General features: G+C 46.2%; 1 protein-coding gene across 1 annotated transcript; it reads right to left on the reverse strand.

Moving 5' to 3' along the window:
• Positions 1 to 30,217: 30,217 nt before the first annotated feature.
• LOC142792903 (uncharacterized) lies at positions 30,218 to 53,145 on the reverse strand. The gene is made up of 3 exons (XM_075885702.1): positions 51,970 to 53,145; positions 43,291 to 43,381; positions 30,218 to 30,246 (listed from the first exon to the last, which is right to left on the reverse strand). The coding sequence occupies exons 1-3, from the start codon at positions 53,143 to 53,145 to the stop codon at positions 30,218 to 30,220; spliced, it is 1,296 nt and encodes a 431-aa protein (XP_075741817.1).
• Positions 53,146 to 72,089: the final 18,944 nt, after the last annotated feature.

The raw sequence follows: 72,089 nt of genomic DNA on the forward strand, positions 1-72,089 counted from the left end.
ATCCTCCGATAACTGACAACGCACGCTTTTTATACTTTATAGTCAAGCAAACGTAATCATTTTTTGTATGCGACAGAATGTCAGGTCATACGTACGTCATATCGTGGCGTACACAAACTAGCACCTTGCTTGCACGGTGATCACTGCGAGACCAAAGCTGGACGTACCTAGATAAACGGAATGTAGAATCCATATTTGGTTCGCAGATGACAATAACTGGGAACTGGTATATCAGTACCCGCTGTCTGAAATGAGAGAGACGGCCACGTAAACCACGAGCATTCCACTACATAACAAGCGTCTGCCGCATGCAATCTTCGAACATCGAGGCCATGTTCGCTTACTGAAGAACAAGAAGTGGCTCCAGCACCTCAAGCAACTGGACAGCAGCTTTAGCCGCCGGAGTGTTTAGACCACTAAGGATCTTGCGCATTGAACCCATCAAATTTCTAAGCATACTCTTGTTGTCATTATTATCCATCTTGTCAAGCACTGGACAGCAGCTTTAGCCACCGGAGAGTTTAGACTTCTAAGGATCTTGCGCATTGAACCCATCAAATTTCCAAGCATACTCTTGATCTCATGATTATCCGTCTTGTCGTCTTGCTCGCTGCAGTCAGCATCATTATGCGTGGAAGGCGTACACGTGGGTCTTGATGGTAAAGAAGGCCACTCCGAAGTATTATGGGCCGGTAGCTGGTTGGCTCCTCCATTCGTCGGCTGTAAAGGTGTGGAAGCACAGAAATCTTTATTTCTGGCCGGTAAAAGCAAGCGACGAGAAGGTGAAGCCTGGATGTTTCATGTCAGTTCTTCAACTTGATTAGCACTCCTCCCTCGTTTGCCTCGGTGTCGTTAAAGACGTATATGGCACCGGACAGCCCTTGTAGCTTCTCTGTTAGTGGAGTGGTCCCTAATTATCTTCTTCATGATAGTTATTTGGTTCCTCATTTTAGGACAGTCCTTTGAGGTTGCGTCGTGGGCACCCGTGCAGTTAGGACAATTTGTGGCAGCGTTGCAGTTGCCATCGTCATGACGTGCACCACATCATTTGCAAGTTACCACACCCTTACCAACTGCACAGACATGCCCGAATTTCAAACATTTAGGGCACTGTAGAGGCCTCGGTACATAAGGGCGTACCGGATGACGCACATATCCAGCCTTGACGTGAGTAGGCAACTACTCGGACTCGAACACTACTTTTACACAACGCGACCGTCGAAAGCGGTGAAAACCAATTATAGAAGCCGTCGAAGAAAGCAATTTCTCGAGGCTTGTGTCTGTAATCTTTTTGTACACATCATAAATGACGCCTATCGTAGTTGCCTTGTCGTACGCGGAAAACGCGCGCACTGGAATGTTTCCCAACTGGACAATGGCCTTCAGAGTGTCCAGTATAGCCTTTGAAGTAACCTCCACCAACAGGATGTTCTTGCGGGTATTTATACGTATTTCCTCAACCTGTCCAGGTGCGATACGTTCGAAATACTCCGACAAGCTTTGCCTATTTAGAGTGTTCAGGACGTCTGTCGTCGTTGTCGGCATGTACGAGATCGTGAAGGATCGCTTGCTACACGCCTTTTTCGGTGCCTGTCGACTGGTCGGCGACGTTCTTCTGATCTTTCTCTTCAGACGGCAGCTTGAAACAGGGGTGACATCACTGTACGAGGCCATGTCTTCGGTAGAAGAGCCATCAGAAGCGTAGCTATGCACCACGTTGGGGCCGAAGCGGTCACTCACATCGGACGCACCCTGATGAGATGGTCCAAGACCCGGAAGCTGGGCGGGGTTTTGATCCCCCATTTCACGAGACCACGACCCCCAGTGTTCTTGTCTCAGATTGCAGAAGTCGCAGAGAAAATCGAGAAAACTTCGAGAGCTGAACGCTGGAGCTGTTTTCTGCGACCACTTCTTCTTCCTCCCACCCAGACATGAGTCTGAACAGCGTAAAACTTGCTGTGCAGCAGTATATATAGAGTACAGTAAATGTATGCACGCTCAAAGTTTAACTCGGACGTTCCCATTTTGCATGCATACGTTTTCCTGAACACACTCGCGTTGCCAGCAAGAGAAAACCGAAACTGGATCTCAAATCGACTGCAAGCTGCCAGACTACTTGCGCAGTAACACAAATGTGCGGAGGCCCCGCCTCCGTAGCCTTCACTCCGATGTCAAGAGATGTTGTCGCCGAGTATAGTTATAACTGGACGAACTACGATGTGCGACGCGAGCCGCCATGGCTAGTGGTGTAAACATGGAGGAAGGAAAAACTGAGGAGAGGCCCTATGCTATCCCAATGCATTGCGAGAAGTGTGGTGGAAGTGACATCAAATTTATGGGGCAAACAAACCTGTATGGGGCAAGCAAAACAGCAGACGCTACGCGGCGTACTCTCAGCGCTGGTTCACTTCTGTGTGGACTTATAGCCCCGGCGTAAACTTAACGCGTATTGTATGGCTTGAATGCAGTAAAATGTTGCGAGCACAAATTTCTGAGACAGTTAGTGCATGGCAGGCCCGAGCGTGGCATGCTGAAGTACTTCGTGCAGTGTTTTTGTGCTACAGCAGAGAGCACTGGTACGTGTCGTAACCAAAATCATTCAGCCCCTACATCATCGTATTCGAACTCACCCAGCAGTGACTTACGCGTTCTGCTCACCGTAAGACCTTTTTTTTTGCTAATCTACCGAAACGGCTCATCGTCCCGATCTATGGGCCAATTAGCAGTTGTTTGCTCGTACATAGTTTCTTGTGGCAATGCACGATTTTAAGAGCTTGCTTCGTAGCTATTCCGTGCAATGCCAGTCTAGTGCGTGACGTACTTCACGTCGGTAAGATGGCACCACTGTATTGTATACATGATCGTGCACGTAAAGTGTGTAATTTCAGTGCGCACACAGCTAACACGCAGTGAGCGCACACCGTACTATACATGAACATTTAGTCCGATTACTAGAAAAGTTTATTGTCCTTCCGTATGAACGACCCAACTTTTAAAAACGCGACACGATGCCTACAACACTAAAAACGATCGCGTGTGTTCTCAGTTGACACAATGCGCAAGAACCAATGGAGCGTACAGCTGAGAGCTCCGCATGTAAATAGCATGCATAATTTATCAACAGTGAAGCGAACCTACGTGAAAAGTGCCACCAGGTACATTCGGCGGTGCACGCGATTCACACCGAGTATACACTGCAGCTTAGCATCGCACAGCTTTCCTAAAAACACATGAAAGAAGCAGTACTCATGAATTCACTCACTGCCGACAAAGAACACCTACCAGCTTCCACTCCTTCGGTGCGGCTTCCAAGGCCGCCGCGGTGGCTGCTCGCCGGAAATCGTGGAGTGTTTATCTACTTTTCCGCTAGGAGGTAGTGCGAGTGTTCGCGATGCAGCGGCTTCACGGATATGACGTCATGGCCTCTCCTAAACTTTTCCCTCCTCCATGGATGTAAAATATAGAACTGCTCAACGTTGCTAGTTAACGCACATCCCGCTTGCTCTTGTGTTGTACCGTTTATGTTCATGAACACAACCATTTATTCGACGACTCATTTCGTTCAGTTTTGCTTCATTCGCAACTATTCACCGTAGCAACTGAAGCCAATCGTTCGCTTTTTGGTGAAAGTTTTGAACTTTCTAGGGGGTGCTTCAGGAACATAGGCGAGGAGGAAAGGAAACGGTGTCACTACCTTGGAAACTTGTTTCATCTAGGGACCTTACACGGTTTGAGAAAGAAAAAGAACGCATTATTTTTCTAACAGTGAATTCTCACGTGCGAAACGCCGTGATGAACGCTACGCAATGCATTCGCATTTCCTCACGATTTTCTTCGGTAAGGGGGGGGGGGGGGGCATTTTTTTTATTCACAGCCCGGGTGTAACTTTTGCCCAAGAGCGTGAAACCAAGTTTCCTGCATGGTGCACCCTGGTCGTAGTCGATGTCATAGGCGAGAAACCAAAGCTTATATTCAGGTAAAATGCTTCGGTTCACAGATGAAAAAGAAACAAATGTACTCACGTTCGGTTTGCCGACGCATAAACATGATATTATTAAAAATGGCAAGCTAGATCTATTTTGGGTACTAAATATAATTTTTTCGCTTTTAAAAATCAGAGGAGACCATCTGCTTGTATTAGGCTTTTTATGCCGGCACTCAGCCATGAATGTTTATGTTCATTGAATCATTTTTTTTGGTTGTTTGTATTCCACGCACTGCTAAAGCGTTATGTTAGAGGCAGTGTAGAAAGATGCACGTGTTGTTAGATCTTCTACACCCGGTGCCACAACGGTCCCAGCTGTTTGTTGAATAACCGTCTGTTCTTTCAATAAACTCCGGCAATTTAGTTCTCATGATCATCCTGACCGGTCATTGGCACTCATCGTTAGCGACCCCTAAACAACTACTGAAAATACGAAAAACGAGTGCGATTTTTTCTCGGCGCTCCCTTTTTGGAGGCACAACACTCGACAGACGCATTTTAAACACGTGACATCTAAATGCCGCATTCAACGTGTAGCACCAAGAGAAAAACGAAGAGCACGCGCAGTGAGAAAAAAAGACGAAGTTCTTATCCGAACAGTTTGCATGTTATAATTAAAGTGAGTGGTCCTGTATTCAACTGTTTCTGATTTTGCGTTGTGATACTGGTGGAGGCGTGGGGTACATGTTGGGGACACCTGACAACAGCCCTGCGTCTAGACCAGAAAGACTTCCACGCATCGACACCCCCGCTCACCGCAGCAGTTGCCACCTGTTAGGCCTCAGCCCGGAGTTCGGTCCATTGCCGGAAAGCGTGACCGTGCCAGAAAGCATGACGGCGCCTGGAAGCACGACACAGGTGACTGCTTTGAACCCTAGAATCCCACTTGATTGATTGATTGATATGTGGGGTTTAACGTCCCAAAACCACCATATGATTATGAGAGACGCCGTAGTGTAGGGCTCTGGAAATTTCGACCACCTGGGGTTCTTTAACATGCGCCGAAATCTGAGCGCACGGGCCTAGAACATTTCCGCCTCCATCGGAAATGCAGCTCGAATCCCGCTTGAATTCCACGCAAACACATATGAAAGCGCACATGACTGGCTCCAGGCATTCGAGCACACAGCGAACGTTCATGGGTGGAACGCCACACAGAAATTGGACTACATGTATTTTACGCTTGAAGACGGAACCCGAACGTGGCTCACGAATTGCGTGTGATCGTCTTGGGACGCATTGCGTCCTAAGACGATCACACGCAATTCCTCGACACGTCCGCGAGCAACGAAAGACGAGAACTTGCACAGCGTCTCCTCGAGTCACGGATTCAGTGCCTGAATGCCCCTTACAATGTTTGTTGAGAATGTAGCACAGCTGTTTCGTCGAGCAGGCCCCAATATGCCCGAAGCCAAGAAGTTTAGCCACCTCATGCGTGGCGTCTTTCATAATCATATGGTGGCTGTGGAACGTTAAACCCCAAATATCCATGAATCACCTCATGCGAGGCTTTCAGCAGCAGCTGTTCGCTGGTCTCGGGCGAAACCCGCCTACAAGAGTTGATGAATTCTCCAAGGAGGCGACATTCATCGAACGCGCCCTGCATCTACGATACCGGCAGTATAATCGCCCAACCCACAGTGCACCGATCAGCGCGGCAGCCACGACCACAGCAACGACACGCGACGAAGGTTTTTTCCGCCAACTGATACGAGAAATCGTACAAGAAGAGGTCAAGAAGCTCGTGGCCAAACCGAATGACTGTGCGATTGCCTCAGTAAGAGAAGTTGTGCGCCAGAAGATCCGGTAAGCGCTCTCGCTTCCTGAGCCGACCATGAGCACCCACAGGGCAAGCTGTGCAGACTTAGACTGCCGACAGCCAGCTAACGTACCGACACCGCATCAGTACCACCAGCAACATCCCCCGACAGCACCTAGATGCTACAAAGAAACTTTGACGCCAAGGCGGTCACCACTTCGCAAAACCAGCATCTGGCGTATATTAGGCGCCTGTACTTTCATTGCGGGGCAGCAGGCCACATCGTTCGGTATTGCCCTTATCGCGGCGCAGGGTACCAAGGAGTTCTTTCCACTAATTCTTGGCGCCATTTCTACGAAACGCCTGACGTCGACATGAGTGTGATGACCCCGCGGGATACTCCTGCTGGGTTTTAGTCACGCTCACCCTCTCCTGGGCGTTATTCTCCACCCTCTAAACGGAGCACCACTGACATGCCGAGAGGGAGATCTCCCAATATACGCCGGAGAAACTAACAGCAGTGACCTCAAGGGGGAAAGTTGCAAATCATCGAAGTGCGGAAAATCCCCCAATACTGCAAAACGAGTAGACACAAGTTTTCGATGATTCGACGAAAAATGAGGTTGTTACTGCCAACATTGCAATTACGATTAACGGTTACGACGTGACGACAATGGTCGACACTGGCGCGGACTTTTCAATATTGAGTAAGAGTCTGGCAGACAAGCTCAGGAACGTTAGAATAGAATGAACGGGACCGCAGATTAGGGGAGCTGGAGGGCAGCTGCTCACACCTACTGGAAAGTGCACTGCAAGAATCAGGATAGGGGTTGCATCCTTCGTTGCAACCTTCGTTATTCTTTACGAGTGTTGCAAACAGGCAATCCTAGCGATGAATTTCTTGTGTGAATATGGTGCCATCATCAATATACCGGATGGTGCACTCACCTTTTCAGCTAATCGAAGCGCAGCGCTACACCGAAAATTCCTGCGCTTCATTGACAACGTGACCGTACCTATATTTTCGTGCCGCCTTGTCTCGGTCCCGTGCAACGCACAGCATACAGGAGAAGAAATCGCTGAACAAGTATCGACACTTCTACTTTCTCATGTTGTTACAAGTGCCAGAAGTATCATCCGTGTGCTCAGATTTGGGTGCACGTTAAAGAACCCCAGGTGGTCGAAATTTTTGAAGCCCTCCACTACGGCGTCCCTCATAATCTTATGGTGGTTTTGGGACGTTAAACCCCACAAATCAATCAATCAGAAGTATCATCAATGTTTTGTGTGGTCAAGCAGAGGTTCTGTTGATGAATCACAAGAATGAGCGACGACACATTACAAAAGGCACTACAGTTGCCTACCTCGACGAGATCACATAATTCCGCGAGTGCTGTGCCGAGAAACAGGACGAACCGTAAGCCACTTCCGCCCCATCACCTAATTACATGAGCACGGATTTCTCACAAGCGTGCATTCTAGTAGATCTCCTTCACCAGTTGAAAGACTGTTTTAGGAGCGAAGCTCCTTATAGTGGCACTTGTGCGTCCCTCGTAGACGTTGTAGTGTGTAACAAGTATAACATTTTGACCTCCAAGGTGGTGCCGGTGAGACTTCTTCTATGCGTTGTGGAACAATAAGAAATAGTACTCAATGTACATGCCAATGGCTGCTGATGGGGAATGAGAAACAGGAACATTTGGCTTTTAGTTAACGCGCTCGCTGCAATCCCCATTAGCAGCCATTGGCATGTACATTGAGCACTATCTGACAAAAAAGGGTTGCTACTTTATACTCGCTGGGTGTAATCTCCTTAGTTATAGAAAAGTTTAGCGAGCGTTGAGCCGCCGTGCCAGGAATACAATGAACTAGTATATACCATGGACTCGAGGTGGTTAAAGCTGGGAAGTAGATACGAAGCGCATGCCGTAAGAAAGTAAAAGCCAAATTCTACTGTCTCTCATTTTCCATTAGCAGCCATTGGCATGTACATTGAGCACTATCTGACAGAAAAAGGTTGCTAAGTTATACTCGCTGGGCGTAACCTCCTTGGTTTTAGAAAGGTTTAGCGAGCGTTGGGCCGCAGTGCCATGAATACAGTGAACTAGTATATATCATGAACTCCAGGTGGTTAAAAATGGGAAGTAGACCCGAAGCGCAAGCCGTAAGAAAGAGTGCGTGTGCCAACTCTCGTTTAGTCCTTGGAATGTCCGCTGGATGACGGTGCTTCTATATGGGGAATACATGACGAAAAGAGGCGAGATGGTGGTACTTGGAGTGTTGAATAGATGGACGAACGGACACACATAAAGATGCATGGATGGACGCATGAACGGACGCAGGGGCGGATGCATGGACGAACGCAGGGACGAACGCACGCACGGACGGACGGACGGACGGACGCATGGGCGGTCACACAGACGGACGCATCGACGGACGGAAGCAAGAACGAATGGACGGAAGAATGCTTCGCCCCCCCCTCTCCATCATTCACTCCGTGGATATGCTGCCACTTTTTTCATCGACCTCGAGGGTCAATCAAACGCCACTGACGAAGCACCGGATAATAACGGAGGAGACGGCAAGACCAGTACGATAGAACCCATTCCGCATAACACCGAAATAGCGTGAAGTGATCCAGGAATGAGTGAAGAAAATGCTCAATGATGACGTCAACCAGCCGTCATGGAGCCCTTGAGCATCACCGGCAGTGCTGATTACAAAGAAAGACGGACGCTTTCGATTTTGTATAGACTACCGCAAGCTGAGTCATGTGACAAAGAAAGACGTATACCTAATAATGCGCATCGATGATTCACTCGACAGGCTGAGGTATGCCCGCTACTTCTCGTCAATGTACCTCAAATGTGGGTATTGGTAAATTTAGGTCGACGAGCGAGATAGAGAAATAACAGCTCTCGTCACGCATGACGGGCTTTACAAATTAAAGTCGTGCCTTTCAGATTGTGCTGAGCCCCGACATAATTTCAGAGACTAATGGATACCGTTCTGTAAGGCCTTCAGTAGAAGACGTGTGTGGTCTATCTCGATGACGTCCGTGTTTTTTCAGAAGCATTTGAGGAGCGCCTGAGAAGGCTGCCATAGGTATTCAGGGCAATACGGTCTGCCAGCCTGACGCTGAAACCTGAGAAGTGTCATTTTGGTTTCAAGAAGCTCCAATTCATAGACCATGTGGTGAGCCATGAAGGTATTTGACCTGATCCCGATAAGAATGCTGATGTAACAAAATTTTCGATGCCTACAGATAAGAATGCAGTGAGGCATTTATTCGGCCTCTGCGCATACTACCGAAGGTTTATTACCAATTTCTCACACATAGCCTCGCCGTCAACAGGACTCACAAGAGAAGACGTTTCGTTCACATGAGGCAAGTAGTAGTAGTAGGAAACATTTATTTAGAAAAAAAAAACAGAGGTTGCTAGGGAGACCGGCCTCTAGTGGGTCAGCCTCCCTGCAGTACTAGGTGGACTCCTTGTCAGGGACCCCATTGGTCGTGGCCGCTGTCCTGGCATGATGGACCATGGCTCGTTGGGTCGCAAGGTCCTGGCAACTGAGCAAAGCCGCCTCCCAGTCCTCTTTTGTCTGATTTGGGTTCAAGGGTAAAAAAGGATTGAGCTGGCATGCCCATAACATGTGGTAGGTGTCAGCCACCTCCGCACAGTACCGGCAAAGGCTCGAAAAGGAAGAGTCAAAAGGTTTAAGCACTGCCGGGCACAGTAAATTATTAGTAAATAGCCGGAGAACAATTCTCTCGTCCGTCTTACTAAGTCCTTTGCAGGGTGGAGGAAAACGGGGGTGGGAGTCCCGATAACGGGTAATTATCTCTCTATGAGTTATGAGAGGAGCGTTTTCTTCTGGAACACAGGGGTCATAGGTGGGCGAGGCAGTGGCCCGGGGAATGAGTGCGCGGGCGGCAGCGTGCGCCGCCTCATTGCCTGTGATGCCCTGATGGCCAGGAGTCCAGATTATTGAACGCAGAGAGGCGTAACCTACTCGCGGACAAGAGTTAAGAATTTTGGCAGCTAGGGGTGTGATCCATCCCAGTTGAATATTTCGGCAAGCTCCTTTGGAGTCTGATAATATGATCTGAGAGATTTTGTGCGATATAGCCACAGCTATGGCCACGTCTTCAGCATAGGTAGGATTGGTTGTGCGGAAGGACAGACCATCCACCTGCCTGTCTTGGTGGACCACGGTGGCCGTATACGAACCCCCGCGGTAAGGGCCGGCGATGTCCGTGTAAAATACGTTTTGTTTAGAGCCGAATGGGTGGCGGAGAGCAAGAGTCCGCGCCTCTCGACGGCCAGCGTGCGACTCACGTGACATATTGCAGAGGAGGGGTCGAAGGAGATGACGCGCCGGGCGCGTCATCTCTTTCCGCAACCAGGGACGCCACCACGTCAGCCCGCTGTGGTCGCTGCAAAGGCACGTGGCTTCAACGGCTTCTGCGCAAGATCGGCCCAGATTCTGCGCATGAGGAGAGGACTCGCTGACGCCCCGTCGCCCATATATACCCAGCCAACAGCTACGCCACATCAGAGTGGTTCAGGCAGCCTAACGACAGCGTTGCTCAACCGCTTTTTGTATCACTGCAGGATAGCGGCCAAATGGTACGCGCCGGGTGCGTCATCTCCTTCCGCAACCAGGGACGCCACCACGTCAGCCCGCTGTGGTCGCTGCAAAGGCACTTGGCTTCAACAGCTTCTGCGCAAGATCGGCCCGGATTCTGCGCATGCGGAGAGGACTCGCTGACGCCCCGTCGCCCATATATACCCAGCCAACAGCTACGCCACATCAGAGTGGTTCGGGCAGCCGAACGACAGTGTTGCTCAACCGCTTTCTGTATCACTGCAGGTACTGTTCATACGTTTATGTGCACGATACAAGCTGATATACTGCGGCTGCTTGGATTGCTCTGAGTGTTTTTTCTGGTTGAAACTGTGTTGTCTAGATATACTTGACGCATTAGGATGGCAAACAATAACAAGGAAACCAACCCTTTGACCGAGTTCGCGAAGGGCCTCGGTGATAAAGCACCAACTAGCATTAAAGAAAACGCGAAGGTCCTGGTAAAAATGACGTCTAAGTTCATCGAGGCCATAAATAATTTGACAGTTACGGTAACAGCTCTTGCTTCCTCGACCAGTGATATCAAAACGGAACTTACCTCCGTCACGATTTCAATGAAGTTCATGAATGACTGTTTTGAGGAATTCAAGGGTGATGTGAAGTCTATCAGGGAGGAGATCACTGAAGTCCAGAATCGGAGCCTTGAGTGTCAGCGCGAAAATTAGAGTCTGAACAAGGAAACGAAAGACGTCAGAAGGCAACTTGTGGAGCTGAAGCAGTACAGCAGAAAGAATAATCTTGAGCTGAAAGGTGTCCCGTTTACAGAAAACGAGGACTTAAAGGAAACCCTGAAGCAAATCACTACCAGTTTAGGCGTTGACGTTCCTTCTCAGGATATTGACGTAGTGCATCGAGTAGCTTCAAAAGGGCTTCCTAACAACATTGTTAAGTTTAACTCAAGGTCGACTCGAGATAGTGTCCTGCAGGCTGCCAAGAAGAACAGACTAAACACGGCGATGCTCGGATTTGCAACGAACGAACCAGTGTACACCAACGAGCATCTGTGCCCTGAAAACAAAGTTTTGCTTGGCAAAGCCATAAGTGCAAAGCGTGAGAGAAACTGGAAGTTTGCCTGGGTTTCTGAGGGCAAGATTCTAATGAGGAAATTGGATAAAGCGAAGGTTCTTCACATAACTTGCGAAGATGATCTCGTCAAAGTCGTGCAGTCACCCACCGTGTCCTAATCGTTTAGTAAGGTATCAAGGCGTACCTTTACAATGAATAATGTTCAGGTTCAACAACTTGCTGGCGAAACGAGCATGTCAATATTCCACTGCAATGTTCCAAGTATCAGAAAGAACTTGGATTTATTTGTAGCACAGTTGTCTGAGCATGCACGACCGTTTCATATTATTGCAATCACGGAAACATGGCTGAATATAGGCGAGGAGATTGTAATCGCTGATTACAGGTTTACCTCACAGCCAAGAGAGTCGCGAAATCGCGGTGGCGGCGTCGCCCTATTTATACATAAAAGTTTTTCTTTCATTTCTTTGCCATCAATTTCGTGCAGTTGTTCTTTTATGGAAGCCTTGTTCGTAAAGTTAGAATTTCCTCTCATTGTTGGTGTCATTTATCGGCCTCCCAATCCTAGTCTACCTGATTTTCTTGGTAAACTGGAAATGATTTTCATGACAATATCAACAGCGTACACTGATCCCGCTGTGGTAGTTGGGGACTTTAACCTTGATACTAGCCAAGATGCTAATAAGGACTACTCATTCTTACTGCAGTCATTCAACTTCAGAAATGTTATAACCACCCCACGCGTGTTACAAGTGTATCTTCATCAATTATAGATCATGCTCTAACAAATATAGATACCGACGTTCATGCTGGCGTTTTTAAAGAACCCATTGCGGATCACCTTCCGATGTTTATTTTACTTAATAACTTAATCCAAAATAAGAAGGAACATCGACGCTATATTATCAAGACAGACTACACAATGCTGAGAAAGAGCCTCTTGCAGATCAGCTTTCATAATATATACAACAATGATGTTAATACTGAGTTCTCGAACCTATTAGGAATTCTTAAAAACGCAGTTAATAACTGCTGTCGCGCATTCCCTGCACGTTCATATCAATTACCAATTTGCCCTTGGATGAATGATGACATTTTGCAACTGTTAAAAACGAAGAATTTCTGGTACAATAAATAGAAATGCCATAAGACGAACCGTTGCTATTTAGGTCAGTACAAGCTACTGCGCAACAAATGCGTAACGATAATCAGGGCCCGTAAAAAACATTACTACTCACGCTGCATCCAGGAGGCATCTGGCGATACACGCAAAATATGGGGTATCATAAATGAGGTTACTGGGGGCCGTCAATCACAACGTGTTACTCCTGACAGCGTTGACAACAGCACCGTCGAAGCGTTCGACACCTTCTTTTCTGGTATAGGCAAAGCTCTGGCAGACAGAATTCCCCGCTCTGCAGACAGTTACATTGCGTCAAACCGAGTTGTCAATACGTTTGTGATGTATGATATTGAACTTTCCGAAGTTTTTCATATTATTAAAATCTTTCAACTAACAAATCTGCTGGGCTAGACAAAATTACCGCGCGATTGTTAAAAGAAAACGCGGATATTTTAGGCCCAATCTTATGCAATTTATTTAATCATTCTATAAAAAACGAAACTTACCCATCCATACTAAAAATAGCAAAAGTAACTCCAGTTTAAAAAACGGTGACATTTCCAATCCGTCTAGCTACAGAACGATACCGGTTCTTAGCGTCGTAAATAACATTTTTGAAAAAATTCTACCAAACCGCATAAATAAGTTTTTACAGAAATACATGGTTCTTTGTCCTCAGCAACATGGATTCCGGTCTAAATATTCTACGTCATCCGCAGTGTTGACATTAGCACAATCGATTAACATGGCCCTAAACAACAACAAGCTAGCGGGAGTTGTTTTTCTTCACTTACAAAAAGCATTCGATACGGTAGATCATTCAATTATTTTGCATAAATGAAAGCACTACGGCATTCGTAATCAAGCCTATGAGTTATTTTCTAATTACATCAAAAACAGACAGCAGGCTGTCGTAATGACCGATATTACTTCCACACTGCAATATCTGAACACAGGGGTGCCACAGGGATCGGTCCTCGGCCCGCTGTTCTTCTCCCTTTATATCAACGACTTGCCTCATGTATTAAGCTCTTCCGAAATTATTATGTATGCCGATGATAAGGCATTAATATGTACGGCCGACAATGTTCGTGAATTACAAAGACAAGTAAACGCAGAATTGAAAAAAAATTCCCAGTGGCTTTTTGCTAACAGGTTAACGGTTAATGCTAAAAAAACGAAGTAAATAATATTTCATTCCCGTAGGAAATTAATTAGTTGCGAAGATATTCAGATAAAAATTGACAACTGCAGATTGGAACGTACGGACACGTTTAAATACCTCGGGATTATACTAGATAATCACTTTCACTGGGTAGGTCAAATAAATGCCGTCGGTGTAAAGCTGGCTTCCGGCTGCCACGCGCTTTTACAAGCTAGAGGCTACTTTGATAAAAGCATTTTGCGCGCGCTCTACTTTGCTTTCATCAATAGTCATTTATTCTACTGCATGGAATCGTGGGCCTGGACTTAGGATTCTTATCTGGATCCCCTTCGAATGCTACCAAAGCGTGCCATAAGAATAATAACTCATAGTAAGTACAACGAGCCAAGCTGGCGGTTATTCCGATCGCTAAAAATATTACCCTTCGATCTTTTGCGTTACTATAAGATGACCGTTTGTGTTAACAGTTTCGTAAAATACAATAGCCCATTTGATGTCTCGTTATTTTATTTCTCTTCCCGCCCTACTAGAAGCCTGACGTTCGGTAACTTTAACTTGGCGCCAAGAAATAACGTTTATGGTGAGAGAATAATACAATTCACAGGGATAAAGATATGGAATAGTTTGCCACTGAATTGAAGACATCACACAATGCTGCGGTAAAACTAAAAAATCAATTCTTGAGCAAGCTGTAAATGCTTCTTTTTCTCTTTGGTGGTAAGCACTTACATTTGTATAAATATATGCTGGTGAATCTTGTAAACCTAGCATTTTTTTCCTTCTAACTAAAACTTGTGATAGTTTGATGTTCTTTATGTATTTTGGGTGTGTCCACGAAGTTATCTGTCATAACTTTTTGTATGCGCACATGCAGTTTTGTTTAGTGTGACGCGATTGTTTAAGAAGAGAAAGACTTCTCTACTCTGTATATGTGTATATTTACAGTGTCTGTATAGCTACATATGTATTATGTGTAATTGATATTTGCCGCTTCTGTCCATTACTTTTCCCATTGGACCCTACGCTAGCCTCAGGCTATGGGTCCAATCAGTGTTTGTAGACCTCATGTGACAAATGATAATAGACGTTCAATCAATCAATAAAAAAACATGACTCACGTATTTTCATTGTTCGAGCCCTCGTACCCGCTCCTCTGTGTGGAATTCATGCCGAATGTGTAGGCGATCTAGGAGTCGTCTGCCTGACGGCGTCTGTGCCAGACGCGTGTATTGATTTGTTAGGTGAGCCTCGTGGAGCTCCCGAGAGGTGTTTACCACTCCGAACGCAAGAAGTTTTGCATTGGAAGATCGGGAGATCTAGGCTTTACCTTCAAAGCAGGCCTTACCTTCAATGCATCCAAATGTCGCTTCGGCCAACAAGAAATGCTCTTTTTGTGTGACATCATTAGCGACAAGGGTATTAGGCCGAATCCTGATCTTGTTGACGGTCTTTTGAAAATGCCAAAACCTCAGGACAAATTGGCTGTCCAAAGGCTACTGGGAGTAGTTAACTACTTCAGCAAGTACGTACCAGCTCTCTCGCAGCGTACGTCTACTTTACTTTCTCTCATGAAACATTGTGTCAGAAGTGGGCAACGTATAAGCAACGACATGGATCACCTGAGGCCGCCTGAACCACTACGTTTGACAGCTGATGGAAGAAGGAACTGGACGCGGTTTCGTCAGCAGTTCGAATTTTTTCTGCAAGCGACGGCATTCCAAGCTAATCCGAGGTCGGAAGCAGCGAAAACGACCCTGCTCCGCAGCGTTGCGGGGGAGGAAGCCTTGGGCGTTTTCAACAATTATGTGTTCAGCAGAGAAGAAAACAAAGAGGCTTTGGCTTCAGTTCTTGGTTGTGAAAAATTCAATCATTTTTTTTATGGCCGCACCATCACCCTCGAGAGTGATCACAGTTTGCTGATAAACATATCAAAGAAAGGCATAAGCAATATGCCACCAAGAGTGCAACAATTTTTCTTGAGATTGATGAAATATGATTACACGCTGACGTTAACTCCTGGTGAACAGATGGCCTTTGCTGATATGCTGTCCCGATCACCTGTTCCTGGAATCAAGGGAGCTGCAGGCACGAGTGACGTCGAGATCCATGCCGTCACGGTCGTATCAGCACTCGTAAGTGAAACGACAGCTAGAAAACTTGCACAGAAAACAGCTCTCGATCCATATATGCATGGTAGGTTGTTTTTGGCTGTCGAGAATTGGGGCAAGGACCTTTGTCAAGCTGCTGTATAGCAGCTTTTTGTTCTTGTCCTCGTGTTCATTATCTTGCTGTAATGAATGCCAAATAAAATTGATTGATTGATTGATTGATTGATTGATATTGGCGCAGTGCTAAGAAAGGTTGCCAAGGGAGAGCCTGTCAATGGCCCCCTTAAACCGGTGGCCGCCGAGCTATCCGTAGTAAACGGCATAATATTGAAAGGCACTAAAGTGGTGATACCGACAAGCATGCGTAACGACATGTTGAAACGGATCCACGCAGGCCATCTTGGCCAGGTAAAGTGCAAAGCTAGAGCAAGACAAAGGGTTTAATGGCCAAATATTAACTCGGAAATTCAGTCCTTGATCGGAAGATGCCCAACATGCAAGACATACGCTTATAAGCAGCCATCGGAACCTTTAATAATGCAACCAACGCCTACTCAGCCATGGTACCGCATCGGCGTCGATCTCTTTCAGTACTCGGGAAGACATTATTTGTGCGCCTATGACTTGATATCCAATTTCCCTTAGGTGGAGCTACTGCCCAATACAACAGCCAGTACCGTCATCGATAGACTGAGTGCAATATTTTCAAGGTACGGCATTCCAGCCGAGGTTTCTACTGATAATACCAGCCGAGATTTCTACTAAAGTAACTTTAACAAAATTGTCAAAAGAAAAGTGAACAAAACCGTAATGTGGCAACGTTTTTTGACAATTGAATTGACATTGCTTTTTATTACATCCCTTTATTTTACTAGGCAATGTTGTCGGGTAATTCTCATTATTAGAGTGGTGAGTAGGCTGACAAAGAAAGTATATGGCATTGATACTTCTTTTGAACACCTAAAGGTTTGAGGAACTTAAAAGAGTGGAAGCTACTTTGAGTAGACCAGAATATTTAGTTGGAGCGAAAAAAAACGTACACACAATTTTACCAGGCTTTTTAACCTATTTTGAGACATAAAAGTGTATGCTGCCAGTAATGTTAAGTACTATTACTTTTGTCACACTATGCACTGTAGCAGGTGTAGTTAGAGTGGTGATAGTGAAGGATTAATCAAGCACGCCACCAACTGCGTTCACATCAATGGTCGCGTATTTCAAAAATAAACCTGCTGTATAGTAAAAAAGAATTTCAGAGCATTTATGATTTTATCCAAATCAAGTTAAACCGACTGGGTAAGCAAATCATTTGCATAAAACCAAAAGGCATAAAGTGATTCATGTATTATAACTATGTGAACAATTTCAGCAATGCAGGGCAAAGTGACAACAGTTCTATTAAAAACCCCTCTCATTAAAACATGCATGAAAAGCACCACACCAGAATATTTTATAGTGCATGTAATATCGAGACTACTAGACTGTCTATTGACCTTTTAGAAGAAGGGTATCTCCTTCACACTCAAGGGGCAACCACTTAGCCTTTTCCTGAGCTTTTCTGTGAATATTTCCTGAATTTCAGATATCTTTATGATTGATTTAGAGTAAACAGATCTTGCTTACGCATTAAAACCTAGTTCTGTATGTAACTGCAATTATGGGTGCCAAACCATCTCCAATTAATTTTTAACATTTAACCTATTTTTTAACTGCAGCAGCACAACTAGCTATGGGTGCCCAAAAAGTAGCTAGAAACAATGCCTTTACCTCTTTGAGCCTTTTGGAAGTGTTCAGCTTCTCAGTGCTCACCTTACAACATTTTTTTAAATACGTGTTTGTATGCCCACTGCTCTTGCTCCTTGTACAGTGAGGAGGAGCACATGGCAAGAAGAGACAAGAAAGAAGCATAGCGAAAAAAAGCGAAATAAGCGAGGACCTCTTTTGTATCGTACAATGTGTGTAACATTACTATTGCGACAACATATAGACAAATTATCACGGCTATGTATCCATTGAAGAGTCATACACAGCTGCAACACCACGACTAAATTTCAACCTTGTGTTGGTTTAGGATCCCTTTATAGTGGCAAGCTAATGATATCTGCATTTGTTTGGCACATACTAAGATGCAGTGAAATGTGATATGGTAATCTCATTTAGAATGCACGTCATGTGGCTTCATTGTATATGTGGCCACAAGTAACTCTGGTTGCAAAGCAATATGGCAGAGCCTAAACAGACGTCACCGGCCACTCTAATCTGAACTTGCCTTTGCTACTTGCCCATTATCATCCGAGCAAAAAATGAATAATTGAATCTGCTACAGATAAGTGCTAGCTTATGCTAAGGACCAAGTATGAAGGGTGTTTTGTCATTATTGAGATCAGTTATTTGTTCAAGAACACTTGCTGTCAAACACAAATACATTGCTGTCGAAGCATCAAGACTCAAATATAAAGCAAAAAGAAGTGTCTCTTTAAAAATTACAGGCCACAAGGCAAGATAAATATTTGATATACTTGGGATGTAAGGCACGCATAAGAAGTGCTGCCATATTATACTTTTCCTTGTGTTGAAACCTGCTTGCTTTACTCACCCAACACATCTGTAAATATGCCGAGAAAACACCAAGGAGCTGATGCAGCAAGGTTGAACACATGTCCAGGGATTCCACCCTTCTTAAGCAGCCCTACAGCCTCCACAGTCCTGCAACCATTTGTAAGATAAATATAGTTCTACCCAAAGTTCTTGGTTTACAGACACTTATGCAAGACACATAACCACTCTATAGGAAGTTTGCATGATAATGCGCTGGGTAGCAAAACGGATGCCAATATCAAGTATCCCGGCCTGCCGTTTCTTTCTTTCCGTTCCTAATTAATCAATCCGTGGTTATTAAATGTTCCCCCAATGTGAAGTGTACTGGCAGTCCGGTGAATGTATTTGCAATGTATTGCAATGTATTTAGAACACATTCCAATTCATGGCAAGTAAGCATGCAATAGCGTTTTGTCAGCTCTTCTAGAAAAGAGCATGAAGTTTAGCTAAAACCCATGTTTTTTATAAACACCATTCAATTTGATATAAACGTTGTGAGCATTATGTAAAGGAACACGGATTCATGTTTAATCAATGATTTCTTATAATGTACTGATATGAATGCAACTAACTGAATATGAAACGATAAGTTTTGCTCGAGAATTTAGAGTTATGAACACTATCGCACTTGCCTGCTGCATCTTGTCCAAAACAGCGGCAAGATAGGCTAGTTTGTGTAGGTGAGTAGTAATGAGCAGTGCAAAGTAACAAACAACAAGAAACACCAGTAACAACAGTATGGGGCAAGCACAGACTGATAACTGTATAATTTATTACACAAAAGTTCGCCTGAATATCAGTCAGACAACTAGTGCAAATGAAGGTCCAGTTGGGAATGAACAAGTTACGAAATCAACAATGCCTGCTTTCACTAACAGGACCCTCATTCACATAAAGTATGCAGCGATAGGCCCCTACCGAGCAACGTCACAGCATGATGTCACTGGCACATGTAAAAGGTGTGGCTGGAAAAACACTCCCGCTGGTGGCTCAGCCCGGTACAGTCGTGCGGTGTTTGGGGCAAGTTTTAATTTTTCAAAGCTTACACTTCACGTTACAATGTCGACATTAGCTGTAGTATGTGTCAGCAAACATCCAGCTGTGTGGTAAACTGTGTGGTAAAATATTTGCCACGCTGTCTGTTTATCTTGAAGAAGTGAACACACGTGGTGGCCTGTGCGAGCAACAGCGGCATAGTCTTCAAAAATGTGCACTGTTGATTGCGGCATGTAGTGTGCTTTGAAAGGTATTGAGAATATTGGTTCAACTGAGAATACTGAGTGTAGTGTGTGCAGTGTCAATAACAATGTGTCTTGTTTGCGAAGACTAGCACTTATGGGAGGGACCGGTCGATGAAAAAACTCATTCGACATTTTAGTCAAGGTAAATATGCACTTGACGTGACCATCTGCGAGTGGGTACATCTCGGTGTTTGCGCTGTGTGCAGAAAAAAATTGCAAGGTCACCGGGCTGGAAGATACCATTTGCTGAAGCTGCATGTATGAATCGTCCCGACGAGTACGCAAGCTCAATAAAGGTATATCTCGTTTTATCGAAGGCCTCATATTTCTTCATGTAATAAGCAGAGATTCTTGTTTCACATATACTAAGTACCTTTACCGCTCGATATTCGTGAAGTGACAATGCAAACAACAAGTTTGTGTGTTAGGTCCTAAGGAAGCAATGTAAATATGCAAATAAGTTGTTGGTGTCAGATGCAGCGATGTAACTGCACAAAAGATTACGTATATATTAGGCTACAGGTTTAGAATCGCATACATCTCAGTGGTCTATCAGGAACGTCACAAACAAGTTCCTTGCCAACCAGCCCTTGCACAGAGGGAGGGAATGGCTGGCACGGTGCTCGAAGTGACGTCACACTATTTGCAAACATAGAGAGGTTTCTTACTTAGGCAACATTTTGCACAATATATTTTTTAGACGCAAGACTGTACTCATCCACATTGATCATACTGATGTCTTTTGTTGTTACTTTGTGCTGTGAGTTACTAGGCATTTAGTCACCATGATCTTTAAAAGCTAATTTCAGTGTTCTCTCTCATATTGCTGACAACTGTGTTGTTGCATAAATTGGGCAAAAAAGCAACACAGAAAGGCTGTCACAATAAATACACCAACATGGGTATTCTCCTGCAAACAAAAGTCGGCACTGGTCCTGTCATTACCCGTCTTCCTTCTCTCTTTGCCTTGTTTTTGCTGAAACAGCCAAACACCTGATGAGTTAGATGAGAAATATTAACGCATCAAAACTATAAGTGCTTGCATCAGCAACTACACAACAGCGTGATAACCGCACCCCTGCCACACAGCAGCGAAACATATTTTGAACATGCTGGCAGTGTATTATTTTATAAAAAGCAACTCTGGTAGATTACAAAATCTCACATTGTGCATGCAAGTTTTCTTCAAAGTCAGCCGCACAATGTAGGTGCTGGCCGGTACATTATTAGTTACAAGCAAAGGCGTCTTGCAGGTACACATGCAGATTGCACGAACACCTCTCTCTCTCTCTACGCTAGGCACACACATTATATCTTTCAACAAGCACACGCCACTGTTTAGGGGCATAATAACGCTCTACCGTGAACGTATGCTAATCAACCCACTTAGGTGGTTGGCTAGATGAATCGAGCCAAGTTACAAATTGTATCGCCCGCGAACGTAAACAAAATGCTGCTTTGCATCAAATGGCACTGCAGGCTTCGTTTAATCAACAACGTAGCAAGCGCCGCGTGCGTCTTCCTCACTACATCGCACATATGAAAAAATCGATCACCATACACATGCATGTTGCCGCAGTTGTCTCGAATTAGCTCCAGTAAGGCCGCGCCGATGCGCTATGGCTCTGCTGGCGTTAGCGTTGTCAAAGCGAATCGGCAACCGCACTCGCAAAGGCGCGTAAGGTTGCCGTTTCACGACGCCTCGTTCAAGTGCAGCAACACACACTTGCACTGAGTGGCATACTTGGTCTACATAAAAAGTGTCCCCCTTACCTTTAGTTTCTTTCACACTGTCCTGAGGGAAGCGACCACAGGCGTCAGCCGTCACCTCGGAGTCCTTCGAGCACCCGCCCAACCCGCCGACTCCTTGGACAACTCGCACTTGATCCGCACTCGGACAACCGCGGGAATAGGGCGCAATCTTAGCACATCACTCGAACGAGGAACGGCGCTTCCTTGCGTAAATTTAACATTTCGTGCTCTCGTGTGTAGCAGCGCGAACACATGAGACACGCACCGAAACGGCATGCCCACAGAAACAAAGAAGACAAACAACATGTGGCTTTAGCTGTGAATAGATTTGACTTGGATATCTGTGTGAGAAAAATAAAAAAAACATCTGTCGCTGCTATAAACTGAAAAAAAAGTATGTTATCTGGCAAAATAACTTTAAAAGTGATAAACGGTTATTCAAAAAACAAGTTACAACTTATGAATGTTTTCGCAGGTCTTTGATTTGTTTTTCTTCTAGCAGACGACAGCCTCCTACTGCTTCTACGACAGACGTAGTGCAGTTTCACGTTCGGTGCGTGTCACCGACGCAAAGCTCTACAGTTGTGATATCAGAGTTATCAATTCTCAATGAATCATAGGATGGCTACAAAGCAGTAACATTTTGACATAGTGCTGTACGCAATCTTTCAAGGTATGACATTTCTTTGCTCTGAAGCAAATCGAAGCAAGCCGGCCGGCGCAATCAGCTGATGTCGCCGCTACGCGAGGCATGGTCGCGCGCAATAGCGTCGCGCCCCGCGCTCGATTTGTCATCAAGCGATAGAGCTACTATGTGGAATACAGCTAGATGCAGGGATTAATGGCGTATCACTCTAATTCCCTGTGGTGGATGACTCAATCGCAAGAGAGCCCCGGGAAACAACCTTCAACTGCTCAAGCTTGTGTGTGGGTGTAAAAATACTTGTTTTCATCCGCGGCGGGGCAGCAATCTATAGTTGAAAGACATGCGAAAAGCATGTGACGTATATACAATCCCAAAACATATGCACACAACAATAGATACGATCGCATATCGTACCTAAATATGCCAACACATAGCGTGTAAAAAGCAAATATATATATATATAACTTAAACTCACGTGCTACCTTCAGCGCGAGTAGCTTAGCAAGCTAACGCACTCAGTTCACGCACGCGAGCACAACTAAGTGGCGCAGGTTCAAGTGCCGCCAAGTTTAATTTTTGTTTTTTTTCAACGTTTTTATTGTACTGCTATCTTTTCTAATGCCTTAGGTTCTAAAACAAAATAAAAGCAATATTGCGTTCAAGTACGTATGTGGGACTGTGTTTTTTTCGCGAAAGTCATTAGTATTTTTATTTTCATTATTAATTTTTTATTTATTTCATAATATACCAAAATTAAGGACTAAGGGGAAAAATGGGTCTACTTGATTGTGAAGGGACTCGAGAAGTGAGAAAACTCAAACCAAAAAATTTATTTGAGAAAAAACTGAGCATTTCGCAGCCGGGCCAGATTCTTCAAGGGTAGGCCCTAGGTATGCGCGAGACTTGCTATATGACTCATCTCAAGCTGTGGCAGTTGAGGGAAGGCATGTTGATTGTTTGATTGTTTGAAAAATTGCGGTAATAAAAGGAAGAGTTATGGAGTGCTACGTAGCTTAACTCGCAGTAGGAATTTCATATATACATATAGATAGTTTAAAATGGACAATGTTGCACACACAGACATTGGTTAAACTTCTTTGCAGCACAGTTGAAGCATCTATGTAGAACTGAAGCATCAAGAGAAGCTCATGCGTCCTCACTTTATTGCACTTTACATAGCTTGTATGCGTCCATGCAGCCATAATATGATATATTTTAAAGCATTTGTTTAACTTATAATCTTTTTATTCATTAAAGTTGGCCCATAAGTTGTGTCTTATGTAGCGCTACAATTGAAGCGTAATCTGCATGGTGGTCTGAAACAATGCTTTTGAAAATCTCAAAACGACCCAGCTCTATACACGACCATCCGTGCATCAGTGATAAGCACCATTATGTGTGAACTCACGGCCAATTGTAATATAAATAAGAAGAAAGGAAAGTGGGTGAAAAGATAACTTGCCGTGGGCAGGATTCCAACCTGCGACTTTCGAATGACGCGTTCGATGCTCTACCACTGAGCTACCACGACAGCTATCCCCCAGCCACTTTATTGGGTATCTATGCCAATTAAACGTGGAAGTGTCAGTCAGCGCCACTAGTAGCCATGGCGGCGAGTGTGGCACACTCTTTATGAGCCTGTTTGGCGTCACGTAGCACGTGAACTTATTACTAACTGGCAGCTGACCAGTAGTCCCTCATATGCAACCTAAAGGCACCAAGTCTGCCAGTACGAGACCCTCGTAAACGAATAAGGGAAACAAGTGTATACTTGAGGGCTCGTTTTTTTTCGTGTTTTTACACAATATTAATGAAATATAACAGACAATAATGCCAAGGAAGATATAAGGGAAGTTATTAGGCCAGTTGTAATGTAGACGAGATTGATTGATTGATTTGTGGGGTTTAACGTCCCAAAACCACCATTTGATTATGAGAGACGCCGTAGTGGAGGGCTCCGGAAATTTTGACCACCTGGGGTTCTTTAACGTGCACCCAAATCTGAGTACACGGGCCTACAACATTTCCGCCTCCATCAGAAATGCAGCCGCCGCAGCCGGGAATCGAACCCGCGACCTGCGGGTCAGCAGCCGAGTACCTTAGCCACTAGACCACCGCGGCGGGGCGTAATGTAGACGAGAAGAAAGAAAAGTGGGTTAAAAGATAACTTGCCGTGGGCAGGATCCTGCCCACGGCAAGTTATCTTTTCACCCACTTTTCTTTTTTCTCATCTACATTACAACTGGCCTAATAATTTCCCTTATATCTTCCTTGGCATTATTGTCTGTTATATTTCATATATATATATATATATATATATATATATATATATATATATATATATATATATATATATATATATATATATATATATATATATATATATATATATATATGTGTGTGTGTGTGTGTGTGTGTGTGTGTGTGTGTGTGTGTGTGTGTGTGTGTGTATATATACGGTAGAAAAAGAGGTCGACAAACGTGCGAAAAAACACTAGTTTTACTATATATATATATATATATATATATATATATATATATATATATTCGTATAGGAAAGAAGACGCACGTACGAAGTTATTTTATTTGACGTTTCGGCCGTGGGTCCGGCCTTCATCAGAAACTGATGAAAGATTCTGATGAAGGCCGGACCCACGGCCGAAACGTCAAATAAAATAACTTCGTACGTGCGTCTTCTTTCCTATACGAATAATATTTCCCGGACCCAGCATCACTTTTGTTTTTGGTATATATATATATATATATATATATATATATATATATATATATATATATATATATATATATATATATATATATATATATATATATATATATATACCCACTCCTGCCTACGACTTCGCGTAAAAGTCGGCAGTATTGACTAAATAAATAAATAAGTCTCATCATAACCTCATGTGTGTGTGTGTGTGTGTGAGAGAGAAATATGGCAAGGAAGTCGGGTCCCTACCGGAAATATGAAAACTTTTTACCTATGACCACGGCTGCCCAGTGGTCGTAAACCAACCTTTCTTCCTCAAACAGAAGGTCGAAGCATAAAAAAAAAAGTAAGGGAAGTGAAAATCAGCGCCACAGGCAAGGTGACATCAAATCGAGGCCCATGATGATTTCGGAAATATTGCGTAGGGCACATGCGATTACTCCTCCAACAGCAGTTTTTTACAAATCGGCGCAGACAAATAGCAATCATTTTCGATGTTCAAAGAGCCATCTATGATGTCGTCTCCGCTGTTCCAACTAGTTAAGCGAAAATGTTCTACCACCTAATTTATTTCGAAAACAGCCTACCAAAAGCCAGATGTCCAAAGCGCCAGTGTTTCAAACAGTGCCCTCATAACTTTGTCATCGCGAAGTGACATTCAGACTAGCAGTTGCACCATAGAGACCTAGAACGGCGGCTAGGGTAGGACGAGGCTATGCACCTTGACTATGCACCTTGCCTTTGGGTTTCGGGGGTCGGCTCGCCCGGTGGCCTCGCGGCGGAGCTCAGCAAGAACTTGTTTTTGTTGCGGATTATCCATCTTAGCAGGTTGTCCAGCCTCTCGTTCACCGAGCGATCCCTGCGCACTGCCACTTCGTAGCCACGGTTCAGGTCCCACATGAGTCGGTGCCGCTGGTTCGGCATGCGCAGGTACTTCATCTGCGCCGCACCGTCCTCATAGTCGCGCTGCTCACCCACAAGCGAGAAGTTGCCGATCTCGCGAGGCTCACGGAAGCTGGGGAACTTGCCATTCGACTGCTCCACGGCATCGCGCACGCACATGGACGCAACGTAGTCGCCCGGGACGGGACATTTTTGCCGCTCCCGCGCCCCTACTAAACTGCTGACGCTCCTGCTTAGCGCCATTATTATTGACGCCAAACAAAAAGAGGAGAGAAAGGTTTTCGTAGTGTCATCACAGAACTAGATGTGTGCGCCGAGGCGTCGGCGCGCCGCCGCCGACAAATTTTGCTAGGCCGCCGCCGCCAACCGAACGGCGCGCCATTAGTTGGCGAGCCCTTTAAATAAGGTTTTTTTTCTTCCCGCCTACCTACGTTTATTTTGCACCTTCTGTCACCAGTCTGGCCTTAATTCTGTCTACTTCGAGAACACATCGAGATTTCTTCACCTGCCATTTCGAGTTAACTAAGTGGACTATAAAAACAACTTGTTGACTGCTCCTATTAATGTTGGATTAGATTTAAACGTGAATTTTAAGATAGTTTTGCGTTCACTATATTTCCGCGAATCCCAGTGAGTGACAGCTCCAACGGTGGTGTTTGGCGAGGACTGTCGACATATTCTATCTGACGAGAATTTGTAAGTGAGGCGGGTTTTGAACAATGATGAAAGGTGTGGAAAGTCGGTACTGGAATATTCATAATTATGACTGCGCAAGCGAGTCAGAAAACAAAGGCCGTTTAAAGCGAAGGATGGGGGCCAGAACTGGGGACAGGCAAGGTAGAAGTGCGATGTGTATGGAAGATATTGTTATAACTGAGGAAGGGCTAGCTGTTTAGGGCATATTTACAACACAAAATAGTTATGGAACTGGACCACGACCATGGCCTTTATTGAACAAAGAAAAGTAACATTGTTACATGAAATGTTTCATCAAACAGATTGATTGATATGTGGGGTTTAACGTCCCAAAACCACCATTTGATTATGAGAGACGCCGTAGTGGAGGGCTCCGCAAATTTCGACCACCTGGGGTTCTTTAACGTGCACCCAAATCTGAGCACACGGGCCTACAACATTTCCGCCTCCATCGGAAATGTTTCAACAAACAGAAACGATCACCATTGTATCGGCAGGTTGAGCAAGATCAAGAATATTGGACGAAATGGTGATCACCATAAATTAGGTTTGTGTAAACTGAGGTATTGCACAGAATATGAATGCGGAGAAAACACTGAAGCGTGGGCTTCTATTTTCAACGTGCTTTGTCCTGCACACCGTGCGATGCTCCACGGCACGCTATCAAAATAAGTAATCTGCGTTTCCTTCAGTTATTATCTCGGACCTAAATCCACTAACTATAGATGCCGATTTGTCACAACCTTGTTTCAAAAAGGACAACACATACGTAGCTTGCTCGGCGAGTTGGTTTATAATATTTGTGGAAGAACAAACTAAGGAGCTCAACCTTACAGGACATCGAGCGAAATATTTATGGCGGAAAGTCCACAAACCCATGTACCAGAAGGGCACTCATGAAAAATATGCTGAAGCCTATCACCTATCACTACAAAGGCAAGAAACGTGTCAAAATTGTTCAAACACCACACTTCCATGATCAACGCAACGGGCACCCGCTATCTAGCAATGTGAATTACTTATCTAGCTGTAAAGAAGGATGAATTATACATGCGTCGCGCTTTGCCCCTTTTTTGTATTTTTAAGGCTTCGAAATTTTCACGTTCATTCTATTTCTTCATTTGCTGATGACACTGATATATTGGGGACGCAGAGACTAGCGAAGAGGTCAGTTTTGTGCCTGAAGGATGTTCACACTGCCTATAGTTGTCACTAGGCCTCGACCCGTCTGATCTCTGTAGACATGGTCGCATGAGAAAGTAATTTCTTTCAAATCATTGTATGCCATTGTCAAAGGAAAAAAAAAAGATTGAACGCGAAACTCGTGAAGTTTTCGAAATAAAAACAGAGAGAAGTGTCATGTGTGATTGATCCCACAGCTTTCCTCACAGATAAACTTGGCGTCGATATTTTGGTGTTCCATGGATATCGGCTGCTTCATATCACCACATTGAAACATTTGTTGGGAAAAAAATGTACGGTTAATTGTGCAACTGGAGTTTACATAGCCTTTTTAAGCATGTGCTTCTCGTACGTTTTTGTAGGTGCTTTCTATAATAACATTTAGTTTTAGGTCCAGCACTTGTCTTTGCTCGTTCCTACCCTGCATTCGTGTTTTTCGTCAATTTCTTTTTGTGTAGATCGGTAAATAACATCCCTATTATCGTCATGTGGGCATAGAAACCAGCCTTCCTCATTCTCCCATATTTCACCATCGCTAGCGCACACAAAAGGTGCGCTTCATCAACGCGTGACGTGAACGAGAGATGTGTTAATTCTGACTATAAGTCAGCAAACTCACTGATGAGTCTATTAGAGGAATTGAAAGACTCAGATTGAGAAGTGAGTCAGAGTCTGAGTGAGTCCGGCTGTGTTATAATTAGGTAAGCCTCAGTCCGAGTGAGCCCGGCTGAGTCTTACCATGATGAGTCTGAGTTCGAGCGAGTTCCTAGTTCGGTTCAGCAAAGTTTTGGTCAGTCTTGGTCCTTGTGAGTCCCATGCGAAAAAAAAAAGAGTTATTTAAGGAGGGCGTCTTTTTATTTTGCTGGCCTATGGTTACAAATATGTAGTCTCATTTTATGGCGTGCCTTGTTATCGTGTATGTGCCGGCTTGTAAAGCCACATAATTGATTTTCCAAATTGTAAATCTGTCTAATTCCCCGCACCCTTGGACCTCATTCCAGTGAAGGTCCTTGATAAAAAACACTTGCTCATACTTTCGAATAAAAGTGATAACCCTAATTTAAAGGCCCGGAATGAAAATAAAATGAACCACTGAGATTAGATATCAACATTAAAATGCTAGCATGACTAAGCAGATAATGTACACTGCGTACTTCCAAGGTGCACAGCTATTTGTAAATTTGTTTGCAGTGTCATGAAGCTAATGCCGTTTGCGTCAGCGTGATTCCACATATTGAAGTTGGAATTTTTAAGAAGACGTTAGGAGTTTCTAAAAAAACAGTAATTTTAGTGTTGTTATAGTGATTTTATGCATCACACTGGCTTCGACTTTAATGCTTATAGGTAATGCGTTTATAGAGTACACCGTTCGCAGACTATGACAAAGTTAAATGCATGATGCAAAACTTTTATGATATTTTCTCAGAGCAGAACGTATATCGGATTGATATAATAACGAGAGAGAAAACTTAATAATTATTCGTTACTTCATTATTGTGTATCTACTGTAATTCACAATTGTGGAGCGCCCCTGCATTGAACTGCTTGTTCTCCGACGCCACTACCATTTTTGCATGAATAAATGTGGCGATCTGAAAAGTACGGAGTGCAAAACAAAATATTCAGAAGAACGAGAGCGACGAGACGGGTGCTTGTGAATGCCCTTTCAATGATTGTTTCGCGCTAAAAAAGTTTACATCTCGACGAGTTTGAAGTTGTGTAAATGTAGTGAACTTACATGCTATCAGCTTTTATATCATTTCCTGCCATGTGATATGTTGAACGCTTTCCGAATGGATTCCAAGGAGGAAGGGGGCAGGATTTAACACACGGCTCCTGCCGTGTGCGACGCTTAATCACTGGCAAAAACAAATTCCTTCAAACTATTATGAGGTCCGACATTTTTGTGACCCCCTGAGAACATGAGGAGCTTCTAAACATTTTGCCAGCACGCCTGCAGTTCAGGACTCATTATCAACACAACATAGCAGAGCCGTTTTTTGTATTTTTTTTCTTACTCAAACTCCTTTCCATTCACAGTCAGGTTTGACACGCGGTAGCAATTTCGGTGGTTTCTCACCCGTCATTGTGTTCGGCCAGTCCATTCTGCGAAAAGCTTGACGACACGAGCTTTTACCCAGGCTCAAGTCACTCATACCTGAACTTTTGCGTTCTTTCTACGCCCCAAGGAATGCAGACAGGCTAGAAAGCGCAGTAATGAGCTCCACTCTCCGGGTTTAGGGCGTGCAGCACAAATATCTGTTATATTTCAAAGGTGAGGTCTGCTTGGTTGGGATAACAGAAAAATGAGGAAAAAAAACAAGAAAAACTCCAGCCAATATTTATATTAAGAAACCCGACGCTTTGAAGCCTGATCGGCTTTTTTCTTCAGGGGTGAGAAGACCCGAGATGTTTGCCACAACTTGTTGCAAGCCCCGGTAGTAGAGGGAGGGCAGAGCACCTGTGGGGCGCTTGTTGTCTCCCACTGTCTGCTGAGGGTGTCAGGATTCAAAGTGGAGCCGCCGGTGAATGTTTCTTTCCGTTTAGAAGATCACCGTGCTGTCGGGACTGGTATGGTGGCCAACTGGCTTACAATGTTCTGCCTCTGCGCTCCGTTCACTGCTCATTTGACGGAAGTCAGTCCTGTGCTCCCACATTTTTTCAATCTCTAGGACCACTTGATATGTCTCCTGCAGCCACACACAAGTCTTACGACTCAGGTTGCCCTGCCATTGGCCCCTATCCGCTTTCTATCTACCAGCCATGGCCGTGAGATTCTTCCAAACCTTCTCCTTCTACCTACTTCAAGCCTCACTTCTCCACCCCCCTCCCTCAATGCGCTGAGCCGTGCTCCTGCAAGGGCTTCAGAAGATAGTGCCTTTTTTCTTGCCTTCAACCACACATATTCATTCACATTTTTTCATGGAAGTTCTTGGTTTAGCCGGCGCACGCGATCCTGCACACGACGCCTTGCTAGGGTGGCTAGAAAGACCTTGCACCTGCGGGAAGAGCGCAAGGCTAGGGTGGCTAGCCGCCCTAGCTTTGCGCTCTTCCCGCAGGTGCAAGGTCTTTGGAGCAGCGGATGAAACTGCCGTTGGTGGTGGAAGGCTTGTGGCAACATCGACTCGTGCCTTTTTAACTTCTCTGGCACCCACGATGTAACGGATTGACACGTGGCGTTGTTGCGGCACGGTTGGTGTCACATTTTTCCCCTTATTTTCTCTTACCGAGGGCTATGCGAATAAACGCCTTTGCAAATAACCGTTGGTGCCGAGGTCACGGATTATTTTCTCCCTTCCCCCGCTGTGGGTACGAGTGGTAATTGATTGATTGGTTATTTTGATTGAAGTTTTCAAGTTTCTTGAGATTTCTTTATTCTTGCCTGAAAAAGGTGATCTCGAGCATTTTTGTACGTGTACGGTTGCTTTTCAGGTGAAGCCTGCAGTAATTGATCTTGGAGGCTGGTGGGATTAGCTAAAACTCGCCTCACCCACAGCTAGCAAGCCCAAAACAAAGCTTAGCGGGTGGTCATGGGAAGGCATGGAGATAGCACAGCAAGATGGAAAGAGAGGATCTCTTGCGCACTGAAGCGTTGCTAAAGCGTTTGTGGCAACCATTTCATTACGACCATCCCAACTTCTATTACGTACATCACACCCTATCGCCCCCGTCCCCAACACACTGTGATAGGAGATAAGACTGGTGCGCGTCATAAATAGCCCATATTTTTTGGACTTATGAGCAAAGGAGCACTTAAGAAAAAATGTCGCTTTTTTTCAACCCAGGGCTGCAAAGCTCGTTCGCCCGAGCACGCGATGTTAATTGCTGAAGTCTTGGTTGTCGAAAACCGCGAGCATGTGAATCACCATGTCGACAAGTCTTTTCAACGACGGTTTTGCGGGCGCTTCTGCGATCTCCTCTCCAGCGTTGTAAATAGCAAATATGCGTGGCCCATTAAAAAAAAAAAACGCCCCTGAAGCTCGAACACCAGCCTTTGTATTCCAGTACATGTCTGCCCCTCTTTCCGTTGAAATGGTTCGCCAGGAGCAGCCATCACAAAACTCGTGACGCGGGGAATGGTTGTTTGTTTACCCGAATGATGAAGGCATAATTATATGCCGTAGGGTGACTCGCGATTCCAAATTAATTGTGAATACCTTCTGGGTGACAATACTTGTTTAGATTTCATAGATGATGTGTGTATCTACACCAATCCATTTTACAGGTTATCTCGCTTTCAAAATTTTGTTTCAGTACTCCTTTTAAGGGAAAGAAAGGGAGAGGGAGTATGGGCTGGTATGTAGGTAAAGAGGGGTCTCACAAACAAACGAGACTCAAGCACTGCTCTCCATCCCACCCACCACCCGCTACTCTTCAGATATTATAAGAATGGAGTCTTTGAAAATTGAAGCAATGAAAAAGCGCATGTAGTCCCATATTCATGTCGCTCTATTTGTATTCGTTGCGTTGTAGCACTTGCATCATAAGCCGCTGAGAAGTGTCCCCTCATGGGAGACGAATTAGCACCTTTCTCGTGTGTTTCATGAATCATTGTATGCCATTGTGACCTACATAAATTGCCCACCTGTCTGTTACTACAAAAAGCAGCACATTACACACAAAGACTGCGAGCTCGTCTTGCCCCTACTTACCCACTGAAAAGAGGCTCCTCCATTATTCATTTATTTAATAGTAGCCTCCAGGCCGGAAAGCATTACAAAGGCAAGTCGTATATTTGATAATAAATAAACTATTAACAGTTACTTGGAAGTAAAACAATACAAAGTGTAAGTTAATAAGAAATAATACCTAGCAGATATATCAGCATTGCTGTGAGAGTAAAAAGAAGTGATATTTCTTGTGATAAAGTGTTAGCTATGTGAAGAAACAGGGCGCACTGACAGAACATATTGAATATGTATGCTCAAAAACAAAACATTTACAGAACGCTTGCCAGTCCTCTTGCATCTCGAAGTTGTTCTCTCAGGCATTAATGTTCAAAGTAGCGAATTTCAGCTAAATAAGCAGAGAAAACACAGTAAAGTAGCTTTTTATTTATTGTAGTTTCGGTTTCCACGCCACCGGCGCCGCCGCCGATCATTTGCCCGGCGTGCGCCGACGCCGACGCCGGATGGATGACTAAATAGGGCTGTACCCTTTAGATCGGGCGATGGCTAGCGTCACCAAGCCGTAATACTTAATGAACCAAAAATTAGATTTATTTTTTTTCTTTAAAAAGTAAGTTTGAGGATTCGTACTTTGCAGTGAAGGGTTTAATTTTCACTCATGCCTTGACTTTAGCCACCAATCAGATAACCTCCTTATAGTTAAGTCTACCCACTTGAAGTCAATTTTGCCCTCCCGGTCCCTAAACCCCAGTGCTTTGAAAAACTCTGCGCCATCATCCTGAACTATAGGGTGAAGCCCTTTACAGAACATTATCAAGTCTTCGGCAGTTTCTTCTTCCTCTCCACACGCACTGCATACTGTCTCTACCCCTTCGTGTTTGGCTCGATATGTCTTGGTTCGCAGTACTCCCGTCCTGGCCTCAAACAGTAGAGAACTACCCCGAGTATTATCATAGATCATTTCCTTGGCAATTTCCTGCTTAAAAGTTTGATAGATCTCTAGTGCGGACTTCTTAATCATGCCCATTCTCCACATGTCAGTCTCCGTTTCCTTCACTTTCTTCTTGCCGCCGCCGCCAACTCGCAGTGACCTTCACGCCGCCGCCGATCGAAATCGCCTCGGCGCCCACCTCTACACAGAACATCTACCAGTTTCGTGAACAAGGTGGTGAAGCTGAAAGAGTTTGCGATACAGTCTCAAGAAGGCGCATCAACTCGCTGGCGCACTTTGTTCACGCGTCGGCTCACGCCCTGGCGAGTTTCTCAAGTTGAAAACAACTATTATGTTTGCGCTACAAGAATGATGTGTTTGGCACCAACAAATTGGTGCTGCTAGATTGCACTCGAGAAAAAAAAAGAAATCTGGGGTCTATGCGGGCAAGTTAAGAATTAGAGGCGTGCATCGAGGCGTAGGCGTGCCGCCGCCAACGCGTTTTGCTATGCCGCCGAGGCCAACTGATCGGCGTGCCGCCGTCGCCCACGTGTTGTTCTGGTACAGTGTACTAGAAGTAGAGGTGTGCGCCGAGGCGATTTCGACCGGCGGCGGCGTGGGGGTCGTCCAGAGTCGGCGGCGGCGGCGTCGTCGGCGCACGCCAGTTATTTCATCGGCGGCGGCGCGCGGCCAATTTTCATCGGCGGCGGCGGCGCCGGCGGCGCGGAAACCGAAACTAAAAATTCAAAAGGCTATTCTGCCACATGTTACTGAATTAGTTGAAATTCAGGGATTTTCATCCAAATAGCGTAAATGACACTTACAGATGTGTCAACATCACGCTGAATGCAAAGCGTTTTGTAAAATAGTTTTTATTTCGCTTTCACAATAAAATACGCGTATTGCAATCTATGTCTATGTTCTACCATGAATGCGCAGCACTTTGCTTGTTCTTTTTAATTTACGATGTAGCAGTTTGTTTCTGTTGTTGGCTACGCCAAACTTTATGACACCTTCTTTCATTGAACATTGAGCAAGCACCAACGCACGTCACTCAATTCGATTTTTTCGGATAGTATCTCACTTTTACATTGTACGCTGCATGAAAAAAGAAGCACCTATGCTACGAGTTTTCTTATTGCGATTGCAGGAAACCACTCTTTTGAGTATCTGTCATGCCTTGAATCTTATTTCCTTCAAACTAATCAAAATACCTACTTTTCACAATGTGAGAATGTTTTATGCAGCGGTATAAGATGCGGAAGAAAACAAGTCTGCACATTTAGTCAACTAGTCCTCACCGCAGTGTTCAATGAATGAAGTGTAGACATGGGCATGGGCGAGGCGGGTGGTGCAAAAGGGGCACTTGACCCCTTCAAGCCGCACCAGCACTTGCTACCAACTCTAGAGACACCAAGACGACCCCCTCCCTCAGCCGTGATGCAAGTGGAAAGAAGGGTTCGCATACCCCCGAAACAAAAACCTGTCGATGGTCATATGGGCAGATGAAAGCAAATGAAATATTTGCTCAGATACATAGTCTATACTGGTCACGACTTGGACGCCCGTTGACCACGCCTGCAGAGAACCTTGACTCCCCGACCCCTTTGTGCTTGGTCAGGGGAGGGGGACACCCCTTGCAAGTGGGCCCCATTAAAATTTCTCTTAAAAACTTCACAAATAAGAATGCTTGATAAGTATGTATAAAACATTCAACTTTTTAATGCTTTTTTTTGTAGCGTGTACACGTGCTCAATACCCATCAGCTGTGTGAGACATTTGAAATCGCAACTGCCACTCTCGACTGGTTCCGGAAAAGACTCAATAGAAGAATGCAATTACGAGTGCTGGGAACCTACGTTCGTTTGTCAATTTGATTTCTAGGCATGATTTTAATTCTTATATTTAAAAAAGAACCTGCAACATAAAAAAACAAAATGGCTGCTATTGCAAGATGTGTGTCTCCCTTCGTGATTTTTCTAGACTTGCGCGTCTGCAAGGCACATCTGGTGCCACAAACTTGCAATTGTCCCTCCTCCTCCCCACGACATCTCCCAAGTTAGTCTCAGTCCAAGTGAGTCCAAAGCAAAATATTTTTATATGTGGTTATTGAGTTAGTCCGAATGAGTTCCATTTATTTTGCCAACCTATGCCGTACATGCACTCTTTTTTGTATTTCGCAGAGTGTAGTCTGAGTGTTGTTTGCGAAATTTACTATTATCTTGCTCGTTTGAATGGCGAATTCGGTTTTGATATTAAGCAAAATCGTTTGTTCCAGGTCTTAAAAGCTGAACAATATTGCTGTTACTTTTCTGTCATACATGCATCCAGAAACCTTGCCGAAATGTTCTATTTGCATTTCTTCCAGGTAGTGGCGCAAGGGGTCGGCACGGGGGAGCTGGAGCCCCCCCCCCCTCAATTTTTACTCGCCCCCCACTGCCCCCCTCCCACAAGAGAGAACATAGTCACAACACAATGGCTAAGTTCCCTACCTCCCTGCCCACCCTTCAGGAACTCACTTATAATGAGTGCCCCACCAGTAAAATAATCCTGACGCTGCCCCTGATTTCTTTATTTATTTCTTTTTGTGTTGTTGCACTATGCATAAATACCTGAGTAAGAAAATGCTTGCTCTGGGGAGAGTATATTATGCATATTATTTTAGAGGATTAAATTTTTTTTTAATTTTTTGAGAAAACACACGGGCTTAAGGAAATCGTCATTTGGGTCCACATTAAGACGAAATTTAGACCACATGGGGCTCCAAGTGAAAATTAACTTTATACCTCAATCTAGAGCAAACAAACAGCTTTATGTGGCAAGTGTTATCACTGGGCTATTCCACGCCATCTCACCAAACCTTGGCGCTCGACCATTAGAGATTAGCTTTAAAAAATTGAGGATCATCTATTTATAGAGCAAGGGATTTTCCCCTGAAATGTTTCTTGACATACATTTTTTAGTACCATAAGACGCATGCGAACTGTTTTCGGAAAGCTTGAAGCTTGACTCGTAAAATGTATTGCCAAAAAATCTGTTCTACATTCTCAATATTATTTTCACTAACTCACTCCAATATTAAAATAAAGAAGAGGTTGTCCAATTGAACAGGGGTGTCCTTTTAACTTGAAATACTTTTTACGAACCCTTTCATGGGTGTTTATCGCTGTCTTAAGGATGAGAAATATGGCTCCTATTGGAGATTTTTTCCATAGACAGATAATAGTGAAATGAAATAGATTGTATTAACGAATGGTCAAGTAGTTTTCCTGTAGGCGAAAAATCATTTTAAACGCACGTAATGCAAAATAGTGTGGACAACTGGCGTCAAAATTTGCTAAAAAAGCTTTTTTTTTTTTGCTCATGAGTGGTCGTAAGTTTAACATTGACGTGTTTCAGGTAAAAAATATACTGAACTGTCGATTTAGTAGTGATTTTCATTGCGTACTGACTGGAAGTTTTGTTTACATTTTGTTTTAGGTGAGAAAATTATTCACTAGTTATATTCGGATTATCTAAGTTATCTGTGTGCTTGCACGTGTTCATACCTTGAAACAATGAATCCTAGCATGAAAAACAAGCTGTGTGGAAGCGAGAAGCATTTAGAGAACACATGAAGCTTTGTTCAGGCTAATTGAAGTGATTTATTAGGGAGTATTAGCTTGGGTCCCTATCAAAATGTCAAAAATCAAGACTCCGATTTATTAAAAGGTCCAATGTCAAAAAGCTGAAAATTTTAAATGCCATGAAATCGAAACACCTAAAACAGCAAATGCTGGAAAATGAAAATGCTGAAAAGACGTATTGAAGAAAATCCCTTGAACAATGCACGCGAATACCCCCGATTCGGAGGGAAATGGACGAAGGTGCGGTGGGTTGTGTTCTTAAAAAGGAAAGCCAATACTTTGTTGCAGTTGTGGTTATGTTCATGTGTTTGACAAGAAGGTGTATTCTAGGCATTATTGGAGGTGCGAGAAGTGAGGAGACTGCAACGCCAGAGTGACTACCGACCTTCCTGTAGAAGGTACTCGCATGGCAATCTCGAAGAAAGTGATCTACGACAGCCATGCACTTTCGACTTATTGCTACCATGAAGAGGAAGCAAGCCAGATTCGAAGGCATCGTCAAGGGAGCGACAACCTCGCCGCTTTCAGAGCAAGAAACAAGGGTTACGCAAAATCGATTGATGCTGCTCTGGGCAACCCGTACAATGACGACGTTTCAAGTTTTCGACAATGAATTGCACACAAGCTATTAGCGATAAGCAAGAAATCACTCTGATGTGCGATTGGAGGTGGAAAAGTTTATAGTTTGCTATTTCTATGAAGGCTTGAGATAAATGTAAAGGGACAACTGGAAATGAGGGTGAACGAGTCTGCTGGCGTAACCTCCAATTAAGCTAAGTGCTTTATCTTCCAGTATAGCTACGTGACGCAGACATTTTGATATTTCGGTGTTTAGATAGTTAGGTGTTTTGATTTTTTGACATCTTACACTTTCGGTATATTGTATAATTGGCTTTTTGATTTTTCGGTGTTCTAAATTTTGGCATTACAGAAGTTCGTCATTTTGATTTTCGGCATTTCGAGTGCCACATTATTATAGCTTTAGTCAACAATAAATGCGAACCCTACCCAGATGCAGCTCTCCACTTTCCGGGAAGTGATACCAACCTATGCGATAAAAGCAAAGAATCCTAAAAAAACATTGCATGGCAGAAAAGTCACAGTTATGAACTAACTGAATAGTATTTGAGGGACCATGTTTAATTAACCATTAATCATGTGTTGGTTTATAATTGCAACTTATCCGCCGCGAAGCATACTTTTTTATTTTCGCGGATTCTTTGCATGATCGTTGTTCTGTATCAATTTATAAATCTTCGGGTGTAATTAACGAGGTGCTTGACACGTCGGTATCCTTTCAGAGTGTCACAAGATGTCCACGGGGTGCACTCTAAAAGTATTCAAATTCCTCGTTGACTAAAGCTAATACTTGCATGTAAATAATTTGAATAACTACTTAGAGAGCTGGATATGCTGTCTAGATGTTTCTCGCGTCTGCTAAGGTTGTACTTAATGCTAGGATGCATTCCTTAAAGTATAAATCAACCACCTTCATATAAACACATGTGAGGACTGGAATCAGTAGAACGCCAATTCAAAATTATTTCACTCACTAAAAACAAAAAAAAGGCTTTTTTGAAAAAACTTACCGTCGGTACACAGGTCAGGCTGATAGCAAATGCGCTGTTAGTATAATTATGTCTGGACACATCAATGTTAAATTTAGAACCTAATGTGGCGCGTCATTGGCTCAACATCTTTCTGCAGAACACCACAGTCTAGACGGTGATGGTCTACAAGTCCTTAAATTATCAGAAGTGGTCTCTTACAGTGTGCTTTACTTTTCCAAGTGTGTCAGGCGTATAGTCTTCTATGCAGCCCCCTAGCATAGGTTTAATTGAAGGACTCCTTGAAGAAGCGATCCAAACTAGTTTTCTTTTTGTACCAGCACCAAAAAGCACATCGGCACTACTGCCGCGTGCTCCACATAGCACCACTCAGTGAATAGACAAACGCCATGATGAAAAATAGCAATGAGCAAAGTGCATGGTTTAACCCACCAACCTCAAGACTAGAGGGTTTCGTTACACCGGCCGTACAGACAATAGCATGAAGGCTTCTACTTGCCATCTTCGTGTTCGCGATGGTCAAGAGTTGTAGTGTGCAACATCTGTGCACCGCGCCCCAGTGCATAAACCGAGTTTTCAGCAAAAATATGTCGCTTCTTTTAATCAAAATATGCCGGAGGGAAAATGTCTGGTGATCAAATGCTTGGTAGTCTGTAGGAAATCTTGTCACAGCGTTGATACGGCTTATTGTACATCATTCTATAGAAGCGGCAGCGGGGCTTAACATTCATGAACCATGGAAAAGCACAGACAGAGAACAAGTACTCCAACTTGCGAGCTTAGTTTAAAAAAATGTTGGAGCGATTTCCATTTTCTTGGCGCATCATTCAGGAGTATCATTTCCAGAAATCATGCGCGGCGAATAAATATTTGTAGTACTTTAACCCAAATATATGCGACTAACAACCGCGTCGTACTTCAGCTATATAATGAAAATATACTAGAATTTCAAGACTTTCTAATAAAAGAAGCTATGGCATACACTGCACGCCTTTTTATAGAAGATGCACGTTACGTACGTCATTGCGACCACTACCGATTCCCTCTCGGAGTGAAACTGTGCGTGCTTGTGTGCGTGTGTCTGTAGAAGATGTTAAGATCGGCCTCCCTGGCTGGGCGCCGCTTGGACGCGGGGGATGATTGCAGCTAAGGCTACCCTGATTTGTTCCGGGTCAACGCTCTCGAGGTGCGCCCAAAGTGGGGACAACACGAAAGTCATACTTCGAATTCTTTAGGGCTGTTGGCTCCTCTTGTCAAAAACTCTTTGGACACGCCTGACTGACGATGGCCTAGGAAGAGCTGTTTGAAATCAAGGCTGCTTGATTTGTTCGACGTGCCACGAGACGGGCTTGGGATCCGTCGTCAGGTATGTTTCCCACACTCTGTGGTGCATGCAAGTCTTCCATTCCCTCAAGCCCTAGCCTGCCTAGCACTGCAGACCCTATTCTGCACGTGCGATGCAATGTTATTGCACTGTGCTGTGTTGTGCGTATTATTGCACTGTGACCTATGTTGTGTTTCCCTCTCGCCGTGTGGCGAACTGAACGTGCATTCTCTCTCTTTCCTAGGTTGAAAAGACGGCAGTATTTGACGTTTTCTCGCTTTCTCTCTCTCTCGTTTTTTTATCCTTATTCGCTGCGCCCTGCGCTCCCTGCTGGGCTGCAGAAATCAGGCGCCTTCTTCTAACCACTACCCCCCCCCCCCCCAGTTCGGCGGACGGAGATGAAGACGACAATAGACCTCTACCGGGGTACGTCACTGGGTGACGTCACCGGTGCACGTGCAAGGCGGCGGTTGGCAAAACATTCCTGCCGGTGCCTGTTTGGGTGTAGTCGCTCGGTGCTTGGGGCAATTTTTTCTTCTTTTTGAAAGCGTAATCTTCATCTCACAGTGGCAACATTAGCTGTGGCATGTGTCAGAGAACATCTAGGTGTGTGATAAAGCGCGTGATGAAATGTTCGCCACGCTGGCTGGCTGTTTATCTCGGAGAAGTGAACACACGTGGCGGTCTGTGCGAAGAACAGCGGCATCTTTGAAAATGTGCAGTGTTGACGGTGGCGTGTAGTGTGCGTTAAAAGGCATCGACAATATTGGTTCATCTTTACAGACGGTAAAATTGGGAATATTGTGCATGGTGTGTGCAGTGTGAATAATGCGATGCGTCCATTTTTGCGAAAACACAGGTATTCATTGTGGGCCGGTTTTAGTATCAGATTGTCGATATAACTTTACGATCTCACATTTTAGTCAAGGTAAACATGCATTTGACGCGATTATCCGCGAGTGGGTACATCTCAACGTATGCGCGGCTTGCAGAAAAATAAAAGTGCATGATCTCCTGGTGATATATACGACTACGCATGAGCTATAAGCATGTTGTAGCGTTGTCGAATCTGCATATATGCTTCACCACGGCTATAACTCGTAATATCGGATACCTGATACGTGTTAATGGAAACAGCGGAGATTTTGGTTTCTCATCTACTTTGTACTTTTACGACTCGATCCTTATGAAGTGAAAATGCGTGTTAGAAGTTTGTGTATCAGGCCTAAAGGAGCGATAAGTACGAAAACACGTTATAGGTGTCAAATGCAGCAAGATAACTGTGCCAGATAATATTATATATAATATCAAGATGTCGGGTTTTACTTAACATGAATTTTTACTAGGTTATTGAGAAACACAGCGGCAGAACTTCACTTTGATTTTCACGAGGATATGTTAACCTCAGCCTAACCAACGGAAAGAAGTGGTGTTTTTTTTTCTCATTCATCTCCGAAGAGAGTTTTGGGCAATGAGTGAGAATTTTATCCGTGACTTTGCGCATAGCAGCTCAAAACCATGCTGCCACCAATGCTGTACCTCGTATTGCACATGCCACGATGGAAATTGAGTAAGTTTACAGCCATGCCATGCAAATATTTCTCAAAGTGCCAGTAATCGTGTACATTCAAAAGGTTCGCTTTCAAAAAAGATCAGTTTTTTTATGGCTATCATCTACGTGGGTGAAGCCCACTGCATGTTAGTCGCGTCTCTCAGTACTCTAAACAGTTTCTCCGTCCACCCAGCTGCGATGAGCAAATTTCCACACTATGGGCAGTAACCCTTCAGCGACTCCCTTCTTTCAAAAGCTGTGACTTTAGAACATAGCGATGTAGAAATTTCTGTCGAAAGAATGCAGACAAGCAGCCCTGCTATGCATAAAGATGCCGCCCGAGGAACTTTCTTGCCAACCAGCACCTGTTTCGAGAGAGGGTGTAGGGGGCGGGGTGCCCGCAGTGACGTCACACTGTTTACAAAAAGGGAGAGGTCTATTCCTTCGGACTGCCCTGAACTGAATGGACATGCAGTCTGTCAGTTTACAGTGATCTGCACGGTGGCTTTTCTGTAAGGTTTGTTTTTTAACCAAAAACTCTCGTTCACAGACTGCTTTTTTTTCTCATTTTGAGCCCACGAGTACAACAAAATGTCACCTCTTCAAATTCCAGCGAAGGCACGCGAGTACAACAAGATCTCAAAAAGGGGAATGACAAAAATGAAATGAGCGAGAAAAGCAGTCTGTGAACGAGAGTTTTGAAAAACTAACCTTACAGCAAAGCTGCCTTGCAGATTATTGCAAACTGTCCATTGTTTTCTCCTGCAGAGAATTTTAGGAAGACCAGGCCTTAAAACACGAGCACAGAGACAGTCTGATACAGCTTTGAGAAGCTCCCATCAAGCTTCCATGATGCTACCATCAACATATAGTATTACGCTACCTTTAGTGTGTAAATAGTGTATATAAACGTTCCTCTTATCAGCCCCGGCTACTCTGCTCGACTTCTACGCGAGACTTGGCTAGCTTCTTCGAATAGATCACGAGCAAGCAAAAGGGCACGGAGTTGTACAGGCGAAAATGTGCAACATCACATCGCTTTTATTACGTGACATATTCGTTCTCCGCTGCATTCGCCCGCTCGTGTCCGCATATAACGTTCCAGTTTCTATAGCGAAGACACACCGTTGATCACGGTCATGTCATTGAATATCAATTAAACAGCGGTTGCATTATTTATTTGCAATTTACTTCACCATAAAGTATGGTAAAGTAATTTATCACTTGGCCACCTGAGGAGCTTTCTAACTTTACTTACTGTTTATCAAGACCTAAATATAATGTTAAGATTTATTTGGTTGATTCTGAGCATTACCTGAGCATTACCTGATTCTGAGCATTAACAGAAGTACATCACCACTGCCCGCAACAATTATTATTCATCTTTCCCAGTGCCAGTAGGTCCGTTCAAGTTACGTGATGAAAATATGCTTGCTGGACTACGTCATATATGGCATGCCGCTTAAGTGTCTGTCTCCACATTATTGACGAATCCAGCCGTCTCTTGTAAACTTTCTGCTGGCAAGTTTTTTAAATTTTATTTTGTTCTTTTTAAAGCTGGTGGCCTTAGACAAGCTTAATACGCCTCTGCTCACCACTGCATAGCGTTGTTACGCGCGGCGCCTGGGCCGACGAAGGAGAGAGGCGTTCTTTGTTCATCAAACAAGTCACCAAAGGGCTACCAGCCTGCTGTCCGCCGTGTTTTGTCCATCTTAGCCGGGAAGTGAGGTGGCATTCCGACACCATAAGACGTTCGACGAGACGACCACAATGGTTTCTTGGCGTCACAGGCGCAGTGTGGTGACCACGCCCCAATAAAAGACGTTGACTTGAGCGAGTGTGAGCGGCACCGTTAGAAATAGCGTGTGTGTCCTGTGATTCAACAGCGCATTCTGGACCCATTCCCTGATTTAATCAAAACGCACACTTTATAATGAGCCACCCAGCTCATTCGCAAGAGATCTCTCGCCCTGTCTGTACAGAATGTAATAAATCCTCTATTAAGTTTGCCATCCTACTCCTGAGTGCACATGCGTTTTCTTTTCTGTCTCTCTACACCCCCTTTCTTGCCCCTATTTCTCCACCCCCAGTGCGGGGCAGCAAACCGGATGCCAAGATCTGGTTGATCCCCGAACCTTCTTTTCTCATCTCTTGCCATATTACTTCCTTGGCATCTTCATCCCGGATATCTGATGCCTGAAAAGACCGGTACCAACGCAGGTTAAAGAATAAAACAGACGGTGAATATTCTCTGCGGCATGTTGAGACGCTGCATATGAGTGGTCATCCTCGAAAATCATCAACTTTAACACCACGGACAGGTGATGATATACCCTGAGTAGGTTCGAGCATGTATTATGCATCGGCGCTTTTAATCTCCACTAAACTTCTCCATTTCGATTTCATCCTTCGGGGCTTTGTGTAGTTCTTCACCTAACGCACTGCATTCGTGCTGCACTGCTACTACTCCATTTCTTCTGTATATACGCCCTGTTTCGGGCACGATCATAGGCTTCCATCTTGGACTGATAATGACGCCGTTTTGCATCCATATGAATATTTGAATAGTGCTACGGTGAACTCGCACGCATCAACACGCTGGGCCAGTACATTCAACGTCGTATGACCATAATCATCGCTAATTACGACATAGAAAACCAGCAAAAATTGCTTTTAAGCCTAAGATGGCAGCGTCTATGCTTTACTGTAACTTACATTTATTTTTTGTCAATTTGTCCAATATATCATTTCATGCAGCGGCCGCACAACTTGTGCCGCTGTTCATAGTGGCACTCTCGGTCTCTGAAGCTGGATGAAGATAACTAAGAAGCCTGGTTTTTACTGGCTACATAAAATGTGAAACGAAGCTATAAAGTAAGATGAAAAAGAAAAAGAAAAATCTGTGAAAAGTCAGTATTGGCGCATAAATGGCGCACCAATTGCGCCGATGAAAATCATCGGCGGCGGCGGCGCGCCGATCAGTTCGCGTCGGCGGCGGCGGCGCGGTGAAAACTCTCGGCGGCGGCGCGCCGACCAGTCGGCGCACACCTCTAACTAGAAGAGGACAGTGGAGTGAACGCAGCGGCCGCGCCGTATCGCGAGTAGAGGCAGAGGTGTGCGTAGAGGTGTGCGCCGACTGGTCGGCGTGTCGCCGCCGAGAGTTTTCACCACGCCGCCGACGCGAACTGATCGGCGCGCCGCCGCCGCCGCTGCCGACGTTTTTCATCGGCGCAATCGGCGCGCCATTTATGCACCAGTACTGAATTTTCACAGATTTGTCTTTTAGGGGCGAAGCTCCTTATAGCGGCACCCGTTCGTCCCCCGTAGTATGTAACTAGTATGACATTTTGACCTCCAAGGTGGTGTCAGTGAGAGACTTCTTCTGTGCGTTGTTTAACAATAAAAAGTAGTGCTCAATGTACATGTCAATGGCTGCTAATGGGGAATGAGAGACAGGAGCATTCGGCTTCTAGTTAACGCGCAGGCTGCGATCACCATTAGCAGCCATTGGCATGTACATTGAGCCCTATCTGACAAGAAAGGGTTGCTACGTTATACTCGCTGGGTGTAACCTCCTTAGACTTAGAAAGGTTTAGCGAGCGTTGAGCCGAAGTGCCATGAATACAATGAATTTGTATATACCATGAATGAACTCGAGGTGGTTAAAAATGGGAAGTAGATACGAAGCGCAAGCCGTAAGAAAGTAAAAGCCGAATTCTCCGCATCTCATTTCCCATTAGCAGCCATCGGCATGTACATTGAGCACTATCTGACTGAAAAAGTTTGCTACATCATGCTCGCTGGGCGTAACCTCCTTGGTTTTTGAAAGGTTTAGCGAGCGTTCGGCCGCAGTGCCATGAATACAGTGAACTAGTATATACCATGGACTCGAAGTGGTTAAAGGTGGGAAGTGGACCCGAAGCGCAAGCCGTAAGAAAGTGTGCGTGTGCCACCTCTCGTTTAGTCCTTGGAATGTCCGCTAGATGGCGGTGCTTCTATAAGGGGAATATATAATGAAAAGATGCGAGATGGTGGTACTTGGAGTGTTGAATAGATGGACGAACGGACACATAGACAGATGCATGGATGGACGCATGAACGGACGCAGGGGCGGCTGCATGGACGAAACGAACGCAGGGAAGGACGCACGAACAGACGCACGCACGGACGGGCTCATGGACGCATGGACGGTCACACTGAAAGACGCATGGACGGACGGAAGCAAGAACGAATGGACGGACGAATTCTTCGCCCCACTCTCCATCATTCACTACGTGGATACGCTACCATTTTTTTCTTTTTTATCTTGATTTATAGCTTCGTTTCACATTTATGTAGCCAGTAAAAAACAGGCTTCTTAGTTATCTTCATCCAGCTTCACAGACGGAGAGTACCACTATGAACAGTGGCACAAGTTCGGCGGCCGCTGCATGAAATGACATGTTGGACAAATTGACAAAAAATAAATGTAACAGTTACAGTAATGCATAGACGCTGCCATCTTAGGCTTAAAATCAATCTTTGCTGGTTTTCTATGTCGTAATTAACAATGATTTTGGTCATACAACGTTGAATGTACTGGCCCAGCGTGTTGATGCATGCGAGTTCACCGTAGCACTATTCGAATATTCATATGGATGCAAAACGGCATCATAATCAGTCCAAGATGGCAGCCTTAATCGTGCCCGAAACAGGGCGTACACACAGAAGAAATTAAATGGTAGCAGTGCAGCACGAATGCAGCGCGTTAGGTGAAGAACTACACAAAGCCCCGAAGGATGAAATCGAAAGGGAGAGGTTTATTGGAGATTAGGAGCGTCAAGGCATAATACATGCTCGAACCTACTCAGGGTATATCATCACCTGTCCGTGGTGTTAAAGTTGATAATTTTCGAGGATGACCACTTATATGCAGCGTCTCAACATGCTGCAGAAAATATTTGATGCCTTCTAATTCAGGCATCAGATATCCGGGATAATGATGCCAAGGTTGTAAGATGGCAAGACAGAGAAAGGAAGGCTGGGAAACCAGATCTTGGCATCCGGTTTGCTGCCCAGCAATGGGGGTGGAGAAATAGGGGCAAGAAAGGGGGTGTAGAGAGACAGAAAAGAAAACGCATGTGCACTGAGGAGTAGGATGGCAAACTTAACAGAGGATTTATTACATTCTGTACAGACAGGGCGAGAGATTTCTTGCGAATGAGCTGGGTGGCTCATTATAAAGTGTGCGTTTTGACTAAATCAGGGAATGGGTCCAGAATGCGCTGTTGAATCACGGGGGACACACGCCATTTCTGACGGTGCCGCTCACACTGGCTCATGTCAACGTCTTTGATTGGGGCGTGGCCACGTACCACACTGCACCTGTGACACCAAGAAACTACTGTGGTTGTCGCGTCGAACGTCTTATGGTGTCGGAATGCCACCTCACTTCCCGGCTAAGATGGACAAAACACGGCTGGCAGCCCTTCGGTGGCTTGTTTGACGAACAAAGAACGCCAATCTCCCCCGTTGGCCCAGGCGCCGCGTGTCAGAACGCTATATAAGTGGTGAGCAGAGGCGTTATAAGCTTGTCTGAGGCCACCAGTTTTAAAGAGAACAAAATAATATTTTTAAAAACTTGCCAGCAAAAAGTTTACAAAAGACGGCTGGATTCGTCAATAATGCGGAGACAGACACTTGAGCGACATGTCATATATGACGTAGTCCAGCAAACATGTTTTCATCACGTACCTTGAACGGACCTGCTGGCACTGTGAAAGATGAACAATAATTGTTGCGGACAGTGGTGATGTATTTCTGTTGCGAAGGTAATGCTCAGAATTAACCAAATAAATCTTAACTTTATATTCAGGTGTCACACCTGTCCCGTTTATTAGGGAGGTAATCGCCGGGCTAATTCCAAGGGTCGAAGTATCGGCCCCCCGAACCACACCACGAAAGCGTGGACAATTTAGAAGTGGTCCTTTTGGCGCGCCAGCGGACGCCGGCTGTGGTCCAAAGAACAAGTCAGAGCCGAGAGTTGATAAACAAACAAAATTATATTCTCATTAACGGCAGATCAAAAACAATACACACGTATGCACACTCCACAATAGTTACATACAATACGTCACCAATCAAACAACGTACTACACAGTACAATCAGCCACACTCAAAACAACGGACATAGACAACGAACGATACGCTCTACAATGCAGTCGCATGCATTGAACAACCAAGACACTTAAAGACTAAAGAGATAGAAACCTATCCAGTCCAAAGTTCTTGGCACAAAAGTCTGGATGATACTCTTCCGAGAATCACTCACTCGAAGTCCAGCGTTGTTGTCGTTCCGCGCCCTCGAAGTTTCTCTTCCAGGAAACCTCGCGCCTTCAATTGGCCACTCTCCAAGCTTCAAACTTCTTCGCCCGAACACGTCGGCTTCACACACGCAGCTGTCGCCCCGCGTCTTCGCTCGATAGCGGTAAACACACTCTCTTGCCTGTAGCTCGGGCCTTCAACCCTCAGGTGGAAATCCTCTTCATCTCCTGCTTCGTCCCAACGGACAAACCTTCGCCGACTACACTGCTGCTGAAAAACATTTATTTACAGATGTTATTTACAGGGAGGGTGGGAACAGTCCTTAAGGGGCCACCCCGTAGAAACACTAGGTGGGCTCCCTCTTACGGGAGCCCATTGGCGTTGGCCGCGGCCCGGGCACGCTCGACCAGGGCCCGTTGGGCCGTCAGGTCAGAGCAGCCGAGCAGGGCTGCCTCCCAGTCCTCCCGCGAAGGGTTGGGTAGTGGGGTAACGTTTGGGGTTTTTTGGCATGCCCACACCATGTGGAAAATGTCAGAGGAATTTTCCTCACAATGCGGGCACTTCCCCGTGCATGCGGGGTCAAAGTGTTTTATGATTGCCGGGCACAATAGAGTTTTAGTGTAAAGGTGAAGGAGGATTCGCTCCTCCGCCTTCGTGAGGCCCTTACAGGGTTTTGGATAGACGTTATGGCCGGATTGATAAAATTGTGTGATCTCCTTAAAGGTGTAGGCAGGATTGGGTTCGAGTTCCGGATCGGTAGGGGACGAGGATGGTGCCCGGAGAGTGAGCACGCGGGCAGCGGCATCGGCCGTCTCATTACCATCGAGGCCCGTGTGAGCCGGAGCCCATATGATCGTTCGGTGCGCGGGGGCACCTAGGCTGTTCTGCAATATTTTATAAGCACGGTACGGAATGTATCCCTGTTCAATATTGCGACAGGCACTCCTTGAGTCGGTGATGATGACCCTCGAGTCCTGATCTGCGGCGGCTAGTGCGATGGCGATCTCCTCCGCGTGCGTAATGTTATGTGCACGGAATGTAAGTCCGTTTACAACGGTGTTTTGGTGGACGACCGCAGCCGTATACCAACCACCGTGGTGCGGGCCGGAGGCGTCCACGTAGAATACCCCGAATTTGTGGCCATAGTGTCGAGCCAAGGCTTCCGCCCGCGCGAGGCGTCGGCCAGTGTAGTCGTCTCGGGTCATGTTAGCCGGAAGAGGGCGCACGTGCAAGGAGTATCGCCAAACTTCTGGAATCCGTACGCGCTCTTCCGTGTGTATTGAGTGATTGATGTGTAGCCGGGCAAGGAGGCGGCGACCCGACGGTGTTTTAGAGAGTCTAGTATATTGGTTTGTCAAGTGCGCCTCTCTCAGCTCCTTGAAGGTGTTCACCATTCCCAAGCCCAAAAGGCGCTGGTTAGAGGTGCTGACAGGAAGGTCGAGGGCGCGCTTGTAGATTTTGTGGAGAATGACTTCGAGTGCATTCTCGTCGGATTTGCGTAGGTGGAGGTATGGAGCCGAGTACAGGACTCGGCTGGTTACGAATGCATGCGCCAGCCGCAAGTCATCTTTGCATCGTAACCCCCCGCGCTTGTTGGAAACCCGGCGGACCATCCGGCCCACTTGGTCCCCCACCTTACGCAATTCGGCCAATGTTGTGTCTGCTCTGCGATTTTTGTGTATAAAAAGCCCCAGTACTCTAATCTCATCGCGTTCGGGTATTGGTCTACTGTGAAGGGAGAGGTCGATCTTTGCGGTGCACTTTGGTGAGGGGCGTATGTGCACGAATTCCGATTTGGACGGGGAGCACTGAAGGCCGCAGCGACGGGCATAGTCATCCACGATGTCCGCCGCTTGCTGCAGGCTTGCCTCCATGTCTCCTGCCGAGCCGTGTGACGCCCATATGGTGATGTCGTCGGCGTACAGCGCATGCTGTATGCCTTCGACTTTCGCCAGCTGAGCGGGGAGTCTCATCATTGCCACATTGAATAGGAGGGGCGAGAGGACCGCTCCCTGCGGAGTTCCTCTCGTGCCTAATCGGTAAGGGCCGTGTTCAATGTCCTGAATCCGAATGTATGATTGTCGGTCAGTGAGGAATTGTTTAATATAGTTGAAAGTGCTTTGGCCGCAATCCACCTGTGAGAGATGTGTTAGAATAATTTCGTGGGTCACGTTATCAAAGGCCCCCTTCAGATCCAAAGCGAGCACAACTTTGTCATTCAGGGGATACTCGACTGGATCGAGGATCTCATGGTCGAGCTGAAGCAAGACATCTTGCGCGGACCGGTGTGGGCGGAACCCGAACATGGTGTCTGCAAATGCATTTTTGCTCTCCAGGAACGCGGACAACCTGTCGCGCACCATCGTCTCCATTAATTTTCCCACACAAGAAGTAAGGGAGATGGGGCGGAGGTTGTCCGTGTTAATGGCTTTGCCCGCTTTGGGTATGAAGGTGACCAGGGCGGTCTTCCACTCAATTGGTAGGCTTGTTTTCCCGATCCAAATGGAATTGATGTAGGCAAGGAGCATGGTGTAGGCCGAGTCAGAAAGATTGGCAAGTAATTTCACGGTAATTTTATCCCTTCCCGGCGCCGTTCCTCGCCTCATTTTTGCTAGGGCTGCCTTCAGGTCGTGTAACTGGAACAGTTGATCCAGCTCCGCGTTCTCGGTACCTGCATACGAGTACGCCGGCCCTTGGGAGTCCTGCTGAGTGCATAGATATTGGTCTCGGAGTTTACATGCCAATTTGGCTGTGTCTCCGTCGAAGCTGTGAAATGCTCGTTGCAGATGCTTTTGTGTCTCTGTTCGAGTTTGGGTCGGATCAATCAAGGCGTGGAAGAGGCGCCAGGTACTCCGGCTGGACATTTGTCGAGCGGCCGTGTTGCAACGGTCCACCCAGTTAGAGTCAGCGAGCTGGGCCGCGTACTCTGCTGCTCGCTTGGTGAGCTCAGCGATGCGAATTTTGAGCTTTCGGTTGTGTTTTTGCCAGCGCCATCGGCGGACGAGGCTGCGCCGGGCCTCCCAGAGGTGAAGGAGATGGTTATCCACCGCCGGAGTCGCCTCGGAGAGTTTAATTTGCGTTTCTGTGGAGCGTAATGAGGAAACCAGTTGCTGGGACCAAGCATGGTATCCTTGCTCCTCAATGGGTGTCGAATTGGCGTATATTTGCCGAAACTTCGTGTAATCGGGTAATTTTGCCTCTCCGTAGGGTCTTGCCAAAGGGTATGTGCGAATGGTTGTGTTGAGTATGCAGTGGTCGCTGCCGAGGGTCTCTTCAATGTTGACCCAATCCGCATACTGAATGTTTTTTGTGAGGGTAAGGTCCGGACATGTGTCCCGGGTCACGGAGTTACCCACGCGAGTTGGATATGCAGGGTCGGTGTGAAGAGTTAGGCCCAGCGTGGACATAAGTTCCGCCAATTTACGTCCACGTTTCTCTTCACGTGCATACCCCCAGAGTGTGCTGGGGGCATTAAAATCACCCACAATCACCAGAGGGTACCTGCCCGCAGCCTTTAAAGTGCGGCTAAAAAGGTCTGCGAATGTAATGTTGCTTAGTTTCGGTGAGCAATAAATGTTTAGCACGTGCAGTGGCGGGTCCTGTTTACGCAGCGGAAGGAGTGTCACCATCACGTACGAGAAAGCTGGCTTAAGGTCGAGATTAACTAGGTTGGCCGTATAATTTTTGTGCACGCAGATGCAAGATAAAGGGTCCTGCTGAAACGTAGTATAGTTCGTGAGTGTGGCAGCACTCCCTGGCTCCTGGAGGGCTACCACAGCAGGAAGGTTTTGAAATGCTGCGAGGAAAAGCCGGAGGTTGGCGCGCTTAGTGTGAGCCTTAAAGCCCCGACAATTCCACTGGGTGATTTGGATGGGAGTGGCCGTATTGGATCGTGGGGACTTCCGAATTCCAAGGGTGCCCGCCATGGTCAGTGGAGTTAACGAGCGATTGCAGTGGCGGTGCTCTCGAGCCAGCACTCGCGGGGAGGGGGGTGTCCTCAATTCCGGAGGCGGAGCAGCTGTCATCATCCTCAAATTCGATCTGTCGTCGAAGCGTTTTAAGGTACCGGCCGGACACGTCCTTAATTGGGCCGGCTCGTTTGGTGAAACGCGCAACTTGTTGGGCTATCAGGGTAGGGATGGTTTCTGTCATTTTAGCAATGGCGGCATTTACAGCCGCTGAGATTTGGGTTTCGAGGACAGTTATACGGCTGTCCATACGGACCTCAAGGGTGTTCACACGAGCCTCGAGTGCGGCAACCGCGTCTGCCACCCCCACCCCGGTCTCACTCTCCATTACCTCTACTGCGGGGGGAGGAGGAGCGGAGACTAGTTGGGTCTGTTTGGCCTCGGCTTCCGCTAGTCTTTTCTGTAACGCTTCGATTTGTGCCTGAAGTTTGGGAATAATATTTTGGTCGGCGTTACGCGATGAAGAGGGGATGATAGGGGGGATGAGGAGGCAGCTCTACCCGTACCACCCACCTGCTTTTCGTTTTTGACGGCGTTGGCCCATGGTCCGGCTTCGCCGCATGGTTGCGTCGTCGGCTGCTTTTCGTTTCCTCCAGTAGGGGAAGCGGGCTTGTCTGTCTTGGCGACTTCCCGGCGAGGTGGCTCACTGGGAGTCTGATCTTTGCGTCGTTTCTTGGACGCCCTTTTGGACTTTCTGCCCTGTTGGGCGGCCACCTTGGAATTACGGTACTTGGCCGTACATGCTCGAGAGTTTGTGGCGTGTGCTCCACCGCACACAGAACATACGGGTACACATTCATGAGGGGCCCGCACCCCCTCCTCTACAAGCGGAACCTGCTGTCCACACAGGCCACACGTATCCGGTCGTGGGTTGGGACAAGTGTCCATCCGATGGCCGACGACACCGCACTTGCCGCAGGCCGGGATCGTCCGGTAGTAGGGTTTGACGGGGATCAGCATTGCGTCGTAGTGAACAAAGCGTGGCTTCTCCTTGCCGGCGAAAGTTACACGCGCCTTGTTCGATGTGCCAAATTTACGCACCTCGACGATGGTGCCTGACCTCCAGCGTACGCTATCTCGGAGCGTCTCCGTCGTATCTGTGTTGCGGACTACGATAACTCCGTGGCAGACATTGCTACCATCTTGTCGCAGGTACCCGTTGAGCAGAACCTGCCTGTGCTCGATGTTTACCGCGAAGTCCCCGATCATTTTGTCCGCCGTGTCAGGGTCCGGGGTGTAAATCACGATCAAATTTTGCTCTCTCGATGGAATAACTGTCAGCGTCTCAGCTCGCTTGGGCCCGAGGTATGCCTTAAACGCAGTCCCGTACCAGTTCTCTGAGAAAGCATCATGCAATGAGATGCACTCTCGTGGCTTTACGACGATTACATAGTCGTCCGGACTCGGTTTCGGAAACGGGCGAGGCTTCCATTTGGTGAGAAACTTGCCCTTGCATCCCACAGTGCGCGAAGCGGGAGGCTGCGTCTTGTCAACTGGCGTGCCGGATGCCGGGGCAGCGGCGGACGCCGCCTTCTTGGCGTTGGCTTGCGAGCGGCGTTCCACCGCGTCGTTGAGAGCTTGGCTCCGAAACCTCGGTGAAGAAGCAGAGTTTGGCGTTTCGGAAATCGTAATCGTTTCCCACGTCATGGCATGCGGGTCGTATCCACGCTGCATGAGAGTAGCGTCCATGTTGCCTCGGAAAGCCGGTCCCACGCCGCCGGGCGTTGGCGTCGCCGTTTGGCCTAACGGCGTCGCCAACGTGGTCGGGTGATGATCGGCCGTAAAGTTGTCAAAAACGGGCTTACCTGGATGACACTGGTATCCACGTGTTGCCTGTGAGTTGCCGAAACGATTGATGTTGGTCTTGACGGGCTCCTGTGAAGTTGCCCGTGGTTCCAGCCGAAAATCAGCGGAGCCGAAGCGCAGCACGTCCTACATCATCGCGCGCTTGCAGCGCCCCCCCCCCCCCCGACTACATGGCGGGATCCCTTCGCACTCTGGCGCAACTTCCGTCTTCTCCTGATATCTCATCTCGGCTGCTCGGTTAAATACCTTGTGCGCGACATTCCAGACGGTTCTCGTCATTTCGTCGGCGCGATACGCAGCGAAGGCTGGGAAGAGGGCAAGACGGTTGGCACGCCCTCCGCGGCTGATGACTCAACTCGGTATGACCACGCCCCTTTCGTTCTGGAACTTTCGCGGGCTATCTCGGCAGCCGATGTGGGGCGAGGAGGTTCGTCGGCGAAGCCACGCTTCCGAGGGGAGAGTGCGCGCCCCGGGGAGCCTTTAGATGTTTGTTTTCTTTTTCTTTTGACCTCGCGGCGCCACTCCAGCGTTTCGTCGCGACAATTTGGCGGCGCGCCCATTTTTAGCGCTCGTTCTGTGACATCAGGTCTTGATAAAAAAGTTAGTCAAGTTAGAAAGCTCCTCAGGTGGCTAAGTAACAAATTACTTCACCATGCTTTATGGTGAAGTAATTTGCAAATAAATATTGCAACCTCTGTTTAATTGATATTCAATGACGTGACTGCAATCAATGGTGTGTCGTCGCTATAAAACTGGAACGTTATCTGCGGACACGAGCGGGCGAATGCAGCGGAGAACGAATATGTCACGTAATAAAAGCGATATGATGTCGCACATGTTCGCATGTACAACTCCGTGCCGTTTTGCTTGCTCGGGATGTATTCGAAGGAGCTAGTCAAGTCTCGGGTAGAAGTCGAGCAGAGTAGCCGGGTCTGATAAGAGGAACGTTTATATACACTATTTACACACTAAATGTAGCTATATGTTGATGATAGCATCATGGAAGCGTGATGGGAGCTTCTCAGGGATGGTTTAGAGCGTCTTGGTGCTCACGCTTTACGCCCTGGTCTTGCTAAAATTATCTGCAGGAGAAAACAGTGGACAGTTTGCAATAATCTGCTAGGCAGCTTTTCTGTAAGGTTAGTTTTTCAACCAAGAACTTACGTTCACAGGCTGCTTTTCTCGCTCATTTTGTTTTTGCCATTCCTTTTTTTTGAGATCTTGTTGTGCTCGCGTGCCTTCGCTGGAATTTGGATTGGTTACATTTTGTTGTACTCGCGTGCTCGAAATGAGAAATTAAAGCAGTCGGTGAACGAGAGTTTTTGGTTGAAAAACAAACCTTACAGGAAAGCCGCGTTGCAGATCACTGTAAACTGACAGATTGCATGCCAATTCAGTTCAGGGCAGTCCGAACAAATTGTCGTCTTCATCTCCGTCCGCCAAATGGGGGGGGGGGGGGGGTAGTGGTTATAAGAAGGTGCCTAATTTCTGCAGCCCAGCAGGGAGTGCAGAGAGCAGCGAATAAGGATTAAAAAAACGAGAGAGGGAGAAAGAGAGAGAAAGTCACACACTGCCTTCTTTTCAACCAAAGAAAGAGAGAAGGTGCACGTTCAGTTTGTCACACGGTGAGAGAGAAACATAACGTAGGTCACAGTGCAATAATACGCAGAACACATCACAGTGCAATAACATTGCATCGCATGTGCAGAATAGGGTCTGCAGCGCTAGGCAGGCTTGGGCTTGTGAGAATGGAAGACTTGCAAGCACCACAGAGTGTGGGAAACATACCTGACGAGGGATCCCAAGCTCTCGGCTAATTGTTCAGCGCGTCTCTTGGCACGTCGAACAAATCAAGCAGCCTCGATTTCAAACAGCTCATCCTAGGCCGTCAGTCAGTCAGGCGTGTCCAAAGTGTTTTGGACGAGGGGAGCCAACAGCCCTAAAATTCTCATTGTGGGTTTCTGCAGCAAAGACACATTGATTAAAACTGATGATTCCGAAGCTACGGCAGAGTTAACATTTGTTATGTTTTTTTCGGTTACGGTAATGGTAATTCGTTACCTTTTTTATGTATATTTAGAAAGTTGAGCGGTGAAACGTTCCACTTTTTTATTAGAGTAACAAGTGACGTATTTAGTTACTTTTTACTGTAACGAATACAACCCTAAATATATAGAGTGATGTCGGCCCACATCGTCAGTTGCGGTTTATAGGCTGGCTGTAAACATTACATAGATATATTCCTTTCATCCAGCACGTGATAGTGAAGGTTCGCTCGACCATTGATGTTCTCGACCTTTGAGGAATACACAACAGCTTCTTAATAATATGCATATCATCCAACCGAAGCGTGCACTTCGTTTCGCTAAAATTTACAGTCAACGTGAGTGCTGTCGTCACGCCGTATGTTTTAGTTAGAAACTTAGCCTACTCGAAATACCCAAAGACGTCGATCCACCTAGTACCGCGTGGCTATCCGCTGACGGTTCTGTATGAAAATAGCATCCACAGTGGAGCCTGTCGCATCTGCTGCAATTTTATCGCAACATTATTATACTGCCACTTCGCTTGTATTTTTATGTCACTGTCTTGCGCAAAGACACCGCCATTGTGGTTCAGTAGCTAAGGTACTCGGCTGCTGACCCGCAGGTCGCGCGATCGAATCCCGCCTGTGGCGGCTACATTTTCAATAGAGGCGAAAATGCTGTAGGCCCATGTGTTCAGATTTGGGTGCATGTTAAAGAACCCCAGGTTGTCATAATTTCTGGAGTCCTCCACTTCGGCATCTCTCATAATCATATGATGGTTTTGAAACGTTAAACACCTCATATTAATCAATTGCCTTGCGCAAAGCACGCTTGGAAGTCTGCAAAAAATCTAGATTATTTTAGAATCTTTTTAGAATCTTCTGATAAGCTTGAGACACCTACAATATGGATGATGTTCAATGCCACGGGTATATATGGCGACATACCTTCGCGCAGATCATATTACCGACGACCAATGCTCTGATCACCGCTATCTGCGTAAAGCGTGAATTTCTAGTACTTTGTACTTTTCTAGGCACATGTTCACAAAATAAAAAGTGTCGTCTTGAGCAACCCCAGTACCATATTCTTTGCCGTCGCAACCACGTGGAAATAAGGTAAGTAAGATGAGAACGATGAAATGATTGATACAAAACAGTGAGATGGGGCGTAAGTGCACGGCCAAGTTTTTTTTAAGATGTGAATACCAGAAGCTATTTTCTTCTATAGAACCAATATAATGTGGATTTGTTAAATTACAGTGAAGTTGAATGTCAAGAAAGGAAGAACACGAACTTGTAAAGAGACAGTGGAGACCAAAAGTGATAGGTATCGACGTAAAGTTTGATCGGTCATTCCACACCAAACGTACAAGGCGTTTTAACGGCTATCTTTGGTGTATTCGGAAAATGTCGGGATAATTTACTCCATTGAAAGCAGTCTATTGCGGAAATGTTTTGCAGAGAAAAATATTTTTGGTCACCTATATGTGACCAAAATACCGGCTATAGGCTGGGCCCTATATCGAGTCCTAAGATAAAAGCACATTTACTGAGCGAGTCTATATAGGCTCCATTTATTTTGCCGACCCATGGTTCCGAATATTTAAAACCTCCTACTATGGCGTGCCTTGTTGTCGTATAGACGTACCAGCTTGTAAAGCCGAAAAATTTATTTCTCAAATGATAAAACTGTTCATATCTCTCCTTCCACGGAACTCATTCTAGGTTCTTTGATAAACACCAGTCATATATTTAAAAAATGCTTGGATATCAACTATTCATAACTCTCGTTTAAGGATGTGAAAATGAAATGACCGTCACTAAATGACCGATGAGGTGAAATATTAACATTAAAAAGCATAGTAAACGTGACTAAAAGGCTAATTCTACGCTAAAACAATGTAACCTGAACTAATGATGTCACCACACATCCAAAACCTCATGCAACGTATATTGCATACCTGGAAGGTGCAGTTATTCAAGTGCTTTATGCAGTGAAATTCAGCCATAGAGTCAATCCCGTTCATGGTGGTGCTACTTTTAAATTTGACATTTGAATATATAACGAAGCATTAGGAAATTCTTTCCGTGAAACCCGTATTTTTTTTGGCGATGTAATTGAGGATTGTATGCATTGTGCTGGCATGAAGTTTAATGTAGGTGATGTGTTTGTAGAGTGCACCATTCGCTAACTGTGGTGAAATAGAAACAGCACTTTATGGTGATTCATCACGTGATTTGCTCCCAAAGAACAGAATACCTAACGAAGTGCGTTACTAACGAACGGAGGAATTAAATATTTCTCGGTCTTTTAATGTTGTTTCTGTAATCCAATCTACAAACGTTTGTATTAAACGAGCATGACGGTACGAAGGGATGGAATTGGGTTCTGCAGCTTGTTTTGACGCATGTGCCACTCCAGGACACCTTTATTACGTGACGTCGGAATCTACATACACTGAGCTTGATCTATGATTATGTACGTAATCAACGGAGAAGAAGTGCTAAGCTCCAGATTCATTATTAATGTGGCTTCAAAGACGAGAAAGCAGCACGATTCGTGAGCAATCGAGCACCCGTTCTCTCTCTTTATTGCGTTGAACTGCTTGTGCCCTCAGATGCCACTTCAGTTTTTTCTTGAATAAATGTGGCAATTGGGAAAGTTGTGAGCGCTAAACAAGGCATTAAGAAGAATGAAAGAGACAGGATGGGTGCTTGTGAACGTCGTGAGGAAGCATTAGTTTGCGCTAAAAATTTCCCGATAGCAATGCGCCATCTGGCTGGATTTCAAGTTTTGTTAAAATGTACGATGACACAGACTATGGGCTTTTGTCATGTCATTTGCGACCAATTAAACAGCGGCTGCGTAATTTAGGGTATCATGAAAATTATCGCGGCCATATTTCAAGAAGGAAGGAGGCAGAAACGCACCGTTCATGTCGTACGTGATCCTTCATATCTAGCGGACATAAATTTATTCAAGCTGAAACCCGAATTCTTTTACCTCTCGGCAATCAGAGAGGCTTTTAATTCTCGAGTCTCTTTATGAGATATTGCTGCCATCTTTTTCCAACAGGCCTGCAGTTCTGCTGTACCGACACAACATAGCAACGCCCGTGTTTTTGTACATTTTTTTTCATTCCAATTTAAACACTTTTCTATTCATAGTCATCTTTGAAGCGCGTAAGAACTTCTTGTCGTCCCTCACCCATCATTGCGTTTTTCCAGTCCACACTGCAAAAGGCTTGATGGCAAAGTCGTTTTCCACGCTCAAGTTTCTCGTACCCAATCTTTCGCGCTCTTTGTGCTCTTCAAGGAATGCAGGAAGACTACAAATCGCAACGAGCTCTACACCGTGCCTTCGGGACTGGTATGCGGCAAACATGTTGCGAGTAGTGTCGCAGTGTTCTGCCGTTGTGCTCCGTTCGCTGTTCCCTGCGCTCAAGTTGGGTCGACATGCGGCGTCGTTGCAGTGCCATTGGTGTCGTGTTTCCCGTGTCTTTTCTTATACACAGTGTTCTGCGAATAAATGCCTCTGTGTAGCCGCTGGTGCCGAGGTCACGGATTACGTTTTTCCTTCCTTCCGCAGCTGTGGTGACAATCGGTGGTTGGATTATCGGTTGTTTATTTATTTTAGTTTTCTCGTTTAGCTAGTTTTCTGTATTCTTGCCGAAGAAAGGTGATCTAGGACATTTTTTTCTTGTGGGAATGACCATAGGTATGTGCGTACGTGGTAGCAGCTCCACATTTCCAAGTCGTACGACTCGGACTGCCCTGCCAACAGCCCCTATTCTCTTTCTGCTCTGGCAGCCATGGCCGTCACGTTCTTCCAAACCTTCCCCTCCTTCCTACTTCTAAACTCTTTTCTCCACTTCCACCCCTCCTCCCTTCAAGCCACTGAGCCCTGCTCTTGCAAGGAAAGATAGCGTCTTTTTCCTTTTCTTCAACCACTGATTCATCGATTCAGGGGAAGCTTTAATGCAGTAACTGGTTTGGAAGGAAGGTAAGGTTTGCGGAAACTCACCTCATTCTGAGCTGCCGAGCACAAAACAAAGCTTAGCCGAGAGTCATGAGAAGGCTATAGGAGATTACACAGCAAGATGGAAAGAGAAGATACTTTACCTAATGAAGTATTGCGAAAGCCACTGGGGCAATCCTTTCCTTTACCACCATCCCCACCTCTATTCGTACATTGAAGTAATGAGAAAAGTCCAACCAAAACATATTAAAAATTGACGTTATGAAGCGAATCTCTCACCCCTGAGGAAGAAGCCGGACTAGCTTCAAAACATTTGTTTTTTTTTACTTAAATATATTTTGGTTGGAGTTCTCATTTCTTCAGTTTCTATCCAAAACAGACAGGCTTATGTCGAATGTTCACCCTTGATTCCTGTCGTACATTATATCCTCGCTGCTCCGATAAACCCCCTAACACCGAAACATTTAGAGAAGCAATGACAGGTGCGCAACCATAAACTGCCCCTCTTCCTTCTTTGACGCTTATAGCTCTAGTGTGCGTGTGTGTCGGGAGGTGGGGGGCAGAAAGAGGAGTACTGAAAGCAAAAAAATGTTGCATCGTGTTTTTTTTATTCGTTGCAGCAGGTAGCTAACGGCATAGTCATTATTTTCCTTTTGAGGAAGCAGCATACAGTACAACACAATCATGCCCACCTAAAAAGACGCAAACACAGGCGCTGTATTGCAACTGATGAGTTATTGTAGAAAGACTCAGCTTATGTAGGATAACACGTACATGTGCACTAACGACAGGTCCTTCCAATGAAGACAAGTTTTTCTTGCAGTGTTTTTCAGGAAGACTTGATGAATAATGAACCATGAATGCACCTTACCTGATACGAAACTCGGGACAGGTAACAGACTTTTTAAAGAACGCGACCCTGTCAAGTCATGGTTCTCAGATTTTCTGCTGACAAACATTTTATATTACAGCATTCCGCACAATGACTACAAGCAATGAATTACAAGCATGGGCGAATGTATATACCAGCATAGTAACACCAAATTTCAAAAATAGCACAGGTATTTACAGCAGCCAATTCATATGGTACTTATTGTATTTAGTGCTATCAGCGCGCATGTGCCTGTCACGGAAACTGCATGTAATGTTAAGTTTCCCTTTAATATTAATATTCAGAGGCAGTATAAATAACTTTATATATATATATATATATATATATATATATATATATATATATATATATATATATATATATATATATATATATATATATATATATATTGTTATGGCGTTTACTAGCGGGCAGACAGCGAGTATACACAATGGCGACAGTAACGGCCAAGCACGGACTCCCAGCGCGAGCGGCGTTCTTGTTGGGTAGCCCCACTAAAAGGTACTCAAGAGTTCGACCCATTTCAGAGTTTGGAGGCTTCGCTACAATAACCCCGGGGTCGAAGAGGGAGCCGCCTGGCGACCTAACAGCTTGTTACTATGAGCGGGTCATAATAAGCCTTCAGGCGCTCCACGTTGACGATGTCTCGCCCACGGCGGCGCATGTCCGAAGATTGTTCAACGGGTTCAATCAGATAGTTGACGGGTGAGGTGCGCTCGATGACACGGTAGGGGCCTTCGTATTTGGGACGTAGTTTGGAAGAGAGGCCAGCTGCAGAGGTCGGTATCGAGAGCCATACAAGCGCACCAGGAAGGAACGTGGGCTCAGAAGTGGTGGAGCCATCACGAATACTCTTCTGCCGCTCTTGCTCTTGCGTCGTAAAAGTCTTGGCAAGCTCGCGACACTCTTCGGCAAGCCTGGCTGTCTCGGAAATAGGTGTACACTCAGATGGATCCGGCGTGTACGGGAGCATTGTGTCCATGGTGTGCGACGGGTGCCTTCCGTACAGCAAGTAGAAAGGTGAAAAACCAGTCGTGCTCTGAGGGGCGGTGTTGTAGGCGTAGGTGACGAAGGGCAGTATATTATCCCAATTAGTGTGGTTGGCAGCGACGTACATAGAAAGCATGTCGCCGAGGGTGCGGTTAAAGCGTTCGGTGAGGCCATTCGTCTGTGGGTGGTAAGCAGTAGTTTTTCGGTGGACAGAATGGCACTCCGTCAGAATGGCTTCGACGACTTCCGACAAGAAGACACGGCCTCGATCGCTGAGAAGCTCCTGAGGTGGACCGTGGCGCAGTATAAATCGATGCAGTAGGAAAGACGCAACATCACGCGAAGTAGCCGCAGGGATAGCGGCGGTTTCGGCGTATCGCGTTAAAGGATCTACGGCGACGATGGCCCAGCGGTTACCAGCCGACGTCAGAGGAAGTGGTCCATACAAATCGATACCTATGCGCCCAAACGGACGCTCAGGGCAAGGTAACGGCTGCAGACTGGCTGGCGACATGTGTGCTGACGGTTTGCGGCGTTGGCAAGCGAGGCAGGAGCGAACGAACTGCTGCACATAGCGGTACATCCCGCGCCAGAAGTAGCGTTGTCGAATACGACGGTAGGTTTTGAATACCCCAGAGTGCGCGCATTGCGGATCAGAATGGAAGGATTCACATATCTCTGACCGCAGACTGTGGGGTATCACGAGTAACCACTGCCGGCCATCGGCGTCGTAATTGCGTCGGTGTAGAAGGCCGTCACGGATGGCGAAATGGCGAGCTTGACGACGCAAGGCACGCGTGGATGGCGTTGCGGATGGATCAGAGAACAAGTCGATGAGCGGGCCGATCGAATCATCCTTTCGCTGTTCGGTAGCGATGATGTCAACATCAATGGCAGAAACAGCAGCTGAGGATACTGAGCAGAGCACATCACCTTCAGGCAGAGGGGAGCGCGAGAGGGCGTCGGCGTCAGCATGCTGGCGTCCGTTGCGGTACAGCACGCGGATGTCATAGTCTTGTAAGCGAAGAGCCCAACGGGCGAGACGGCCTGAGGGATCTTTCAATGATGAAAGCCAGCATAGTGCATGATGGTCGGTGACGACATCGAATGGGCGACCGTACAAATAAGGTCGAAACTTTGTAAGGGCCCAGACGATCGCCAGGCACTCTTTCTCCGTGACGGTGTAGTTTGTCTCGGCTCTCGTGAGCGTACGGCTTGCATATGCTACGACATATTCAGAGAATCCGGGTTTGCGCCGCGCCAGGACAGCGCCAAGGCCTACACCACTGGCGTCTGTGTGCACCTCCGTCGGGGCCGTAGGGTCGTAGTGGCGTAGAATGGGAGGAGACGTCAGCAAATGGCGGAGCTTCGCGAACGCGTCGTCGCACTCAGACGACCACGAATTGAGGGGCCCGTTACTTCCAAGGAGCTTCGTCAGCGGTGATATAATCGTAGCAAAGTTTCGTATGAAGCGTCGGAAGTATGAGCACAGGCCCACGAAACTACGCAGTTCTTTGACGGACGCAGGTTTGGGGAATTCAGCCACGGCCCGAAGCTTGGCTGGGTCAGGAAGAATGCCATCCTTAGACACGACGTACCCTAGGATGGCGAGTTGCCGTGCTGCAAAGCGGCACTTCTTCAGATTTAGTTGCAAGCTGGCATTGCTCACACGTGCGAAAACTTCTTTAAGACGTTGGAGATGCGTGGAGAAATCTGGAGCGAACACAACAACGTCATCGAGGTAACACAAGCACGTGTGCCATTTCAAGTTGCACAGAACGGTGTCCATCATGCGCTCAAAGGTCACAGGTGCATTACATAGACCAAACGGCATGACGTTGAATTCGTACAAGCCGTCGGGTGTGATGAACGCAGTCTTCGGTCGAGCGTCATCAGCCATGGGTACTTGCCAGTACCCGGAGCGCAGATCGAGAGAAGAAAAAAATTCGGCTCCGTGAAGGCTGTCAATTGCGTCATCGATGCGCGGCAGTGGGTAAACATCCTTGCGAGTGATCTTATTGAGCCGTCTGTAGTCCACACAGAACCGCACAGAACCATCTTTCTTGGCGACAAGAACAACAGGAGACGCCCATGGACTGTCCGATGGCCGAATAACGTCGCGTCTGAGCATATCATCAACCTGCTCGTTAATTTCCCGACGTTCAGTAGGCGACACGCGGTAGGGACGTTGCCGTAATGGTGGATGGGCACCAGTGTCGATACGATGTGTAACAGCGGACGTGCGACCGAGAGAACTTCGCCCGACATCGAAAGAAGAATGATATTCTCGCAGCAGGTCCAGAAGCTGGGAACGCTGTACCGACGTAAGATTGTCATCAATGTAAGGGCCAAATACATCAGGAGATGATGAATCATAAGTGGAAACAGCGCTGACGGTACACGAACTGGGACAACGCGAGTCATCAGGTACGTCCAGGACTTGTGCGTTATCCACTGGTTCCACTCTGCCGAGACATTCCCCTCGAACCAAGGTAACAGTGTACGGGGATGGGTTGGTCACAAAAATAGCGGCGTTGCTCTGGGTGATTTGCACGGTCGCGAAAGGTACTAGCAACCCTTTCCTTCGGCAAACACGGTCGGATGGCGAAACGAGTGCAATTGTGTCGGAGAGTCCAGCGCAGTAGACAGATACACCCATTACCGAACTTGGAGGCACTATGGTATCGTCTTTCACGAGAATCTTACTCAGTGTCGAGGGACTGTCTTCCGGCGTCAAATGCGAGAAGGGTGAGAGTTCAATTTCGGCAGCGGCACAATGGATGACGGCGTCGTTGCGGGAGAGAAAATCCCACCCCAGGATGACGTCATGAGAGCATGCAGGAATGATGATGAATTGGCCGACATACAGAACGTCCTGAACGACAACGCGAGCTGTGCACTCTTCTGAAGGATGGATACGATGTGAACCGGCAGTACGAAGGGACAACCCAGAAATCGGCGTCGTCACTTTTCGAAGCAAGCGGCAGAAGTTTTCGTCCATAACGGATACTGCAGCTCCAGTGTCAATAAGAGCAGATGCATGAACACCGTCCACAAGCACGTCTATGACATTAGATGGGCGGCTCTGAGGGCTTTCATATCGCAATAGCATCGCAGTCCTTGCCTCGGGGACTGCGACGACTAGTTTTCCCGCTCATGATTAGCCGAACTTGGCCTCATGGGGGACAGGGAACGACGTCGTGGAGACGGCGACCTTCGAGGAGATGAAGCTGGGCGAGACGGCGGTGGCATAGACGGTGGTTCGTCTTGATAGGGACGGCTGAGGTGGCCAGCTATAGGCGAAGAAATCGGAGCCGGCTGTACACGATGGCAATAACGGGCTACGTGACCGGCGTAACCGCAGGCAAAGCAGATGGGCCGGTTGTCGGGTGTGCGCCATCGGTTCGCTGGGGTAGGTCTTGTCCATGACGTAAGAGCCGATGAACGGAACTGTGGCTGGAAAAGCTGCAGGGGTGCTGGAGCTGAGTCTGCGAGGTCACGTCAACATACGTAGCGGGCATACCCGCTGCAAAGGACAAAGGTTGAGCGGCAGCTTCGGCGTAAGTCAGTGGGGCGGGCGGTTGAACGACTGGAGGCGGCCTAGCGACCACTTGGGCGTAACTTGGGGGCGCAGGGGCCGGAAGCTGTTGTGGTTGGTACGCCGGCATGACCTCCGCTATTTCCTGCTCAATTGCTCGGCGGATGGGTGGAAGAATGGTAGTGGCCGATTGTTGAGCAGCCGGTGGGTGGGCAAAGGGCAGGAGAGAGAACTGCCGCGCGATTTCCTCACGTATGAAGGACTTGAGGTCTGCCAGCAGTGCCACCTGATCACAGCTCGCCTCCAAGCCTGCAAGCCCTGCATCTCGTGGTGTAGAGCGACGGGTCATCGAACGCTGCCGGCGGAGCTCCTCGTAGCTCTGGCACAGCGTGATGACCTCAGCTACTGTGCCTGGGTTTTTGGCAAGCAGCATCGTGAAGGCATCATCGTCAATGCCCTTCATGACGTTCCGGATCTTGTATGATTCGGACATGCTGTCGTTGGATTTTTTGCAAAGGTCCAGGACATCTTCTATGTAACTGGTGAATGATTCACCAGCCTGCTGAGCGCGTTCGCGTAAGCGCTGCTCGGCTTGCAGCTTACGAACGGCAGGGCGGCCAAAAACGTTGGTAATAGCGGTCTTGAAATTGGACCAGGTTGCGAAATCGGACGCGTGGTTGTTGTACCACAAGCTTGCAACGCCCGCAAGGTAGAACACCAAGTTTGTCAACTTGCCGTCCTCATCCCATTTGTTGGGGACGCTCACGCGCTCGTAGATAGCGAGCCAGTCCTCCACGTCAGTGCCATCGGCGCCCGTGAAGATGGGTGGATCTCGGATCCTGGGGACACCGGCACAAGGGGGTGGCATGGGAGGAGGCGTTTGCTGCGAGGCCTCGTGGGACATTGTAGATTGCAGGGTACGTGAACGCAGTTCCCAGGGCATCAAAAGGGATCGTAGCACCTCCACCAATTTGTTATGGCGTTTACTAGCGGGCAGACAGCGAGTATACACAATGGCGACAGTAACGGCCAAGCACGGACTCCCAGCGCGAGCGGCGTTCTTGTTGGGTAGCCCCACTAGAAGGTACTCAAGAGTTCGACCCATTTCAGAGTTCGGAGGCTTCGCTACAATATATATATATATATATATATATATATATATATATATATATATATATATATATATATATATATATAGGTTGCTTGCTTGGCAATTGCAATTCTTTCACATGTGTTTTTCAATGGTGCTCTTTCGACGCTTATTTTATGAGCCGGACCAAGTCGAATATCGCTCATTTTCAGTCCAAGTGCGTCTATTTTAGAAACATTTCGCGAGTCTATTAGTCCGAGTGAGTCCGCTGGAGGAACGTTTTGATCACTCTGAGTATGAATGGGTATAATTGAGGAAAGTATTAGTGGATCCGGCTGACAAAAACATCGGTGAGTCTGAGTCTGAGTGAGTTTAAATAGAGAGAAATTTCGTTAGTCTCAATTCCGAGTGAGTCCAAAGCAAAATATTTTTATATATGGTTTCGTTACACCGACCGTACAGACAACAGCATAGAGGCTTTCACTTGTTGTCTTCGCGCTCGCGATGATCAAGAGTTGCAATTGGGAACATCTGTGCACCGGGCCCCAGTGCATAAACCGGGTTTTCAGCAGAACACCAAAGTCTAGATGGTGATGGTCTACAAGTCCTTCAATTAGCAGAAGTAGTCTCTTACAATGGGCTTTACTTTTCCAAGTGTGTCAGGCGTATAGTCTTCTATGCAGCCCCCTAGCATAGGTTTAATTCAAGGACTCATTGAAGAAGCGATCCAAACTAGTTTTCTTTTTGTACCAGCACCAAATAGCACATCAGCACTACTGCCGCGTGCTCCACATAGCACAAGTCAGTTAGTAGACAAACGCGATGATGAAAAATAGCAACGGGCAAAGTTCATGGTTTAACCCAACACCCTCAAGACTGGAGGGTTTCGTTACACCGGCCGTACAGACAACAGCATAGAGGCTTTCACTTGCCGTCTTCACGCTCGCAATGATCAAGAGTTGCAATTTGGAACATCTGTACACCGGGCCCCAGTGCATAAACCGGGTTTTCAGCAAAAATATGTCGCTTCTTTCAATCAAAATATGCTGGAGGGAAAATTCCTGGTGATCGAATGCTTGGTAGTCTGTAGGAAATCTTGTCACTGCGTTGATATAGCTTATCGTACACCAATCTATAGAAGCAGCAGCGGGGCTCAACACTCATGAACCATGGCAAAGCGCAGACAGAGAACAAGTACTCCCACGTGCGAACTTAGTTTGAAAAATATTGGAGCGATTTCTTTTTTTTGAGTATCATTTCCAGAAGTCATGCGCGGCGAATAAATATTTGTAGTACTTTAACTCAAATATATGCGAGTAACAGCCGCCTCATACATCGGCTATATAATGAAAATATACTAGAATTCCAAGACTTTCAAAGAAAAGAAGCTAAGGAATACACTGCACGCATTTTTAAAGAAGATGCACGTTACGTACGTCATTGCGACCAATTCTCTCTCGGAGTGAAACTGTGCGTGCTTATGTGCGTGTGTCTGTAGAAGATGTTAAGATCGGCCTCCCTGGCTGGGCGCCGCTTGGACGCGGGGGACGATTGCAGCTAAGCCTAGCCTGATTTGTTCCGAATCAACGCTCTCGAGGTGCGTCAAAAGCAGCGACAACACGAAAGTCATACTTCGAATTCTTGAGGGCTGTTGGCTCCCCTCGTCAAAAACTTTTTAGACACGCCTGACTGACTGACGGCCTAGGAAGAGCTGTTTGAAATCAAGGCTGCTTGATTTGTACGACATGCCAAGAGACACACTGAAGAATTAGCCGAAAGCTTGGGATCCCTCGTCAGGTATGTTTCCCACACTCTGTGGTGCTTGCAAGTCTTCCATTCTCACAAGCCCTAGACTGCCTAGCGCTGCAGACCCTATTCTGCACATGCGATGCAATGTTTTTGCACTGTGATGTGTTGTGCGTATTATTGCACTGTGACCTACGTTGTTTCTCTCTCGCCGTGTGACAAACTGAACGTGCACCTTCTCTCTTTCCTGGGTTGAAAAGAAGGCAATGTTTGACTTTCTCTCTCTTTCTCCCTCTCTCGTTTTTTTAATCCTTATTCGCTGCTCTCTGCACTCCCTGCTGGGCTGCAGAAATTAGGCACCTTCTTATAACCACTACCCCCCCCCCCCCCATTTGGCGGACGGAGATGAAGACGACAATTTGTTCGGACTGCCCTGAACTGAATTGACATGCAATCTGTCAGTTTACAGTGATCTGCAAGGCGGCTTTCCTGTAAGGTTTGTTTTTCAACCAAAAACTCTCATTCACAGACTGCTTTAATTTCTCATTTCGAGCACGCGAGTACAACAAAACGTAACCAATCCAAATTCCAGCGAAGGCACGCGAGCACAACAAGATCTCAAAAAAAAGGAATGGCAAAAACGAAATGATCGAGAAAAGCAGTCTGTGAACCCGAGTTCTTGGTTGAAAAACTAACCATACAGAAAAGCTGCCTTGCCGATTATTGCAAACTGTTCACTGTTTTAGGAAAAATTTTAGGAAGACCAGGGCTTAAAACGCGAACACCGAGAAGCTCTGAACCAGCTTTCAGAAGCTCCCATCAAGCTTCCATGATGCTACCACCAACATATAGTATTACGCTACCTTTAGTGTGTAAATAGTGTATATATACGTTCCTCTTATCAGCCCCGGCTACTCTGCTCGACAGCTACCCGAGACTTGGCTAGCTCCTTCGAATACATCACGAGCAAGCAAAAGGGCACGGAGTTGTACAGGCGAATATGTGCGACATCACAGCGCTTTTATTACGTGACATATTCGTTATCCGCTGCATTCACCCGCTCGTGTCCGCAGATAACGTTCCAGTTTTAAAGCGACAACACACCGTTGATTGCAGTCACGTCATTGAATATCAATTAAACAGAGGTTGCAATATTTATTTGCAAATTACTGCACCATAAAGTATGGTGAAGTAACTTATTACTTGGCCACCTAAGGAGCTTTCTAACTTGACTAAATTTTTTATCAAGACCTGAGTATAAAGTTAAGATTTATTTGGTTAACTCTGAGCATTACCTTCGCAACAGAAGTACATCACCACTGGCCGCAACAATTATTATTCATCTTTCACAGTGCCAGTAGGTCCGTTCAAGTTACGTGATGAAAACATGTGTGCTGGACTACGTCATATATGACATGTCGCTCAAGTGTCTGTCTCCGCATTATTGACGAATCCAGCCGTCTTTTGTAAACTTTTTGCTGGCAAGTTTTTAAAAATATTATTTTGTTCTTTTTAAAACTGGTGGCCTCAGACAAGCTTATTACGCCTCTGCTCACCACTTATATAGCGTTCTTACACGCGGCGCCTGGGCCGACGGGGGAGAGCGGCGTTTTTTGTTCGTCAAACAAGTAACCGAATGGCTGCCAGCCTGCTGTCGCCGTGTTTTGTCCATCTTAGCCGGGAAGTGAGGTGGCATTCCGACACCATAAGTCGTTCGACGTGATGACCACAGTGGTTTCTCGGTGCCACATGTGCAGTGTGGTGTCCACGCCCCAATCAAAGACGTTGACTTGAGCGAGTGTGAGCGGCACCGTCAGAAATGTTGTGTGTCCCCCGTGATTCAGCAGCGCATTCTGGACCTACTCCCTGATTCAGTCAAAACGCACACTTTATATTGAGCCACCCTGCTCATTCGCAAGAGATCTCTCGCCCTGTCTGTACAGAATGTAATAAATCCTCTGTTAAGTTTGCCATCCTACACCTGAGTGCACATGCGTTTTCTTTTCTGTCTCTCTACACCCCCTTTCTTGCCCCTATTTCTTCACTCCCAGTGCTGGGCACCAAACCGGATGCCAAGATCTGGTTAATCCTCCAGCCTTCTTTTCTCTCTCTTGCGATCTTACTGCCTTGGCATCTTCATCCCGGATATCTGATGCGTGAATTAAAAGGCATCAAATATTTTGTGCAGCATGTTGAGACGCTGCATATGAGTGGTTATCATCGAAAATTATCAACTTTAACACCACGGACAGGTGATGATATACCCTGAGTAGGTTCGAGCATGTATTATGCCTTGACGCTCCTAATCTCCATTAAACTTCTCCCTTCCAATTTCATCCTTCAGGCTTTGTATAGTTCTTCACCTAACGCGCTGCATTCGTGCTGCACTGCTACCATTTCATTTCTTCTGTGTATACGTCCTGTTTCGGGCACGATCATAGGCTGCCATCTTGGACTGATTAAGATGCCGTTTTGCATCCCTATGAGTATTCGAATAGTGGTGCTACGCTGAACTCGCATGCATAAACACGCTGGGCCAGTACATTCAACGTTGTATGACCAAAATCATTGCTAATTACGACAAAAAACACCAAAAATTGATTTTAGGCATCAGATGACAGCATCTATGTATTACTGTAACTGTTACATTTATTTTTTGTCAATTTGTCCAATATGTCATTTCATGCAGCGGCCGCCAAACTTGTGCCGCTGTTCATAGTGGTACTCTCGGTCTCTAAAGCTGGATGAAGATAACTAAAAAGCCTGTTTTTTACTGGCTACATAATTGTGAAACGAAGCTATAAATCAAGATGAAAAAGAAAAAGACAAATCTGTGAAAATTCGGTACTGGTGCATAAATGGCGTGCCGATTGCGCCGATAAAAAACGTCGGCGGTGGCGGCGGCGGCGCGCCGATCAGTTCGCGTCGGCGGCGACGGCGCGGCGAAAACTCTCGGCGGCGGCGCGCCGAGCAGTTGGCGCACACCTCTAATCGCGAGTCATGAGAGTAGCGGCGGCGATAGAGTCGCATGGGACTGAGGATCTCAAAAGCGTCTGCATTGCAAGCGCGCGTGAGTAGCCCGCGAAAGCATGTATTTGCGTGTTTTTAGCGCGTTTGATGCGTTTCAGTGCCTTCATCGCTGTATGCATACCTGCTAAGTGCAATAGTGCACGAGTAAATATGCAGACAGGCCGAAATTGCGTCGGGGTATTCACTGCTTCAAGAGCCTACCTAAAAAAAAGTAGTACAATCAGAATTTTCAAGGTTCCGCCAAGCTATTCACTCAAGCAACGCTTTGAGCGGCGCTACATCATTAGTGGCTACTGGTGAGCTACAAAGAGGAAAGCTTCAAAACCGCGAATAAATCATATGCTCGTTTGGTCGGCCGTTTCTATATCCAGAGCCCTCTTCCTCTTATAAGCCCACATGCGCTCAATTGTTTCACGAGAAACCCAATTATAAGTAATGTTGTCACAACATTTATATCGCTGACGACTTAGTTTATCATCCCAGTTTTGTGAAAGATGATAATTATTGCTTTCTGAAAGGCTTTCTTGTTTTAACCGCCTGCTTTCGCGCTCACTTTGCTTCTTTTATGCAAGCTCCAGGAGACCGAGCCAGGGAGCCGAGCTGAAAGAACGCCTGTACCTCCTAGTCAAGAATTCTATGGGAAAAGGGTTATCTTAAAGATATTAAAGAGTGCCAGTTGTATAGTATACATAGCCCGTCTGTAACTCTGCGCATATGTAGTATCATGTTCACATGTGGTATCATACTGCTTTGAAAGAAAAGAGACTGACTCATCAAGGTCAACGACGGACCTTGACAGCTGCAAAAGTTCTGTCTTTAGAAGCAAAAGGGAATCAACCTTCTGACTTAGTGCAAACAGAACTTCTAAACTTCTTTTCATATCTCTAATTTCTTCGACCAGAGCCGAAATAGAATCGCTGCTGCATGGCGTTGGCGGTGCATCGGAGGACATAGCAGAGGCACATTGCTTTTTGTTGGCTCTGCAGGTTTTGCACACCCAACAGTCTCTTTTCGACTGCCCCATAGTAGAAAGTCTATTGGGAGCTATGCCTGAGCAGCTAGGTCCAAGATGATAGAAATATTTGCATTCAAGACATTTCATAAATCGACCGTCACAAAGCACAGTCTTTTGACATGAAATACACAAGCCTTCCTCACTCATAGCAACTGGCAACAAAAAAAGGAAGAAAAAAAAAGAAGTTCGGCAGTCAGCAGCAAATGGCTTATAGTAAGTAAAAAGAGAGGTCAACAGACAATATACCTGTCAAAAGACAGATGATCAGTTTACAGGCCAGTGTCTCGAAGCCGACTGCGAAGCGAGCAGCATAGGGTGGGCGTTTTATCCTGGTGAACAACGCCAAAGTTGCCAGATGAGCAAATGCTGATTTCCGCAGCAACGTAGAGGCGATGGCAGGTACCGATGAAAACGCAGCTTGCCCGTCCGAAGGTCCCGTAAGGAGCAGGGGCGCGAGCCACGAAGGGGGCGTTTTCTTATCCTGATGAACCGGGTGAATTTTGTAGAAAAGCAGGTTC

The sequence above is a fragment of the Rhipicephalus microplus genome, unplaced genomic scaffold (genome assembly GCF_043290135.1).
Source record: "Rhipicephalus microplus isolate Deutch F79 unplaced genomic scaffold, USDA_Rmic scaffold_258, whole genome shotgun sequence".
In the NCBI taxonomy this organism is placed as follows: Eukaryota; Metazoa; Arthropoda; class Arachnida; order Ixodida; family Ixodidae; genus Rhipicephalus; species Rhipicephalus microplus.

Coding starts and splice junctions, on each gene's coding strand:
- LOC142792903 (XM_075885702.1), bottom strand. CDS start 53,145: ATGGACGCTACTCTCATGCAGCGTGGATACGACCCGCATGCCATGACG. Junction 43,382..51,969: donor CCGTCAAAAACGAAAAGCAG/GTGGGTGGTACG, acceptor CGGTCTTTTCAG/GCATCAGATATCCGGGATGA. Junction 30,247..43,290: donor CAACCAGATCTTGGCATCCG/GTTTGCTGCCCC, acceptor GTGTGGCTGCAG/GAGACATATCAAGTGGTCCT.